The 72,089-nt window shown below is 41.6% G+C and overlaps 1 protein-coding gene across 1 annotated transcript; it reads right to left on the reverse strand.

Annotated features, from left to right (window-relative positions):
• Window positions 1-3,768: 3,768 nt before the first annotated feature.
• LOC126272721 (pyrimidodiazepine synthase-like) lies at window positions 3,769-47,649 on the reverse strand. Its single transcript, XM_049975769.1, has 5 exons — window positions 47,549-47,649; window positions 28,194-28,525; window positions 20,911-21,043; window positions 7,959-8,071; window positions 3,769-4,115 (listed from the first exon to the last, which is right to left on the reverse strand). The coding sequence occupies exons 1-5, from the start codon at window positions 47,571-47,573 to the stop codon at window positions 3,993-3,995; spliced, it is 726 nt and encodes a 241-aa protein (XP_049831726.1). The 5' UTR covers window positions 47,574-47,649; the 3' UTR covers window positions 3,769-3,992.
• Between the last annotated feature and the right edge of the window lie 24,440 nt (window positions 47,650-72,089).

Here is a 72,089-nt window from a genome sequence, read left to right on the forward strand (position 1 = left end):
GCAAGGAAGGATAAATATTTATCTAGATACCCTCCTAATGCGTCACTAACGTAGGCTGAAGCCATACTGAGGTGCGTCGATGGCCGTTCAATAGAAATAACTGTGCTACAGACAGTGCGAATCTACAGTTTACGGTCACAAAATCGCAAGATTATACCTTTTAAATAAAAAAAAAACACGCAAGGAATTTTTGAATTAAACAACGGAAAAGCACAGAAACACTTGATATGTAATTTGCTGGTTTACTGGTGTGTCGCAAGTGGCAGTTGTTAGCCTCTCCCGTTTTTCATCATCATGTAAAATGATACTACAGCATACACACAGTCCTTACAGTCATCTACACTCATTATATACACTTAAAACATAACCCCGTTTACGTCATGGAAAGAGTCATAGTGTGCGGAGGAGGAATATCCTTTCTGATTAGGTGATTGAATAACACCTCAGAAATTCTTCCCGTAACAGGTGCTCCATATCTGTAAGTAGGCTGATTAGGTTTTTTTATTGGTAACGCCACGTTGCGCTTTGTATGAAAATCACTTGCTGTGCTGTTTGCAGTCTGTGGCTAGTTTGCATTGTTGTCTGCCATTGTAGTGTTGGGCAGTTGGCTGTTAACAGCGCGTAGCGTTGCGCAGTTGGAGGTGAGCCGCCAGCAGCGGTGGATGTGGAGAGAGAAATGGTGGAGTTTTGAAATTTGTAAGACTGGATGTCATGAACTGCTATATATATATATATATTAATGACTTTTGATAATATTAAGGTAAATACATTGTTTGTTCTCCATTAAAATCTTTCATTTGCTAACTATCCCTATCAGTAGTTAGTGCCTTCCGTAGTTTGAATCTTTTATTTAGCTGGCAGTAGCGCTCGCTGTATTGCAGTAGTTCGAGTAACGAAGATTTTTGCGAGGTAAGCGATTTGTGAAACGTATAGGTTAATGTTAGTCAGGGCCATTCGTTTGTAGGGATTTTTGAAAGTCAGATTGCGTTGCGCTAAAAATATTGTATGTCAGTTTAAGCACAGTCTTGTATAATTTTTCTAAGGGGACGTTTCATATCTTCCTTAAGCATCAGATTCGCCTTTCCTACTAGAGATTTTATGTGTTCCTACCATTTTGCATCACACCTGTACTGTCTAAATAATATAGGAGGCTCTAGAAGTTTAACAACAATTTTGTAGTTGAATACTATTGAACCCTCTTTCGTTCTGGTATTAGTTGGCATTTACCTGTATTTAAAGACATCTGTCACTTAGTACACCAACTGCATCATTACGTTCAACCATCAACGATACTTCTGCGTAATATACAGAATTATCAGCGAACAGTCTCCACTTATTACTGAATTTACCTGTACTTATGCAGTCTGATGACCTTAACGGTCGTATTAAGTTTTCTAAGGACACACCTCAAAGATTATTGTTTTGCTTTTCGAAGGTTATGTCATTCAAGCTTAAAATATTAATCAGGATTCCTTATCAGAGGAAGGTTAGGGACGTTGTGTTCATTAGGCTGTGCTCCACAACTTCAATAAAATAAACTTCATGATAAAAGAAAGGCGCACCATGAAGGAATTATCCGAACAGGACAGAAGTCGCTGGATGTGATATATATACACAGAGAAAAAAATTATTACAGTTGCAGAAAAACTGGATGATTTATCCAACAGTAGGAGCTTCACAAAGTGAGTATGTCAATAACGCGTTGGTCCACATCTGACCCTTATAGCACTGACCGATAGAGTTGTTGGATGTTCTCCTGAGGATATCGCGTCAAATTATGTCCAACTGGCGCGTGAAATCGTCAAAATCCGAGCTCGTAGGAAGACCCTCCCTATATTGCTCTTATCGTTCTCAGTTGGGGCATATACGAAGACCCTGCTAGCCTATGTACGGTTTGACAAGCTCGAAGATAAGCAGCAGAAGCTCTTGTCGTGTGCGGGCGCAGTGTGAGCGCAAGATGCCTTGCTATGAAAGGCAACAAAACCGGAGGTAGAATATCTTCGACGTCCTCTATGCTGTAGGGGTGTCGTGGATGACAACCGAAGGGATCCTACTATGATAAGAAATAGCACCCCAGACTATCATTCCGGGATATCGGTCCATATGGCGGGCGACAGTCAGGATGGTATTCAATTGCTTACCAGGGCGTCTCAAGACACATCTTCGGCCTGGGATCTCGTTGAATGCAGTAGAATTGTCTTCAGTGATTAGTCCCGCTTAGAATTGAGTCGTATGACCAACGAAGACGTTTCTTGAGATGCAATGGACAAAGGTTTCTCCCAAACGTGACTGTCACCCGCTACATGCCCGAAAACAAGGAGTGATGCTCTGGGGTGTCACTTCTTTTCATAGCAGGTCTCCTTTGGTTGTTATCCACGACACCCTTACATCGCAGCGGTAAGTCAACAATATAACACGCCCCGGTTTGTTGGCTTTCGGAGTTAGCCATCCCACACTTACTTTTCAGCAAGATAACGTCAACGAGCAGCTGGAAAGAGTTTTTACTGCTTTTCGCGCTTGCCAAAAATTACATTGGTGACCAAGGTATTCTGATCTATCCCCGAATCACAACGTTTGTAACATTGTTGGTATGGCCCTCGGATTTCAACGATCTGATTCGTCAGTTGGACAGAATTTGGCAGAATATTCTTCAGGAGGACATTCAGCAACTCTGTCAATCAGTTCCAAGTTGCTTGCATAATGGTCGGAGGTGGACCAACGCGTTACTGACTTGCTCAGTTTGTGAAGCTCTTTCTCTTGAATAAACCATCCAGCCATTCTGACAATGTATTCATTTGTTTTCTGTACGTGCACATCACATCCACCGATTTCCGTCCCATTCGGATAATTTCTTCGTGGTATGCCGTTTTTATTTTGTCCTAGAGTGGACATTTTCATGTGTACCACCAAAAGCTGCCGAAGTTTTATAATTTTGTAACTAGTTTCAACCATTTACGCCATTATCTCACATACTATACAGCCGAAAATGGTATATACCACGTGTCTCAAATCTGCTGTGTTTTTGCTATACTCTTCTTGGTCCGATAAAATACTTCACATTCTACTCATTGACGCCAGATGGTGCAGCCAAGTGTAGGAACTAGTCAGAACTGAGACATAATACGAGACATCACTGTGCAACCTGTCCTAGCATTTTCGGACGAATGATGCACAGGGGGAGATTATTCAGCATCAGAATGGGTTGGTCAACAATCCACTCACTAAATAACAACTCTGTAACATTCTTCTGCCGCAAAACATTTTGTTGAGTGGTAAGAGCTTCTCAGATTTAGTGAAACACTTACTTGCACTCGTCGTTTCTTTTCTTACATTAGTGTAGGAAGAAGAAAGTAAGGAAGTTCAAAACTTCAACTGTGTCATTGTAAAATACTTCGCAAATGTATTGCGTAGTTTTCGGTGTTGGTCTGCAATAGCTAACTGGGTCTGTTCATAAGTAGCAGCAGTACGAATAATATAGGTGCTGTTTTCACGATAGATCGTAAATTTATCCTGCATGTGACGTTTACCAACGGTACATTAAATATACCTCCTGCTTTTTGCTAGAAATATTTGGTAGAACTGCCACTGCTTTTACACTTACATATTTTCTCGACGTTTGTCCTGAATTAATCATAGCAACAGCTCCTTAATACGCTACAGTAAAACATAATTGAGCTTCAGGACGTAGTAACAAAGATGTGTCCTCGGTCTCCTTAAACACACTCAAGAGATAAGGAACGACGAAACAAAAGAAAAGATAAAGACCCATTAAAACAATGAAACATCATGTGAGTTTATTTCAATTTCATGTGTATGTTCTGATATTTTGAGCAAGGAAACTATATTTAACAGCTTTTACGTTTATGTCTCTCAGTGAAATTACTCAAATTACGTCAACGTCAAATGTCGAAAAGCTGCAAACCATCTGTCAAGATGATATAGTTGCGATGCTGTAAAAAAGTGATGTGGTAGCAAACGGGACGCTGTGCCTGCTATAGCTTATCGTAGTCAAGGCTGCCGTCCATGATCTTCTTGATGAAACTGGCGTGTGCTTCTCCACTCATGAGTGAAGCTTTCACTGCGGGATCCTGCTTCATGGCTGCTCCCCACGCCAACTGGAAGGGAAACTTAATTAGAAATTTGTCGTGGCACAGCGGTAACATCAAAGTAAACAGAAGTTAGTGATACGACAGTAGTTTCTTTAATTCGTGTCGCGATGAGAATTTTGTCTATGAAATAGCAAATTTCTCTAAATGTTTTACGTTGAGTGCATTAAATCGTACCAAATCATCGCTTAATTAAACGAAGCTTTATCTTCATTAATTTTAATTAAACAATAGTTATTAACTAATATATGCGAGGACATGTGGGAAAGAAAATGTCTTATACCGTTTTGAAAACTCTTAAAGTATTTTAAATAAATCAAACTTTATTAAAAGTCTGTATCTATATTCTTCATGTCCACATATTTATTTCTCAACAGTTATCCTGGGTACGAGCACATTTCTCCCAACGAGAGACCAGTTTGTTAATACCATTCCTCTAGAATATTTAACTTTCTTGACGAAGAAACAATCTCACCTCTGCTTGCACTGCTTCATCACTATTATTACAGTGGCCCTCTAATGTGTTCTTCAAGTTCTTCTGATAGAAGAGCTAGAGATCCAGCGAAGAGCGGTTCTAGGCGCTTCAGTCCGGAACCGCGTGACTGCTACGGTCGCAGGTTCGAATCCTGCCTCGGGCATGGATGTGTGTGATGTGCTTAGGTTATTTAGTTTAAGTAGTTCTAAGTTCTAGGGGACTGATGACCTCAGATGTTAAGTCCCATAGTGCTCAGAGCCATTTGAACCAATCTACCCACCCTCCGTTCGCGAGGGGTACAGAGAAGAGGAAATCACTTAGTGGTACCAGAGTACCCTTCGCCACAAACCATCAGGTGGATTTCAGGGTACTGATACAGATGTGGATCTCTGAGCTCTTTCATGCGATCCTACACGATATGACTTTGACTGACAATCTGGGAAGAGTAACAAGGCTGCCCTAATCAGAGGAGCAGCTCAGGTATTGGTAGGAGCATTAAACCGAAAGTCACCTCATGTGATTAGAGGAGACCTGAGTACTTCGGGCGGTGTTCCTAGTCGTTTCCTGAGCGTTTGACAGTGTGGCCTGACGACCTATTGTTGATTTTACTTGAACAAGGATCGCTTGTCTAGCTTACCAGCTCCAATCACGACGACAGGATCTTCCGTGAGGGAGCCGAGGCCGGACTGTCCACAGTACGTTTTTTCTAAGCTGGCGTGCTACAATGCTCGGTCCTTGGAGGCGTCCTGTACAGGTTTCACACTGCTATGACACACCTGATACGGACAAGAGGCCTCTCTTCCCGGGATCTTCAGTAGTTTGCTGCTTTATTTCCTAACATATTAATAACTGAGGTGGATACATGTCAGATTTAATAGTATGAGGAAATAATTTCATATTATCAACTTCAGTAATGTGTCTGTTCCATAACGATTTTGAAAATACAGAAGTAACTTCTTTGGCGATAATTAAGAAATCATGATTTCGTCTTAAGTATGAAATTAATCTACTCATATCAAATACTGAGAGAGTAATCGTCAGTTCTCTGGGATATAACAAGTTTTTTGTATCGTCTATGAAGTTTAGTTCTTATGACATGTCCAAATCGACCAAATCATTCATATCAAATATATAAATGTTAGAGCATTGCCACGCAGTGGATAAATTTTTGCAGACTCTCATGGCAGTTGTAGTGATAGATTTTGGGACACTTGCACGAACTAAAATTTTTCACTTCTGAGAATCTAGGAAGCAGTGAACTTGTTTTGCTGCAATTTGTGACGGGCATTGCTTGCGACAGAGCTGAAAAATATTTCCAATCTTTTCCTGAAGCAACACTCCTGCTGGACTGAGAAAGTTTGCTAGTGGGTTTTATAGTTATTGCTTTGAGAAATGAACTCTTGAATAATAGGTTTTCGCGTTTGCATTGTACTGTTGAACTGTATTATCGATTATTTTTATTAACAAGAATTGAATCCACAGTAATGTGTGACCACCGTTTATTGATATTTGAGTAATGTCACTAAACATTTATTCGATTTGAGTTATATTTCTTTTGTGTTACTCAACAATATTAACCTTACATAATATATTCATTCACTACTTCATCGATATTAATAATTGGCTAAACTGCCTATAAATTATTAGAATTACGTATCGCGTAGCTAAAATGTGACACAAGCGGTCGTAGCTATCTCAGATAGTGGAGCAAAGACCACGAAGAGAAGTGGACGTTAGTGGATTGGAGAAGTAAAACTAACAACTGCATCACAAAATACAACTCATATTGTATGTCTATACCAGAAAATAAGCCATGAGCATGATTTCACGAACACACAAAGCATTCTTTAGTGCTTTCCCATTCTGTATAGAAGATGATTCAGCTTCCCCTACTGATGCCGTTTAATGCAACTCGCAATGTTAGGCCTGGTCTTCAAAAACCGTGTGCAAGATTTTCATATTGTCTCGCTCGCTACGCGGAAACTATAAGTCCCACAGAAAAAAAGGAAACAGGATCCTTTTGCAGGAAATTTAATGTAGTTAAATTTTGTACTGGCTTGCGTTTCTCTGGAGTGCACGGTTTTCGAACTGTTCAGGAAAAGCGTACAAACGTGAACTTCAAAGGCACCTCCACACCCACACTCATCGTTGACTAATCAGGTTTTCTAACAGTATTGTTATGCAAAACCTACACAAACGTCAATTTTGCGATTTGTAAATGCTCGACTAAGTGTCGTTACGAATACCAAAAAAGGACGAATTTGGGAAATAATACGTACAGTCGCAAATTTTTGTGCAGTGGTAGAAGTGAGTGCCACGAACAACATACTAAATATGTAGACCAGTGGGGGCTGAATTGGGAGGGGGTGGGGGGTGTTTGTTCATCTCTGTACGTTTTCCTAGAATAATACGAAAACTATGGCCACTAACAAAAATATATTTCAGTACAAAATTAAGCTACATCAAATTTCCTACAAAAGTGGTCTGATTATTTTTCTGTAGGACTAATAATTTGCATATAGCAGAAGAAAAAGTATGGAATTCTCGCACTTGGTTTTGAAGGCCAGATACAAAATTATGCTTTGTATAAAACGATATTGGTAAGAACATCTGTATGTCAACTAACGAGTTGTATCTTATTCGTTAACGATACATGTAATGAAGGAATTGAAATGATTTTAGCAGCTAGGAGTGCTGAAGCAATTTGCATTCATATCAGCGACGCCTAGAGTGATTTGATCTGGCTCTCTTGTATCGGGTTTTCGATGACAGATTGGATGCACTTGGTGAAACAGTGTCAAGACTAGCAGATAATGTAAGCAGTGTCGAAAGATTTCGAAAATATAGCAGTATTTATTTGAAAGGGAAACTTAACGTATGGTTTGGTTTGACTTACAAAACATTAGAAACAGAATATAGCATGCACCGCCATCAGTTCAGATTCATTAACAGCAGAAAGACCATTTACCATGTTGGAGGGCATTGAAAAATCGAAAATTATTTATCTCAACTCTCTACCGAAATTATGGGTCGCACATATCTCTGTCTCAGGTTTTTTTTACGGAGATTATGCAAGGCATAGTAATAGGAATAGTCCTCCCATCTGGGCCCGCATCTCGTGGTCGTGCGGTAGCGTTCTCGCTTCCCACGCCCGGGTTCCCGGGTTCGATTCCCGGCGGGGTCAGGGATTTTCTCTGCCTCGTGATGGCTGGGTGTTGTGTGATGTCCTTAGGTTAGTTAGGTTTAAGTAGTTCTAAGCTCTAGGGGACTGATGACCTAAGATGTTAAGTCCCATAGTGCTCAGAGCCATTGTGAACCAGTCCTCCCATTGTCTTTACGGCAATGAGTGATGAACGAGACGATCAGAGTAGACTCACGAGTCTGGGGAAGTCCTGCAGCGGCAGCTTGACGTCTGGGTGCATCGTACGCAGCCCCTCCATGCGCTCCGCCCACGGCCAGATCATGTAGTCCAGCATGCCGGGCCTCGCACCTGCAACACACACATCCAGCAGCGTGAGGACACGCCACGTCTCAGGCAAAGGGTACGTACGTCACCGTGACCAGGACCATTTTATTTCTCAGTGATATCTCAGACGAATAAAGTGAGCGTAAATTAAACATAATTTGTGAAATGCTCAATCTAAATTAAACTCCAGAATAAACTGGTTTACCTCTTATAACCTGAAACAATGTCCATTCATTAGGTACGCCTCAGTTTCCTGTGAGCAGTGAGTCAAGAGGTGATTTATCTTCGACCAAGGCGATGTGCACCATCAAGATGACATTTCCCGATCAAATAGGCTAGTTGTTTTTAGACTGTCAGTATAGCATATGCGAAGTTCCCTACTTCATACACATGATGTAGGGCACTGTCTAGTTATCCATTTGATAAGTGAGACTGAATATTTCGAGAGAATGTTACGTGATCGGTATCGAACATGTTTCTGGTGTCTTCGTCTCGACCTTTTCTTATTTCTGTAATTTATGCGACTTGTAAGTGATGATAGACAAAAACCGGAAGCAAATCCATCAGACAAGAAATCATAAATGTGAATTATGAGAATTTATTCCATTAAAGGTACAAGTTTAATATCTTACAGCATTTAGATTATACAGACATAGACGAAAGGGACGATTACATATTTTTTTAAAAAATGAAGTGATCGTATGACGTTATTGACGAAGGCGTTATTTTGTCGTCCAGTGTCCTATATTTGAGGCCATTTTGGCGACTATGCATCTTTCTGATGAAGATAAGGTGAAATGGTTACAACAGAAACACCCAGACTCCGATTGAACACAACCTGTGACGCGGCCAGGAATCAACCCCGGGACCCAAAATCCATAGACGGCTTAACCACTAGACCACCGACATGCCGACCACAATTATGCAACGCATTATGCAATACATGGTATTAAATGAATGCAGGTTAATGTTACCTCGTGTTGATTTCTTTTCCGTCTGAAATGATTTAGTCTTGGAGACATTCCATGATTCACACATTTTAACCACTTTGCGGTCAGTCTTCCATTGAAATACAAAGGCATGCTAAAAAGCAATGGCTCTCAACTTTTTGTGTGAAAGATCTTAAAGCTTTGTAAATATAGCAATCTTTATCAATATTCTACATCTTTATTCTTGATGTCTGGTTATTTATTTCTCAACATAGTCACCCGGTGACGAACACATTTCTCCCAGCGAGAGATCACTTTGTTGATTCCGACACTGTAGATAGTTTTACTTTTCTGACGGAGCCACAACCTCCCTCTGATTGATCGCTTTCAAGACGAGGTACTCGAAAGTGTTTTTTGTGTTTTGGAAACAGATGAAAATCGAATGGGACCAAGTCGCGACTGTATGAGGGGTGATCGATGATAGAGAAGCCAAAGTGTCAGATTGTTGAAGATGTCACAGCACTTGGGTGTCGTCTGGCATTGCCATGCTGAAGGAGAGGCTGCCCCATGTGTGGACGATCTCTTTGAATTCCTGAAACTCAATTACAGCACGTTGTTTCTCACACACCGACATACACTACTGGCCATTAAAATTGCTACAGCAAGAAGAAATGAAGATGATAAACGGGTATTCATTGGAAAAATATATTATACTAGAACTGACATGTGATTACATTTTAACGCAATTTGGGTAGATAGAACCTGAGAAATCAGTACTCCGAACATCTACATCTGGCAATAATAACGACCTTGATAAGCCCGGACATTGAGTCAAACAGAGCTTGGATGGCGTGTACAACTTCAACACGATACCACTGGTGTATTGTGACGAGCCAGTTGCTCGGCCACCATTGACCAGACGTTTTCAGTTGGTGAGATATCTGGAGAATGTGCTGGCCAGGGCAGCAGTAGAACATTTTCTGTATCCAGAAAGACCCGTACAGGGCCTGCAACATGCGATCGTGCATTATTCTGCTGAAATGTAGGGTTTCGCAGGGATCGAATGAAGGGTAGATCCAGGGGTCGTAACACATCTGAAAGGTAACGTCCACTGTTCAAAGTGCCGTCAATGGGAACAAGAGGGGACCGAGACATGTAACCAATGGCACCCCATACCATCACGCCGGGTGATATGCCGTTATGGCAATGACGAATACACGCCTCCAATGTGCGTTCACCGCGATGTCGCCGAACACAGATGCGACCATCATGATGCTGTAAACAAAACCTGGATTCATCCGAAAAAATGACGTTTTACCATTCGTGTACCCAGGTTCGTCGTTGAGTACACCATCGCAGGCGCTCCTGTCTGTGAAGCAGCGTCAAGTGTAACCGCAGCCATGGTCTCCGATCTGACAGTCCATGGTGCTGCAAACTTTGTCGAACTGTTCGTGCAGATGGTTGTTGTTTTGCAAACATCCCCATCTGTTGACTCAGGGATCTAGACGTGGCTGCACGATCTGTTACAGCCATGCGGATAAGATGCCTGAACTCACCGGTTCCATATTCTGCTAACAGTCATTGGATCTCGACCAACGCGAGCAGCAAATGTCGCGATACGATAAACCGCAATCGCGATAGGCTACAATCCGACCTTTATCAAAGTTGGAAACGTGATGGTACGGATTTCTCCTCCTTACACGAGGCATCACAACAACGTTTCACCAGGCAATGCCGGTCAACTGCTATTTGTGTATGAGAAATCGGTTGGAAACTTTCCTCATGTCAGTACGTTGTAGGTGTCGCCACCGGCGCCAACCTTGTGTGAATGCTCTGAAAAGCTAATCATTTGCATATCATAGCATCTTCTTCCTGTTGGTTAAATTTCGCATCTGTAGCACGCCATCTTCGTGGTGTAGCAGTAGTGAATGTATTTACGTTACACACCACCACGTTACACGCAACAATTTGGCGCCCTGCAGCGGCAAAGGATTGCAGCTTGCGTCAGCGAAGCGGGAAAATCGAATGAGTAATATGCATGACCTGTAATACCTCAATCTATATTGATAACAGAGTAAAAGATTCAGAGGGATTACTTTTTAGCACTGCTTCGTAATTACACATGCGTGAGACTATATATTTCTTCCGTAGCAATGAACATCACCAAACGCATGTTTTCACCCATGATAACTTCCTAATACTGGAACACGAGGAAAAACTGAACATGTGTTGTGCCAACAACTGAGGCGAATGGACAAGTGATAGTCACGGATGACGTCGCGGTGATTATCTGACGCTGGGTATTATGTTAGGTCTTGCATAACCAATCCATATCAGTGTCCGACAGGTGTATAGTAATCTCAAAGCGTTGCATAGCGCTACAAGGCCATCAGGAATTCACCAGCAGCTAGTGAACGCCCATGTTTGGATGGGAAGCAAGGTAGCCGATGAATACGAAAGCAACAGCAGGCCAGCAAAACATTTGCCATTATGAGTTACTGGAACCTAGCGACAGTTAGAGGTCTAGTAAGTGTAAACACACTGATCGATAAAATGGGGAAAGTTTAGAGTGAATGTTTTACTTACTGTATGCACAGTTTGATATTGGCAGGCCATAATCATACCATTGATTGAAAGTGTGTATTTGATTAAACACGAACATCATAATACATACTGTCAGTCGGGTATCCTGCTGACTTAACAGGAACAACAATTGTTTCCATTGAACATGACAAGCAGTTAGGAATACTCAGATCAACCCTTCTAAACTGTTAGTGACTTCAATGCTGTTGTTCAAATATCCTTTCAAAAAGTAAATTTTTTTATTCCTGTAGGGTGGTAGACATGAAATTTCTTGGTCATTTACAGATTTTGCATCAATAACAAAACAGTCAATATCATTTTTGTTCACTTTCAGGTTCTTGTTAACCGTCGACTATGCCTCCTCGCCGAGGTCACTAATGCAAGCTTGTGCGGTGGTGCTCGACTGGGGTAAATCGATTCGAGTCCCGATGTTTGAAAAAACTTTCACTAGCGGTATAATATCGCTAGGGGAGGAGAGGAGGGGAGGAGAAGTTACAGCGTAATGCTCCTGACCGGTAGCCTTTGAGCCAGATTCCTGGTTTAAATACGAAATCTCTCTGCAGAGTCTCATGAAGTGAGGGCATGTGATACTGTTGATGGTGATCTGTCCTTCGGATGGGGATGTTAAGCACGCCTATTTACGAGCTCGCTATTTGCAAGGAGCAGGCTATGTATCGGCACAAAGATTCGCCCTCTTCCTACTATCATCACCACCATCACCACACAACACAAACATTACACTCCACACACACCCAACGGATACATGTAAAAATTACAAGTATTGTAATTGAGCATGTTGTAAATAAACAGTCTTTTTTCTTTGACCTTGTATCGTTAGATTCCACAGCAATGCGATCATACAGTAGACAGAATAATTCATTATATTGTCTGATCTTTCCCACTAATTTCCTTATTCCAATGCTTCTTGCCGTGATCAGTGTGAAAAAAACACCTATTTCCTGAAGAATGTGTAAAGATGTTATCTAATCATGAAACTGTTTTTCATCTCTATGTGCCTTGCTAGTTGAATGATTGGAAATCAGAGGCTGCCAATGTATTGAAGTCTCCTTCTCTCCGTCCATGTAGAAGATGAGGTGTTTCACAGTAATGATATTATGAAGTACGAAATTCTGTGTAAAAGAGGAAAACCGCTGGCTCAAGTGACACCTCACACATTGATCATAAGGCTTAATCTTCCTGTCTCTGAAACGAAAGACATTTCCAACTTGGGAATAGCTTCAGTCATTGCAGTTTTATAAAACAATAGTACTTTTAGCTAGTGAAACAGCTTGCACTGGTAATGAGAGTTCCAACACAGTCCTCAAAGTATGCATCAAGTTCTCATAGAATGCCTGCTATTGTAATCTAAATGAGAGCAAATTGAAGCTCTAAAACAACGATATTATTTAGTATGTGTGAACAGTGTCCATAGTCATAAAGATATTATTGACGTACTTCATTGTCTGCAGATCATATTATTTTTACTGTCTTCAGGATCTAAGTGAAATACAAGCTTTTAGTGAGAGAAATCCTGTTTTGTATTCGCTTCAGTTTTCTAATGTTTTTTGTGATATGTTATTATCCAGCTATGTTGACACGCTTTTGTTATTGCTTTAAGGAAAGGTAATTACAATGTCGCTTTATTTTTTATTTAATTACCTTTTTCTCAAGATTTGGAATTTAGAAAGGGTACAGTTTTACAAAAAAATATAAAAATTGTATAAAATTGCAACAAAAATCGCCAAAGAGCTCCCTTCTGCCTGTACACCAGTAAAGGCATATGATGACCTGTACTGCTGGGAGTTTGTTGGATTATAAATCACTCAGATGCACTGAAGATGTACATTTATAGCTGCAGTCTGATACACGAGGGAAGAAACAATTGTATTACGACTGATCGCTGTGTTCTATCGTTCCTTATAAATCAAATGAAGTCACACAATGAACTTGATCTAGTTCGTCTGTTTCAAGATAGAGTGCACAGAGATTTTCACGTATGTAGGCGAAAAGCAAGACATCGGTCACCAAATGTAAGTTGGAGTAATCTCCTGATGGCTTGCATTAAAACTAACTTCAAACTTTGCACTCTCTTCGATATCTCATCTCTTTGAATGTTGTTTCACCGCTCAGCTAGCTTTTGGAAACTTCAATTGGTGCCAACTGTTCTTCCAACAAGACGGATTCATCAGTTACACACTTAAAAGGAAAATATCTTTTTCATTAATTACATTAAAATGCTCGCTGTCATTTTGCACATCACCAGGTTTTAAATAGCCTGAAGCACAAAAATCGCAACACCAAGAAGGAGTGGTGCGACATAAACGATAGTTGGATGTCGTGTTTCTAATCATAAAGATAATATCTACTTCAGTTTCTTGCCAGGCTCATGAGAGTCACACTAGTAGCGCCATTATGAGAGTGCCAATCAGTTTTGCTTCAAATACACGCCGCAACAGTTGAGAACGTTACTTACCTTTGAGGCTGGACATAGTGAGTTGATGTTACTCAAGGGGAAAAGTCGCCATTATCAACACCTCACTGAATTTAAACGAGATCGTATAACAGGGATACAAGAAGCTGGATGTTTCTTCCGCAATACTGCAGAAAGACTTGGCAGGAATGTAGCTACTGTATAAGATTGCAGGCAGCGGCAGTCGCGAGAATTTGCTGTTTCAAGAAGACAGTACTCCGGACGCTCACGTTGCTCTGCCAAGAGCGGAGACCATCGATATGGCTCTGGCTCATTGTACTGTATCTGCAGCAGCAATATGAGCGGCATTTGGTACCACAGTCACACAACGAACCGTTACAAATCGGTTACTTCAGGAACAGCTCCGAGCCAGACGCCCTGTAGTATTCATTCCACTGACACCAACTTACCGCCATTTGCGACTTCAGTGGAGTCAGCAAGAGGTCGCTGGAGAGCTGGGTGGAGGTCTGTTGTGTCTCCTGATGAAAGCTCGTTCTGCCAGTGATGGCACTGTGTTGGTTACAGGGAGGCCAGCTGATGATGCAGTGCAACCAACCTAACTGTTGGGCACAAAGGACCTATACCTTGCATTATGGTCTATTCTGCAATTTCGTGTGACAGCAGCAGCACTCTTGTCGTTATCCCACGCACCCTGACCGCAAGCCTGTACGTCAGTCAGGTGATTTGACCTGTTGTGCTGCCATTCATTAACAGCATTCAAGGGGATGTTTTCCTGCACACTGAAGTTGTAACCGAACATGCTCTGCAGAGAGTCGACATGTTTCCTTGGCCTGCTCGATCACCATATCTGTCTCCCGTCGAGCACGTATGGGATATCATGGAATGACAACTCCAGCGTCAACCACGAACAGCATTAACCGTCCCTATATTCACCGATCAAATACAACAGGCATGGATTCCGTCCCACGAACTGACATCCCGCACCTCTAAATCACAACGCATGCACGTTTGAATGCTTCCATTCAATATTATGGCTGTTACACCAATTATTAATGTACCAGCATTTCACATTTGCAATGGATTATCTCGCGCTTACATTTACCTGTGATCCTGCAATGTTAATGACTTAAATATGTTACCTAGACAAATCTTTCATTATGCTGAATGAATATTTTTTGGTGTGGCGATTTTTTTCCGTCAGTGTATGCGAGACATTTTTCTGGAGAGCACGCCAGAATGTTGCATGAAACTACAAACCAAAATTATATGTCGCAACGATACCCTACTGCAACAGATTTTTGAATGTTTTATACTATTCCATGTTTGTGGAACTGATAGAAACGAGATCTGGATCTATAAGGGGCAATCAAAGTGTTTGAGGGCATTGCTGCTCGGTATGTGCAACGTAGCGCGACTCTGACGCGAGTAGATAAGCACGGACATAGTAAGGGATTAGTGTGGTACTCGTGTCTTCCTGGATTGGGTGCGGTAAATGTGGAAATATGAACTATGGCGACTTTATTACCAAACGTGTCCGAACAGCACCAACGTGCTGTTGTTCCTTTCTTGGACGTTGAAGAACAAACACTGGCAGACGTCAGCTGCAGAATGAAGAATGTGTATGGGCCGGCACATCTGTCGAAAACCATAGTTGTGGAATGGTGCACCAATTTCCGTGGTTGCCACGATTCGACACAAGACGCCGGTCGATCTCGGAGGCCAGCCTCATCCATTAAGGACAACAACCAGTGGGAGACTCTGGAGCACCCACCCTGTAATCCTGATCTTTCCCCATCCCACTAACATGCCTTCGGTCACTCAAAAAAGGCCTTGAGCAATCGACGTTTCCTGTCGAAAGAGAACGTACAGCAGACAGTTACGGGCTTCTTCACGCAGGAGAATACCAACCAGTGCGACTGAGGGATGATCTCAGTGCTCAAGGCGATTATGCCTGATTGGCACACCGATTCTAGACTATATGGCCTTGGAAATGGATAGTTCTTGAAAGGCGCTTATACACTCCTGGAAATTGAAATAAGAACACCGTGAATTCATTGTCCCAGGAAGGGGAAACTTTATTGACACATTCCTGGGGTCAGATACATCATATGATCACACTGACAGAACCACAGGCACATAGACACAGGCAACAGAGCATGCACAATGTCGGCACTAGTATAGTGTATATCCACCTTTCGCAGCAATGCAGGCTGCTATTCTCCCATGGAGACGATCGTAGAGATGCTGGATGTAGTCCTGTGGAACGGCTTGCCATGCCATTTCCACCTGGCGCCTCAGTTGGACCATCGTTCGTGCTGGACGTGCAGACCGCGTGAGACGAGGCTTCATCCAGTCCCAAACATGCTCAATGGGGGATAGATCCGGAGCTCTTGCTGGCTAGGGTAGTTGACTTACACCTTCTAGAGCACGTTGGGTGGCACGGGATACATGCGGACGTGCATTGTCCTGTTGGAACAGCAAGTTCCCTTGCCGGTCTAGGAATGGTAGAACGATGGGTTCGATGACGGTTTGGATGTACCGTGCACTATTCAGTGTCCCCTCGACGATCACCAGAGGTGTACGGCCAGTGTAGGAGATCGCTCCCCACACCATGATGCCGGGTGTTGGCCCTGTGTGCCTAGGTCGTATGCAGTCCCGATTGTGGCGCTCACCTGCACGGCGCCAAACACACATACGACCATCATTGGCACCAAGGCAGAAGCGACTCTCATCGCTGAAGACGACACGTCTCCATTCGTCCCTTCATTCACGCCTGTCGCGACACCACTGGAGGCGGGCTGCACGATGTTGGCGCGTGAGCGGAAGACGGCCTAACGGTGTGCGGGACCGTAGCCCAGCTTCATGGAGACGGTTGCGAATGGTCCTCGCCGATACCCCAGGAGCAACAGTGTCCCTAATTTGCTGGGAAGTGGCGGTGCGGTCCCCTACGGCACTGCGTAGGATCCTACGGTCTTGGCGTGCATCCGTGCGTCGTTGCGGTCCGGTCCCAGGTCGACGGGCACGTGCACCTTCCGCCGACCACTGGCGACAACATCGATGTACTGTGGAGACCTCACGCCCCACGTGTTGAGCAATTCGGCGGTACGTCCACCCGGCCTCCCGCATGCCCACTATACGCCCTCGCTCAAAGTCCCTCAACTGCACATACGGTTCACGTCCACACTGTCGCGGCATGCTACCAGTGTTAAAGACTGCGATGGAGCTCCGTATGCCACGGCAAACTGGCTGACACTGACGGCGGCGGTGCACAAATGCTGCGCAGCTAGCGCCATTCGACGGCCAACACCGCGGTTCCTGGTGTGTCCGCTGTGCCGTGCGTGTGATCATTGCTTGTACAGCCCTCTCGCAGTGTCCGGAGCAAGTATGGTGGGTCTGACACACCGGTGTCAATGTGTTTTTTCCATTTCCAGGAGTGTATGTATCAGGTGTCCCTTCTAAGAGTCATCAGTGGCATTTTCGGTGAAGTTTCTGCTGGTATTTGCAGTTTCGTTCATGCAGTGCATAACTGCGGTCAGCCAAAACAAACACTGCTTATAACATCGTTCATGTGACGCCCATTGTTGGTGGAAAGTATCGCTTTGTTTTCCATTACAAACAAACTGATTTTTAAAGCCGAATTGTACATACCGGTGCTATATGGCTGTCATAGATACGTCTAATGCGACATTCGCTTTATCGAAATCCATTAATAAGGACGGTACAACAATAAGAACATCCAGTACTCCAGCAGCTATTGAACAGTAATGGTGCGTGGCAGTAACAGTCAGTATGGACCTAGGCAGTGCTGTCGCTGTTGCAGTACTGGTTGTTCTTCATGTTTTACCATCCCTGTTTATGCATATCGCTAAAACAGACATCGAAATAGACTAATTCGGGTCCGGTCTGTCGAATCGGCATATGAAATTCAGGTTCAGTAATCGTTTTATTTGCAATGGGAAAGAAACCGGCGCTTTGCGTCGAAACTGGTCGCCACATGAAGGATGTGATGCGCAGTACTTGTTTTGGGCTGCCTCCTGTTGCATATTTCAAAAAGTAAATTGCAAATATCTGCCGAAACACCAGAGAAAATGCACCTAACTATTCTTAGGAAGTACTCCTGTGTTCGAGAACTTCACAGACGCTCTGACATTAGAGATGGTTAGTCCAGTCTCTTACACCTCACAGCTGCACTCAAGTCTGAAATACTGGAGACAAGTGCAGAATACTTTTGTGTGTGTGTGTGTGTGTGTGTGTGTGTGTGTGTGTGTGCTTGTGGTTTCCTGACGAATTTCGCGTATTTTTACAGACATTTTAGATGTGTAATTACACCAGACAGCCTACAAGCATTTTGTGCTGTTGACGATACTTCCGTATTTTTGATAAATAATACAGACATCTGAAAGTGGAAATACTATATGTTACATTCCTGTATTTTTGATAAGTAATTCATATCTTTCGGATTCTTTTGAAACTCGCGGCAACGTATACAAAATTTATATCGGTCAGATGCTTTTTAACATAGCCAAGATAGCAGCTCCGGGGATACGTTCTGAGTGGCTGGCTCGCTGTGGCTTGCTGTTCTGTTTTAATGGCCAGTAAACTAATGGGATATGATTGGAAGAGAGGGGAGCGGAAGGGAAGGGAGGCGTAGGATGGTGGGTGTGGCTTAGGAAGTGTAGTGCGGCCTAGATACGAGAGCATGGCTTACAACGAACTCCTTGAATGTGAAGTCGTAACTTTAATCTTTAGTAAGTCTCACGTCAAAGTGTTAACAGTCACGGTAGGAAAAATATTATCTGCTACTGACTGACCATGGGTATGAGAAGAGCGACAGAAAGTGAGTGTCCGAGAGGTGCAGAGATCAAACTTTTATGGGATGTACGTATTATCAAAACAAACCATTAACGTGCAACATAACACCGGACGAAAGATCGGGCATCACAATAATCAGAAAGGTTCACACCATCAAAATCGAAGGCGAACTCCTTGGGGGTTACAATCCGTGCAGGAAATTCAGCTAGGTATCCATCTTAAAGAAAACACGAAGAATCATATTGGTGTAATGGGATGAGGAGAACCGATGGGATGTGATGGCACGCAACAGAATGTGGAACAGTCTGTAATGGAGCTTATCGTGAAACTGGCTATCCTTTAAGACGTAGCTGGAGATAGTGCGATAATATGTTTTATAGCCATGGAAATGACCAACATCCAGAGCCTGAATTTGTCCAGTGGTTCCAGATTTTTGAGGAGGGATATTTTGCTCTAAAGGAGTATGATTTTTATACGCATACCAGGAATGAAGCAAAATCGAGGTATTTTGTCCAGCCATTGGCCAAAATCAGTTCTCATACGATAGTTATGCGCCCATTTTCCCATTCTTGCTTGCTGACGTAAATATTCCCTGACATTCTTACACAAACACGCACACGAGAAGAATTATAGGGGGTAGAGCACTTAACTTCTCGCAGAACGGTTAATAATTTTCTAGCCAAATTACCATCCAGATTAACTTTCGGCATAATTATATAGGAATGCGTTATGGCACTGATGTTAATTGATCTTGATCCAACTCCTTTGGCACCTCTAATTTGCAGGGTTCCTTTTATTTCCTTGCTCTTCCTCTTCAAATCCCGACTGGTCGGAGACGAAAACAAATTCCATACTCAATAATGGGATACATTTCTTTATCTCATCTACAAATTTTCCGGTGGATTCCGTTGTTTGTTGTGCATCGTGAAGTTGATGCTTTGTTTGAAATTCCGTTATCTTACGTCTTCCAGTTCTGCAGTACTGATGTAAGTTATGCAACCATCCACGACTCCCCTTCAAATCACTGTAATCTATGTTTCGCGCACTTTGATGTGCATAACGCAGTAGGTCATTATCATGGATAGCCTGTAAACTGTATCGAGCGTCCTTGAAGCGAGCAAACACCAATTTTTATAACAAGTACGCCTTCTCCTCCGTTGAATATCCGTATTTTTTCTTTTGCACTACATGGCCAATATGTTTGATATCTGTTCATAAATTGTTTTTCGACTGCGATTAGGGTGATCATACATACACGTTATTATGTTTAGTACCTGATCTTTGGACAACGATGTCCTTTACTATGTTTCACTGGAGACGGGATTTGCAGCTCCCTGTCCGAACAGGATGATTAACTACATGGACTACATGGCTCGACACCGTTTCAGTATTTCTCTCACTTGTTAAGAAGTTCCCGTTGTCACTGTACTCATGTACATTGGCTGCACAGTCGAACGTATACGATACCACACATTTCACTGACTCATCTTGCGGATACGCTAATATTTCATCTGCCTCCCCTTTCTCACTCTGCGAAATTCTTGGTTTCCTTCCTGACAAGATCTTAACTTCGGTAGCTGTTGTTGGAGATATAATGCAATGTTTTCTTTTTTTTATCGTTGCCATTACTCTGCTTTATTTCAGTGCCACTATCACTGTATCACTGTTGTGAATTACTGTTTGACTAAGCTGTTCGTCTACGCTCCGTAGCCTCATGCTGTGTTCACCATTGGATACCTCCAGTTCCATCCCTTGTTGTCATTAGCCATTAGCAGCTAATATTGCGGATGGATGGTAGACAATATTGGGGGGAGGGGGGGGGGCGTCGAAGGCTGTAAACCGTAAAAATCATTGGCCTTTTGCGACCACGCACTCAAAATGATCATTTTAGGCATGGGTGCGTGGCCTCCACTGGTTACATTCTGAGTAACGGCCGGTACGCATATTTATCTCCAACGGTCACTGCATTCCTGCTGCTCTATTGCACCTTAGTTTTTGAGCGGTTTTTGCGTATGATATCACGTATTATCGTCACAGTCACTGTGAGGAACAACTACTCTACCAACATACTAACTACTTAGACTCGAATGAGAGCCGATATGCCTTACCTCCGAAGAATTTGGATCCTGTCTTTGAGAGCTCATTCTCCAAGGGCTGTATGGCAGCCGCCATAAAGGACACTGTCTCATCCAGCTCCTGTGAAGTGATGGCACTGAAGAACTTCTTGTACAATGGGGACGCCTGCAATATGAAGCATACGTCAGAGCACAACGTGTTGGTGTTTACAATAACAGATGACATCAGACAAGACTGCTGTTACAACAAATAATAAACAATTGAAACGATCACAATGCTGCATCAAAATGTAACCACTCTGTTGGTCGGCTTTGACGGTATACGTTTACTCTGAAGATAATATATAAGTAAATATATACGGATATAAAAGTTCAGGCTGTCACAATTTCTTCCACACTAAATTGTTGACAAATAGCATAAGAAAATACATTAGGCATTTTTGTGTTATCAGTTCACTCTATTTTCCAAATTTAATCATTTGATACATAAAAATGAAAATATGAATACTATTACAGCTTACAGGCTTTCTCTACACTCTCAAGAAAGTTAGCAGCCACTTTATGAAGGCAAATATCTTTACTAAACAAAGACTCTGATTGTAGGAGTTTTTATCTCATAATTATCAATGTCTTCAAAAATTCGCATCTTTCACAGTCGAATTTGGGACACGAAAACAATAAGTTTACATCGGCTTCCAACTGAGAATCACACTCACATGCAAGAGGACCCTAAGTGTTGATTATGGAGAAAAGACGTGGTTGATGTGTTGTCGAGTGATTGTGGAAATCGTTGATCAGTCTAAACGTGTCGTTGTGAACCATGGCCTTGTAAGACTTTGAGGTTGTAACGCTTCATACCAACCACCGTTCTTTTGTTAGGGCATATGCCACATCTCTTGCCACTGATATTTTCCGTTGGTATGGAGATCACTTAAGTAGTCCGTATACGTAATTTCAAATCAAGGACAGTGCCGGCAGATCCAACTACCTTCACTAATATGTCAACTTCCTCATTGCAGAGGATGCCTGAGTGCGAATTTATCCACGGCAGATGAAGTGTCTACTCCCTACGTTCATTGTGAACGTATTCCATTATTCAACAAGTAGACAAAGTTAGCTGTTTTATTAAATGTCCGGTGTTGAATTTTATACGGCCAGTCTGAAGGGCACAATTAATCTCTTAAAGAAGGGGGTTGCTGACAGAAATCTGAGTGCTTCCAAAATTACCATTCTCCACCATAAAAGCCAAAGCACAGTTAGTTTGAATACTTCACTGACGTGGATCTGAGGGCAAAAAGAAACACTTCCACGATACTTCTCTCGGGGAATTATGGATCCATATGTATAACTTAGCCATCGAGCTTCAACGAGACAATGAATGCTTTATATGTATGCATTCCGTGCTTGTCGTATTAAGAGAACAGACTGGAATCTCAGCAGAGTGTGATAAATAAAAGCAAATACGAAGAACGAATTGTCGAATGTTAGACAGGTTGCGGTGGGAGCATCTGTTTGTCTTCAGCTGTACTATCAGAAGATGCGTCTCTGACAGAGAGAGCTTGCAGTGGCAATGCACGGCTTAATGTTTCACTTTTGGCTTCTTGAAATTATATGACCTTTTAACAGCAGCAGTTGTGAACACAGAAGAGTCTCTTGGAACGACACTTAGTAAATCCTGTACAAGTGGTAAATTATCTAGAATTAATTTATGTTGAACTAAAAGATAACAAATTTCCGACTGAACTCACCGAGGACCAAAGTTTATTGTTACGGATAAAAGATTTAAATGTGTTGCCAGCTGGCAGTACTTTAAGTTATGTGTTAAATGTACCTCTAGTTGATAGTAATGACTTCAAATTGTACAAGATGTGGCCACTCTCAGAGTTTGATAATACTAAGAGACGGTTTACGTATATGGCTTCAGGAAAAGATTTCTCAGTGATTCATGAAGCAAAACAGCAGTACACGCACTGTCCGGGATAATTTACCCTGTAAGTCTGTAACTACGAAGCACCAAATATGTATTAATATCTACTTATGATCATAAGAGGTTCGAAGCCCGCATGCTGCAACTTTGCAACTTGTCCGAGAGATACCGAAAGATAGCTATCTGAAGTATATAATAGTGAACAAAAGTATCTGGACTCAGATATGGAACGACGAATGGTTGTTTGTCATTCTGAAAGACGAAGGCTTAACAGTAATGATCTACCAACCGCAGACCTCATTGTGCGAATGACCGGGAAACTGAAGTTTTTGAGTAAGTGCAAGGCGTATGGAGCGCAAATCATGTTACAGTCGGAATAGTAGTAAAAAGGATATAGCACCCACCTTAAACATAAATATTGACTGTTGTAAAATGGAAAATGAAAAACAAAAGGCGCTGAAGGATATAGTGAGACATTTAGATGATACGAATGTAGCTGGACACAAAATCGAAAATCTTCAAAATGAGACTGAATGTCAGCAACCAACCACCTTCCGAGTATGGTCGATGTGTACCCATTCCCTGTGGGGTTACTCAGGATGCGTAACTTTAGTAATAATTTGCTGTTTATGTGCATATTACAATGCTGCAAAAACATCTTCATCTACATGATTACTGTGCAATTCACATTTAAGTGCTTGGCAGAGGGTTCATCGAACCACAATCATACTATCTCTCTACCATTCCACTCCCGAACAGCGCGCGGGGAAAACGAACACCTAAACCTTTCTGTTCGAGCTCTGATTTCTCTTACAGTATTTTATTTTGATGATCATTCCTACCTATGTAGATTGGGCTCAACAAAATATTTTCGCATTCGGAAGAGAAAGTTGGTGACTGAAATTTCGTAAATAGATCTCGCCAGGACGAAAAACGTCTTTGCTTTAATGACTTCCATCCCAACTCGCGTATCATATCTGCCACACTCTCTCCCCTATTACGTGATAATACAAAACAAGCTGCCCTTTTTTGCGCCCTTTCGATGTCCTCCGTCAATCCCACAATATTATCTATGTGGTCTTTCCAACTGAAGTTGTTCATAATTTTAACACCCAGGTACGTAGTTGAATTGACAGCCTTAAGAATTGTACTATTTATCGAGTAATCGAATTCCAACGGATTTCTTTTGGAACTCATGTGGATCACCTCACACTTTTCGTTATTTAGCGTCAAGTGCACCTGCCACACAATACAGCAATCTTTTCTAAATAGCTTTGCCACTGATACTGGTCTTCGGATGACCTTAAACCTAAGAGAACTGCTCAGATTGTCACCCAGGTCATTTATATAGACCAGGAACAGCAGAGTCGATGATTTGCCGTCTATTACTACAAACTGCGACCTTCCTGACAGGAAATCACGAATCCAGTCGCACAACTGAGGCGATACCCCATAGGCTCGCAACTTGATTAGAAGTCACTTGTGAGGAACGGTGTCAAAGGCTCTCCGGAAAACTAGAAATACGGAATCAACTTGAGATCCCTTGTCGATAGCGGCCATTACTTCGTGCGAATAAAGAGCTAGCTGCGTTGCACAAGAACGATGTTTTCTGAAGCCATGCTGATTACGTATCAATAGATCGTTCCCTTCGAGGTGATTCATAATGTTTGAATACAGTATATGCTCCAAAACCCTATTGCAAACCGACGTCAGTGATACAGGTCTGTAGTTCGATGGATTACTCCTACCCTTCTTAAACACTGGTGCGACCTGCGCAATTTTCCAATCTGTGTGGTAAAAAGGTTGTATGAGATGAGTAGACAGTGCTGTGCTCGAATTTGTGTAACAAACAATGTTGTGAACAGTAGCCCACCTAGTGAAATAGTTAGATACGCCCACACGCATACCTCTGACTCATATGACGACGAAGACGAATTAAAGTCGATCCTACTCTCGCCTTTTCCAAAACTAGCACGTTGGAGAGAGCGGAGTCAAACGCCACAAACAGAAGGGAGAGCTGCGACTCCAGTAGTGGAATTACCAAAATTACGTATCTAGCAAAGATAGCAATGTAAAGGTTTATAAGCCCACTAAGATTAGTAAAGATTATAATAACGGCAGAAGCAAATTTTTCTGAAATATGGTAAAAGATATGTAATTTGAAACTGTACATCCAGTAAGGTAAACCGTTGTTTTACGACCAATGGACAATGAATGGAAAGGATATTTCATGTAAAAAGAATATGTATCCTTGTAAATATTATCCATGTACAATGACCTGTATGTAAATTGTGATGGAATGAAACAAATGGAGGACTATGTATATGGCACTGGGGATAGTAACAGAAAGCTTATAACCTCTGAGGACAGAGCTTATGAAATTTCCCCGGTGATGGGAGATGCTGAAAATCTCCATTTCATCGAATATCTCAAATACAGCTGTTAAGAACAATTTTTGCTATAGCCGAGCTAGGAGTCGGCCACTTGCCAGGATGCGCGTTGAAAGCGATTACAGCTTCCGCCGACCTCACGGCGCCGGCTAGACAAATAGCTTCAGGGACGGGCTGCACAAGCGGCAGGAAGAACTGATGTGGCCGTAGCAGGGGAAGTACTGAGTACGTGTGTGACCCGCCTCGTGTGTCACAGGTTAGAGGAACCACCTCGTGACGAGCTTTTGGTCATATAAATAGGGGTCCAGCAATACTCAGGTCAGGTTGGGACTCAGCAGTGTACAGTCGATACCGCGTCTTTGTCGCTCGTCACTGACATCTGAATTAGGTCTATACGTAAACCTCGGCACCGCCGTCGCTACGGAGATAGAGCCAGATCAAGTAGATGGGCAACTGATGGGAAGTGGCAGTGCCAGAGAAACCTTCAATGTTCAATAGTCAAGGGACTTCCCGCTTCCTTAAGACGTTCTCACCGAGTTCCATACTATGCACCAACGTTTTAGCTTGTCTCCTACAGCTGGTGGAGACTGCAAGCAGCCCATGCATACTTCCACTCATCGAGAAGATCGACAGAGGTGAGCTCACTGCGTTGTAGCAACGTGCTCATGTCTGTCCCTCTTGGGACACGACATTTTTACAGAACCTCGAAATATAGTGCGGTCTTCGATGCGAGGTGCTTGTAATAGTTTCCCCAAGAAAATTTGTCTCGAAACCCGGCAGAAAATCCAAAGAGATTCTGGTCGTATGTGATGTATGCTAGCGGCAAGACACAACCAATGCCTTCTCTGCTCGGTCGAAATGGAAATACTATCGATGACAGTGCTGCTAAAGCGGAGTTACTAAACACAGGCTTTTGAAATTCCTTCACCAAAGAAGACGAAGTAAATATTCCTGAATTCGAATCAAGAACAGCTACCAACACAAAAAATTTGAAAATAGGTAACCTCGGAGTACTGAAGTGACTTAAATCACTTAATGAAAGCAAATCTTTCGGTCCATACTTTATACCAGCTCGGTTCCTTTCAGAATATGCTGATGCAATAGCTTCACATTTAACAATCATATACAACGGCTCGATCGACGAAAGATCGGTACCTAAAGTCTGGAAAGTTGCGCAGGTCATACTAATATTCAAGAAATGGGATAGAACAATCCACTAAGTTACAGGTCCGTATCATTAATGTCGATGTGCAGCGGTATTTTGTAACGTGAATTATTTTCGAACGTTATGAATTACCTCTAAGACAACGGTCTACTGACACACAGTCAACACGAATTTAGAAAACATCGTTCTTATGAAAAACAAGTATCTTTTCGCTCACACGAAGTGTTAAGTGCTATGGACAATGGATGTGAAATTGATTCTGTATTTCCAGACTCCTAGAAGGCTTTAAATACTGTACCTCACAAGCGGCTTGTATTCAAATTGCGTCGTTATCGTCTCGGCTATGCGACTGGATTCGTGATTTCCTATCAGAGGGGCCACAGTCCGTAGTAACTGACTGAAAGTCGTCGAACAAAACGGAAGTGATTTCTGGCGTTCCCCAAGGTAGTATTGTTGACCCTCTGCTGTTCGGTATCCGCATAACCGATTAAGGAGACAATATGGGCAGCCGTCTTAGGTTGTTTACAGATGATGCTATCGTTTATCGTCTAGTAGAGTCACCAGAAGATCAAAACAAATTGCAAAACGATTTAGAACAGATATCTGTTTGGTTCGAAAATTGGCAATTGAGACCAAGTAATGTAAAGTGTGAGGTCATGCACTTTACTGCTAAAAGGAAGCCGTTAAACTTCGGTTAGACGATAAATCAGTTATATCTAAAGACCCTAAATTCAACTAAATACCTAGGAATTAAATTTACGAACAACTTAAATTGTAAAGAGCACACAGAATATGATGTGGGGAAGGCGAACCAAAGACTGCGATTTATTGATAAGACACTTAGAAGATGCAACAGATCTACTAAAGAGACTGCCCACGCTACGCTCTTCCGTCCTCTTTTCGAGTGCTGCTGCGCGGTCTTGGGTATTTACCGAATAGGATTAACAGAGTACACCGAGAAAGTTCGAAGAAGAGCAGCACGTTTTATATTATCGAGAAATAGGGAAGTCAGTGTCACCGACATGATACAGGATTTGGGGTGGACATCATTTAAAAAAATGGGTTTCTGCTTAAGGCGGGATCTTCTCATAAAATTTGAATCGCCAACTTTCTTCTCCGAAAGCGAAAATATTTTTTTGACTTAAATAAGAAGAAATGATCTTCATAATAATATATAAGGAAAATCAGAGCATGCAGGAAAAGACAAAGATGTTCGTTTTTTCCACTTCATTTTCGATAGTGGAATAATAGATAATTATTTTGAACGTAGTTCGCTGAACCCTCTGCCAAGCATTTGCGTGTGATTTTCAGAGTATTCATGGAGATGTAGATACAGAAAACACACTAAAGCAGGTTATACGATTTGTAATTTTTATTTATTGTACAATTAACATTGAGCCATAAGATTTAATAACTCGTTTGTACCGCAGAAGAATCTGCATTGTACATTTAGCGTTATTAAGTACCTGGTGAGTAATAGATATGGGAAATTACATATGTCGCATCGTTATATTAATTTTACAGATTTCCAAAATTAAACGCAGAACATGCACGAAACTACAGCGATGAAAGCATAGCGAAATTTCTAACACATTAAAATAGTGTATGAGACTGATGCTTTGTCTTACTTGGCCACCAAAAAGTGAACGGTCAGGTGGAGCTCAAATTACGAATCGACTCAGGCTTCGTTGGGGATGCTCTTTTTTTTTTTTTCATCTGGCGCGTGCTCCGGTAAGTCATCAGCGTTGCCCGGGAAAGGTTAAAGTTCAATGTAAGATGGGAAAATCGCACATTATGTTTTACTAGGCTGCTCCCTTCAGTAAATGTGACTAACCTTCCCGACCACCTCCAGTAGCTGCTTGTGGTGTAGATTCTTATCCTGATCGGCAGACCACAGTGGTGGTTCTGGAAACTTTCGGTCCAAATAGTCTGAAATGTCGAGCGACTCGACGACCACCTCGCCGCCACCCATCTCTAGAGCGGGCACTTTTGTCTCCGGATGCACTTTGCTGTACCACTCTGGCTTGTTCTTCAGGTTGATTTCAACCGTCTCGAAGGGGACGCCCTTGGCAGCCAGGACGAGGCGCGCCCGCTGTGCGTACGGGCAGTACAGCATGGAGTAGAGTCGCAGCTTGCCCGCCTCCACTGGCGGCGGCTGCGGGTCACCTGCCGACACACAAATCAAATCAGCTGCAGTTCCTAAGATACAGGGTGTTTCAAAAATGACCGGTATATTTGAAACGGCAATAAAAACTAAACGAGCAGCGATAGAAACACACCGTTTGTTGCAATATGCTTGGGACAACAGTACATTTTTAGGCGGACAAACTTTCTAAATTACAGTAGTTACAATTTTCAACAACAGATGGCGCTGCAAGTGATGTGAAAGATATAGAAGACAACGCAGTCTGTGTGTGCGCCATTCTGTACGTCGTCTTTCTGCTGTAAGCGTGTGCTGTTCACAACGTGCAAGTGTGCTGTGGACAACATGGTTTATTCCTTAGAACAGAGGATTTTTCTGGTGTTGGAATTCCACTGCCTAGAACACAGTGTTGTTGCAACAAGACGAAGTTTTCAACGGAGGTTTAATGTAACCAAAGGACCGAAAAGCGATACAATAAAGGATCTGTTTGAAAAATTTCAACGGACTGGGAACGTGACGGCTGAACGTGCTGGAAAGGTAGGGCGACCGCGTACGGCAACCACAGAGGGCACCGCGCAGCTAGTGCAGCAGGTGATCCAACAGCGGTACATCGCACGGCCGACGTCTTTAACTTCCTGAATGAATATTACGATGATCGTGTGATTGCTTTGAGCTATCCGAAACATACAGGAGGCGGCGTGGATTGGCCTCCCTATTCGCCAGACATGAACCCCTGTGACTTCTTTCTGTGGGGACACTTGAAAGACCAGGTGTACCGCTAGAAACCAGAAACAATTGAACAGCTGAAGCAGTACATCTCATCTGCATGTGAAGCCATTCCGCCAGACACGTTGTGAAAGGTTTCGGTCAATTTAATTCAGAGACTACGCCATATTATTGCTACGCATGGTGGATATGTGGAAAATATCATACTATAGAGTTTCCCCAGACCGCAGCGCCATCTGTTGTTGAAAATTGTAACTACTGTAATTCCGAAAGTTTATCCGCCTGAAAATGTACTGTTGTCCCAAGCATATTGCAACAAACGGTGTATTTCTATCGCTGCTCGTTTAGTTTTTATTGCCGTTTCAAATATACCGGTCATTTTTTAAACACCCTGTATGTGTTTCACATTATGGGCCGCAGTGGGTTTTCCTGAACATGTCGCTAACTGCTGTTTATTTTAACCTTCTGCTGGTGGTGCTGAGTCAAGTACAGCCCGTGCAAACTCCGACTGCCATCCCGCTGTAGACAGGCACAGAGATGCATCGGATATAGTAAATTTCTGTATGGAGGAGAGGTTCAAGCCATTGTAGTTCTGACCTCTTGTGAGTTAAGGCAAAAATTTAAGTCCACGCTCTTAACTTTGTCCCTCTTCGGGGCTAACCTGACGGTGAGTTAACAGACGCAGTATCATTCGGCAGAACTTGTAGGGCTAAAGTGCAGGGGTATCAGCCTGGCGAGACTCCTCGCACTTCATTGAAACGTTCGACAAATTGCACCTACATCAGGGTGTCGAAGCTGTATAAGAATGAGTAAATACTATACCTGAAGTACGTGTCAGCTATTTACTATTGCTACTTAACAACTGGGTCTCTTTTTTTTTTAATAAATTTGCTGTATATTGTGGCCAATAGCTGTTGAGTTGCGTATGAAAGACACGATTTTACTGTCACAGCTGATGCTGTTTCTTTACAGTTACGATGATCTTCAGGCATTATTTTCTTCAAATCGCGTCATGACGTCTTAACCACTGAGATGCATTAAAAAAATGCCCCATCATGCGTGAAGTTTTAATACATTTATTCTTTACTACTAAGACACTCATACTGTCAGCCAGCTTAAGACAATCCCTGACACGTGGCAGTGCTTTTGACAGTTTTGGACTGCGAAGAGCAAATGGTAGTAGGCGAAAACAATAGCCATCTATAAATCTATGAAGAGGTACTGCCATAGAGACGTTTACAAAATCGGGTTGTAGGCAAGCGAAGTAGCTGTATTTATACATTTGTACATTAAGCATTATTTTTTATGACTATTTCCCTACCCATGAACCATGGACCTTGCCATCGGTGGTGTGGTGGGGGAGGGGGGTGGGAGGTAGGGCTTGCGTACTTCAGCCTTACCGTAGGTGCAACCACAACGGAGGCCAGACAAACGTGTGGTTCCTGAAGAGGGGCAGCAGCCTTTCCAGTAGTTCCAGGGGCAACAGTCTGGGTGATCGACTGACCTGGCCTTGTAACATTAATGAAAACGGCCTTGCTGAACTACGTGTTGGGTAACAATGTATATGTGTGTGTACATTCAGCGACATTTGTGGGTATTATCTGCGAAATATGTTTCGAATAGAGTGAGTAGCAAAGAAGTAATAATTTAAACGTTATGCATAATGCGACAGTTTCTTCCGCATCTCAGTGTTTATGACGTCACATCTCCTGAATTATATGTGTTACCAAGATATAACTTTGTAGGTGCATTTAGCGGCGTATGTGGATACTATCGCCGGCCGCGGTGGCTGAGCGGTTCTAAGCGCTTCAGTCCAGAATCGCGCGACTGCTACGGTCGCACATTCGAATCCTGCCTCGGGCATGGATGTTGTGATGTCCTTAGGTTAGTTAGGTTTAAGTAGATCTAAGTTCTAGGGGACTGATGACCTCAGATGTTAAGTTCCATAGTGCTCAGAGCCATTTGAACCATTTTTTGGATACTATCTGTGCAATTTATTGTGAACAGAATTAGTGGCACGGAAGTAATAAATTTAAACTTCATAAATGATGATGCAGTTTTTCATCTGTCTCATTGTTTATAACGTCTCATCTCCTGAACTATAATAAGGAGATGTTATTTCCCGCCACAGAACTGCACAGAACTGTTGCTTGACAGTCATGGATACACCTACCAAATTTGGTGAAATGCCGTCCAGTGGCGTAGGAGGAGAACACACACACACACAAAATATATAAACTCCTGGAAATGGAAAAAAGAACACATTGACACCGGTGTGTCAGACCCACCATACTTGCTCCGGACACTGCGAGAGGGCTGTACAAGCAATGATCACATGCACGGCACAGCGGACACACCAGGAACCGCGGTGTTGGCCGTAGAATGGCGCTAGCTGCCCAGCATTTGTGCACCGCCGCCGTCAGTGTCAGCCAGTTTGCCGTGGCATACGGAGCTCCATCGCAGTCTTTAACACTGGTAGCATGCCGCGACAGCGTGGACGTGAACCGTATGTGCAGTTGACGGACTTTGAGCTAGGGCGTATAGTGGGCATGCGGGAGGCCGGGTGGACGTACCGCCGAATTGCTCAACACGTGGGGCGTGAGGTCTCCACAGTACATCGATGTTGTCGCCAATGGTCGGCAGAAGGTGCACGTGCCCGTCGACCTGGGACCGGACCGCAGCGACGCACGGATGCACGCCAAGACCGTAGGATCCTACGCAGTGCCGTAGGGGACCGCACCGCCACTTCCCAGCAAATTAGGGACACTGTTGCTCCTGGGGTATCGGCGAGGACCATTCGCAACCGTCTCCATGGAGCTGGGCTACGGTCCCGCACACCGTTAGGCCGTCTTCCGCTCACACCCCAACATCGTGCAGCCCGCCTCCAGTGGTGTCGCGACAGGCGTGAATGGAGGGACGAATGGAGACGTGTCGTCTTCAGCGATGAGAGTCGCTTCTGCCTTGGTGCCAATGATGGTCGTATGCGTGTTTGGCGCCGTGCAGGTGAGCGCCACAATCAGGGCTGCATACGACCAAGGCACACAGGGCCAACACCCGGCATCATGGTGTGGGGAGCGATCTCCTACACTGGCCGTACACCTCTGGTGATAGTCGAGGGGACACTGATTAGTGCACGATACATCCAAACCGTCATCGAACCCATCGTTCTGCCATTCCTAGACCGGCAAGGGAAATTGCTGTTCCAACAGGACAATGCACGTCCGCATGTATCCCGTGCCACCCAACGTGCTCTAGAAGGTGTAAGTCAACTACCCTGGCCAGCAAGATCTCCGGATCTGTCCCCAATTGAGCATGTTTGGGACTGGATGAAGCGTCGTCTCACGCGGTCTGTACGTCCAGCACGAACGCTGGTCCAACTGAGGCGCCAGGTGGAAATGGCATGGCAAGCCATTCCACAGGACTACATCCAGCATCTCTACGATCGTCTCCATGGGAGAATAGCAGCCTGCATTGCTGCGATAGGTGGATATACACTGTACTAGTGCCGACATTGTGCATGCTCTGTTGCCTGTGTCTATGTGCCTGTGGTTCTGTCAGTGTGATCATGTGATGTATCTGACCCCAGGAATGTGTCAATAAAGTTTCGCCTTCCTGGGACAATGAATTCACGGTGTTCTTATTTCAATTTCCAGGAGTGTATATATCTGCAACATCATGATAAAGTTACTGGTACAAGGCAATCTGCGTCGGGCTGGATCTTGTAACGAATTTATTGGACAGTACTAATGATACCATACCAATTGTAGTGAGAGTGAATACATAATTCGTATAACTTACCAAGAACACATAATATTGTCAGATAAACAATATATAATGTGCACATGATATATTTGCTCTTAGTGTTAACTGATATTGTCGATGCAATGTCTTCTAGCATTGAAAACAGTCGAAGTGTCATCATACATAGAAACGACAGAGGTGTTACCGTACAGGTCAGATGCGTTTAACGTTAGTGGTCTATTGATTAATTTGATTTTCAGTTTTTAAGTTTATCTATCCATCTTTTAGCGGCGTAGATGCTGTAGATCTCATCATAGTTTGTATAAAGTAACTAACGCACAGTACTACGTAAAATAATGTAATCTTCATAACAATAAATAATATATTGAGAACTAAGCTCAGTGTAAGTTACATAACTACAAATCATAGTAATATTGATAACCATAATAACATATCAGTTGACACATAAATTTACATACAGTAAAAGTCGAAGTGTTAGGCTTTCTTTTGTACACTCTATGAAATACTTCATTGTATAAAATGCCTTTTTTCTCCCAACTTTGTAAGACGTTCATGAAAATATTTATTGCGATGATATGTGTTTGACGCCGTAGTGCATTAAAAAAATTAATGCCGCGGTATACTTAACTTCTGTGAATTTCACCAAGCATAGTAGCGGTATGGTCAATAACTGATTTTATGGTGATGAGCCGACCATCTTCATTTTTAGTCCCGTTGACCATAAAAAATGAAAGAATTGTCATAATACCTATTCTTTTTAAAGTAGCGTATAGGGTACGTTGCTTTTAAGATACTTTCAATACATTGACAGTCTTCTTCTACCATATGATGGTTTTTTGCCCCAACTATACGAAAACGCGTGGTGTAAGTTAAGGTACATGTTTTCACTAATACATACAAATACTCAAAGTCTTCTTACTATGTGTTCGACTCTTAATTGCTTCATAAACAAAAACTCTGTGAGGTAGTTCAATGTTAATTTACAGTCCAAGTTTACACCTACAATTTAAAGGCCATTCAGTCAGCATGAGAATTACTTAAGCTAAAAGTAATGTTCGTAAGTTTACCACTAATGACTACGAAACTGGATGGAGTGAGCAATTCTATATCGCAAACAATAAATGGCGGTAAGATCAAAACAATTCGCGTAAGAAGCAGAAACGTATCTACTCAAATTAATCTGTAACCGACGGTACAATAAGATGTAGACCAGTTTCCACATCTTGGAAGTTTTATCTCTAATAAAGGGCATGGAGGATGCAGACATCAGCAGTAGCAGTGGGAAAGTCTTTGTTGTCTTCCAACAAGTGCAGTCCGTACGGAAATTAGACTCTATATTTATTTCGACAAAGCTTTGGCTTACGCCTCTAAAATCCTACCAATGACCAATGTGCATAAGAGACCTGGAAAATGTCACAAAAGTCAGCACACAAGCTCAATGATTTTCACCAACGATGCTTCAGGTGAAATTTGCAACTCACAAGGAATCCCCTGAGTGCAAGGTCGCAAGTTGAATCTTTTATAAGGCTCATCTGAAAGTACTGTGTTAACAATTGTTGTTGTTGTTGTGTTCAGTCCTGAGACTGGTTTGGTGCAGCTCTCCGTGCTACTCTATCCTGTGCAAGCTTCTTCATCTCCCTGTACCTACTGCAACCTACATCCTTCTGAATCTGCTACTCATCTCTCGGTCTCCCTCTACGATTTTTACCCTCCACGCTGCCCTCCAATGCTAAATTTGTGATCCCTTGATGCCTCAAAACATGTCCTACCAACCGATACCTTCTTCTAGTCAAGTTGTACCACAAACTTCTCTTCTCCGCAATCCTATTCAATACCTCCTCATTAGTAACGTAATCTATCCACCTTATCTTCAGTATTCTTCTGTAGCAGCACATTTCGAAAGCTTCTATTCTCTTCTTGTCCAAACTAGTTATCGTCCATGTTTCACTTCCATACATGGCTACACTATAAACATATACTTTCAGAAACGACTTCCTGATACATAAATCTATATTCGATGTTAACAAATTTCTCTTCTTCAGAAACGCTTTCCTTGCCATTGCCAGTCTACATTTTATATCCTCTCTACTTCGAACATTATCAGTTATTTTACTTCCTAAATAGCAAAACTCCTTTACTACTTTAAGTGTCTGATTTCCTAATCTAATTCCCTCAGCATCACCCGATTTAATTTGACTACATTCCATTATCCTCGTTTTGCTTTTGTTGATGTTCATCTTATATCCTCCTTGCAAGACACTGTCCATTCCGTTCAACTGCTCTTCCAAGTCCTTTGCCGTCTCTGACAGAATTACAATGTCATCGGCGAACCTCAAAGTTTTTACTTTTTCTCCATGAATTTTAATACCTACTCCAAAATTTTCTTTTGTTTCCTTTACTACTTGCTCAATATACAGATTGAATAACATCGGGGAGAGGCTACAACCCTGTCTCACTCCTTTCCCAACCACTGCTTCCTTTTCATGTCACTCGACTCTTGTAACTGCCATCTGGTTTCTGTACAAATTGTAAATAGCCTTTCGCTCCCTGTATTTTACCCCTGCCACCTTTAGAATTTGAAAGAGAGTTTTCCAGTCAACATTGTCAAAAGTTTTCTCTAAGTCTACAAATGCTAGAAACGTAGGTTTGCCTTTTCTTAATCTTTCTTCTAAGATCAGTCGTAAGGTCAGTATTGCCTCACGTGTTCCAACATTTCTACGGAATCCAAACTGATCCTCCCCGAGGTCCGCATCTACCAGTTTTTCCATTCGTCTGTAAAGAATTCGCGTTAGTATTTTGCAGCTGTGACTGATTAAACATATAGTTCGGTAATTTTCACATCTGTCAGCACCTGCTTTCTTTGGGATTGGAATTATTATATTCTTCTTGAGTTCTGAGGGTATTTCGCCTGTCTCATACATCTTGCTCACCAGCTGGTAGAGTTTTGTCATGACTGGCTCTCCCAAGGCCGTCAGTAGTTCTAATGGAATGTTGTCTACTCCGGGGGCCTTGTTTCGACTTAGGTCTTTCAGTGCTCTGTCAAACACTTCACGCAGTATCGTAACTCCCATTTCGTCTTCATCTACATCCTCTTCCATTTCCATATTATTGTCCTCAAGTACATCGCCCATGTATAAACCTTATATATACTCCTTCTACCTTTCTGCCTTCCCTTCTTTGCTTAGAACTGGGTTGCCATCTGAGCTCTTGATATTCATACACGTGGTTCTCTTCTCTCCAAAGGTCTCCTTAATTTTCCTGTAGGCAGTATCTATCTTACCCCTAGTGAGATAAGCTTCTACATCCTTACATTTGTCCTCTAGCCATCCCTGCTTAGCCATTTTGCACTTCCTGTCGATCTCATTTTTGAGACGTTTGTATTCTTTTTTGCCTGCTTCATTTACTGCATGTTTATATTTTCTCCTTTCATCAATTAAATTCAATATTTCTTCTGTTACCCAAGGATTTCTAGCAGCCCTCGTCTTTTTACCTGCTTGATCCTTTGCTGCCTTCACTACTTCATCCCTCAAAGCTACCCATTCTTCCTCTACTGTATTTCTTTCCCCCATGCCTGTCAATTGTTCCCTTATGCTCTCCTTGAATCTCTGTACAACCTCTGGTTCTTTCAGTTTATCCAGGACCCATCTCCTTAATTTCCCACCTTTTTGCAGTTTCTTCGGTTTTAATCTACAGGTCATAAGCAATAGATTGTGGTCAGAGTCCACATCTGCCCCTGGAAATGTCTTACAACTTAAAACCTGGTTCCTAAATCTCTGTCTTACCATTATACAATCTATCTGATACCTTTTAGTACCTCCAGGGGTCCTCCATGTATACAACCTTCTTTCATGATTCTTATACCAAGTGTCAGCTATGATTAATTTGTGCTCTGTGCAAAATTCTACTAGGCGGCTTCCTCTTTCATTTCTTAGCCCCAATCCATATTCACCTACTACGTTTCCTTCTCTCCCTTTTCCTACACTCGAATTTCAGTCACCCATTACTGTTAAATTTTCGTCACCCTTCACTATCTGAATAATTTCTTTTATTTCATCGTACATTTCTTCAATTTCTTCGTCATCTGCAGAGCTAGTTGGCATATAAACTTGTACTACTGTAGTAGGTGTGGGCTTCGTATCTATCTTGGCCACAATAATGCGTTCACTATGCTGTTTGTAGTAGCTTACCCGCCTTCCTATTTTCCTATTCATTATTAAACCTACTCCTGCATTACCCCTATTTGATTTTGTATTTATAACCCTGTACTCACCTGACTAGAAGTCTTGTTCCTCCTGCCACCGAACTTCACTAATTCACACTATATCTAAATTTAACCTATCGATTTCCCTTTTTAAATTTTCTAACCTACCTGCCCAATTAAGGGATCTGACATTCCACGCTCCGATCCGTAGAACGCCAGTTTTCTTTCTCCTGATAACGACATCCTCTTGAGTAGTCCCCGCCCGGAGATCCGAAAGGGGGACTATTTTACCTCCGGAATATTTTACCCAAGAGGTCGCCATCATCATTTAATCATACAGTAAAGCTGCATGTCCTCGGGAAAAATTACGGCTGTAGTTTCCCCTTGCTTTCAGCCGTTCGCAGTACCAGCACAGCAAGGCCGTTTTGGTTAATGTTAAAAGACCAGATCCGTCAATCATCCAGACTGTTGACCCTGCAACTACTGAAAAGGCTGCTGCCCCTCTTCAGGAACCACACGTTTGTCTGGCCTCTCAACAGATACCCCTCCGTTGTGGTTGCACCTACGATACGGCCATCTGTATCGCTGAGACACGCAAGCCTCCCCACCAACGGCAAGGTCCATGGTTCATGGGGGGTGTTAACTATTATGACAGAAAAAATATTAGCTGCTTATGATCCACCTTGTGCATCAGGAGGACGACAGAAAATGAGTGTCCGGGAGGTGCGGAGATTAATTTCTAAGGGATGAATGTATTAAATTTCACAAAATAGACATTGACAACATTCAAGAATTGCTCAAAACAAGAAATTAACTTGCACCATGAAGACCGAATGAAAAATGGCGCGTTACGGTGATCACAAAGGTTCGCACCATCAGGATCGACGGCGAACTTCTTGGGAGTTACAATCCGTGCAGGACGTTCCGAAAGGCATCCACTCCTAAGAAATGCATGTGGAAGAATATTGAAGCAACGGGGTGATGAGAATTGATGAAATGTGATGACATGCAACCGAACGCGGAACAGTCGGGCGTGGATATCATCGTGAAACTAGCTATTTTTTAAGGCTAAATTTGTCCAGGAGTTCCTGGTGATACAAACTGCAATGTCACACATTTTTCCGGAGGAATAGTTTGCTCCAAAGGAGTATGACTTCTGTACACAGACCAGCAATCAAGGAGATGTACGTCATTTTGATTAGCTATTGGCCAAAAGTAGTACTCATTCAATATTTGTAGAGTACGCCCTGATAGCTGAGTGGTCAGCGTGACGGATTACCGTCCGACGGGTCCGGGTTCGATTCCCGGCTGGATCGGAGATTTTCTCCCCTCAAGGATTGGGTGTTGTGCTGTCTTCATTATCATTTCATCCCCATACGGCGCGCAGGTCGCCCAATGTGGCGTCGAATGTATACAACTGCCCATTAAAATTGCTACACCAAGAAGAAATGCAGATGATAAATGAGTATTCATTGGACAAATATATTATACTAGAACTGACATGTGATTACATTTTCACGCAATTTGGGTGCATAGATCCTGACAAATCAGTACCCAGAACAACCACCTCTGGCCTTAATAAAGGCCTTGATGGGTATTGGGTCAAACAGAGCTTGGATGGCGTGTACAGGTACAGCTGCCCCTGCGGCATCAACACGATACCACAGTTCACCAAGAGTAGTGACTGACGTATTGTGACGAGCCAGCTGCTCGGCCAACGTTGACCCGACGTTTTCAGTTGGTGAGAGATCTGGAGAATGTGCTGGCCAGGGCAGCAGTAGAACATTTTCTGTATCCAGAAAGGTCCGTACAGGACCTGCAACATGCGGTCGTGCATTATGCTGCTGAAATGTAGGGTTTCGCAGGGATCGAATGAAGGGTAGATCCAGGGGTCGTAACACATCTGAAATGTAACGTCCACTGTTCAAGGTGCCGTCAATTCGAACAAGAGGTGACCGAGACGTGTAACCAATGGAACCCCATACTATCACTCGGGTGATACGCCAGTATGGTGAAGACGAATACACGCCTCCAATGTGCGTTCACCGCGATGTCGCCAAACACAGATGCGACCATCATGATGCTGTAAACAGAACCTGGATTCATCCGAGAAAAATGACGTTTTGCCATTCGTGCACCCAGGTTCGTCATTGAACACATATTGCAGACGCTCCTGTCTGTGATGCAGCGTCAAGTGTAACGGGATCCATGGTCTCGGGGCAGATAGTCCATGCTACTGCAAACGTTGTCGAACTGTTCGTGCAGATGGTTGTTCTCTGGCAAACATCCCCGTCTGTCGACTCAGGGATCGAGACGTGGCTGCACGATCCGTTACATCCATGCGGATAAGATGCCTGTCATCTCGACTGCTAGTGATAAGAGGCCGTTGGGAACCAGCACAGCGTTCCATATTACCCTCCTGCACCCACCGTTTCCATATTCTGCTAACAGCCATTGGATCTCGACCAATGCGAGGAGCAAAGTCGCGATACGATAAACCGCGATCGCGATAGGCTACAATCCGACCTTTATCAAAGTGGGAAACGTGATGGTACGCATTTCTCCTCCTTACACGAGGCATCACAACAACGTTTCACCAGGCAACGCCGGTCAACTGTTGTTTGTGTATGGGAAATGAGTTGGAAACTTTCCTCTTGTCACCACCGGCGCCAACCGTGTGTGAATGCTCTGAAAAGCTAATCATTTGCGTATCACAGCATCTTCTACCTCTGGGTTAAATTTCGCGTCTGTAGCATGTCATCTTCGTGGTGTAGCAATTTTAATGGCCAGTAGTGTTATAAGACCTGCATCACGGCGGCCGGACCTGCCCCGTAAGTGTCCTCCGAGGCAATGGCACCACACGCTCATTTCATTTATATTTTTAGTTGTCTTACGCCCATTTTCCCACTCTTGCTTGCTGCGACGTAAATATTTCTTACTGACCTTGCAAGATCACGCACTCGAGAAGAGTGGTAGGTCTTGACAGATGAGCCAAGGAACGAACTTGGTGGCAACACGATGCATTTCAAGATGCTGTGCAGGGATTTCATGACAGGATCCAATTGCAATGTTACATTCTTCTGCAGTCTCTCGGATAGTTGGTCTTCGATTGGCACGCACCATTTCGTTGACGTTCCTGCATGAGTGCCACCTGTAGACGTCGAAGGGCGTCCTACATGAGGGTCATCTTTAACTTCCGCCCGGCTATTTTTAAACCGTGTGAACCATTCGTAACACCGAATACGGCTTAAGCACTCATCACTGTAGGCGTCCTGCATAATTTGGTGTGTCTGTGTAAAGATTTTCTTGAGCTTCAGGCAAAATTTAATTCAGACGCGTTGCCCCTGTAACACAACGTTCTACTCAATACAGCAATGAACAGTAACTAACAGACATACAACAATGAAACTTCCGGCGGTTACACATTAAACAAAGGCGTGCGCAGGGATGCTAACCGCGTGTCGCTCAAAATTAGGAATTTTCCGGATTTTTTTAAAATTTATTTACTTATTTATGTATTTATTTTTGAACTGCCCTCGTATATGAACCTTGTAGACGAATTGTTCTTCTAAAAACTGGTTTTATTTTAGTTCTTTTATTTTGAGGCCACAATTCGCAAGTGAATGCAATTTTATTACATAAAATAAACTTTGTTCAGTTTCAGTTATAAATACTGGTCGTCTTCAGTTACTCAACTATCCTACTTTATTAATTTTATTTGGAAATATTGCCGCATTTTGCAGTTCTCGTCAGTTGCTAGGCGTTTGCTGTTTCGAACGCAACTTTTAACATATTCTTTTTTGAGTCAAAGGAAGAGAGGAGCTAACGAGTACAATATACTGATGACACGGGGTTTTTCGCATGTAGTGCCCCAAGAAATATCAACACCATCCGCCTCCAGGAAATGCAGACAGCGCGCTTTGTGCAACGACAAGGGAGGTCGGTAGGGGGGGGGGGGGGGGCGGAGGGTAGTTAAGGTCATATTGCAGCCTCATCCTCAATGCTTGAAAACGCGTATCCTGTGTGCAAACCTGTCGCAAAATCTGTCCTTCAGGGTGTACAAACCGTATACATCGAGCTCTAACAAGAACTCTCTATGTTCCACGCAGCTTTCCAACTGCAGATGTAAGCCATACTCTGAAGCGGAATCAGAACAATTTAAGGACATGTGTATGAAACTGGCGAAAAGATTCTACGCAAATGTACGCTACTTAAACGACGAACTACTAAATAGACTAAGCTAATATTGCAATACAGATCTACGCTCACGAATTGTAAATCAACAACGTTGACAAATAATGTAATGCATAAACAGTCATGACGAACTAAAAGCTACGAACCAGTAAGAAAACTAACTACTAATTTTCAACAAAGCGTCTAAAAGACAAAAAACTTTCGCCGAGATATATCCTTCCACGATAGAGAGTGAATTATGTCGCAGTAGTACCTGAAGATGAAAATTTTTTGCTGTTGTCGAAATACTATAATAACTGACACGGCGATTCTCCCATTCGCGTGATAACGTTTCCTCCAGTCCTCGAGCGATAGACGACAACAGTCTCTCGAACACGCTGGTCTATTGCGATCGTAAACCATAAGTAAGTTCCAGGAATACAAGTCGCCAACGAATTTGTCAGTGGCTGAAAACAGAAAAACCATCGACTATTAAATAGCGACTGCTTGCCTTATTTCTGTGAATTAGAGCTATAAACGAATACGACCTAGAACACCTAGAGCTTCGGCGAAGGCCAATCCTGGTGACAGCTGAATACCGCAATTTCACCAGCGTAGGCGCTGCTCGCTAAGTAGTGTGGTCAATGTGTCACCACGACCTTTACGCATGCGCACAATACACTCATCCCACTAATAAATTGCAGAATGATCAGCCTTCTTCACTCTTAGATGGCTCACGCAAGAAGTAGTCCGATAAATTGTAGAGCCATATCGCTGACGCCCATTGCAGTCGGATTTTGGTACGTATAACGTTTACAAACATTGCGAATTACCTCTGGGAAAACGAGCTTTTGACGCACTTTATTCTGACGAAGTAATGAGTCCATATGAGTACTGAAGCGAATCCGTTAAATTTCGGTTACACGAATCTAAAGGGCTGTTACTTCAACTAATTACCTAGAAATTGTAATTACAAACAACATAAATTGCAACGAACACAAAGATAATGTTGTGGGGAAAACAAACCAAAGACTGCGTTTTATTAGCAAAATACTTAAAGGCTGCAGCGGGTGTGCTAAAGAGATTGGCTACAGTTCGCTTGTCCGTCCTCTGCTAAGGAGTATCGCTGTGCGGTATAGAATGCTTATTAGAGCATTGACGGAGTACACCAAAAAAGTCCAAAGACCGGCAGCAGCTCATTTCGTATTGTCGCGAAATGTGGGAGAGAGTGTACGGATGTGATAAGCAGGTTGGGGTGGCAATCATTAATATAAAGGCGTCTTTCGTTGTGGAGAGATCTTTCCACGAAATTTCACCCCCAACCTTTTCCTCTGATTACGAAAATATTTTTTGACACCATCCCACATAGCAACAAAATATCATCATAATAAAATTAGAAATCATAACTCGAATGGAAAGATTTAACTGTTCAGTTTTCCCACGCGCTGTTCTAGAGTGAAACGATAGAGGAACAGTGTAAATTATGGAGTAGTCATGTAGATGTAGATTTAGAGAGACGCAGCTCAAACAACATGGATCTGCTATCACTATCGGTAGGCAGCGCCGCCACGGATAAACTCAAACTACTGTATATCGGTATCTTGGACTTACCTATCGTATATAGCATTGCGTGGAACTAATCTGTGTCATCTGATGTGAAGCCGTTTAAGGTCTTAACCAGAGGGTTTGTCTGTTCTCTGATCACTATTCCACGAACTGTACTAAAGGGTGAAGATTTGTAGAACTGTCCTGGATAAAGCAGGCTCACACCGTGCATCAGAAGCGTCCGCTCCGGTGGCAGCGAAGTTGTGGGTCGCACTTGAGAAATACTGCATTTCGTAGGGTTAGCCGAAAAATCGAGATCCACTGACGAAAACTCAATATCTTGAAATGCAATTACTGATATCGAACGCATATAAAATCTGGGAAGTGAAAATACTGAAATACTCGCCTGTAACTGCTACAGAAAATAGTTCTTTTTTTTTTTCAATAAAGCAGTCATCCTCACATTGTTCTAGCGATTGTAAGTTGTCTGAAACACGAACTAAAAATTAGGTTATATTCAACACCTGTGTGCAGAAACATAGCGAGTCCTGAGAAAACACATGGACACAAACAACCAGATGTAAGAGTCTAAAGATAACAGTTGGTTGCCTCCGCAGGCTGTCATATTCATATTCAGGCATATTATTCGCTGAGACACTAGAAAACAGCCTGAATTAAATAGCATGAAAATATCACAACCATCCGATGGTAGTAGTGATTGACTGTCTACTGTTGACTGGAAATCTATGCTTACACTACTTTGGTGGGAACAGTCAAAGACTTCCTTCTTAAGAAACGAAGTCATAGTATTTAGACCAAATACAATAATCTTAGAAGAACTATGTAAAAAGCTTAAAAACACCAAAAAATCTGTCTAGATAAAAACGATGGACCAAAATAAGGACTCACTGCAAAGGAAAATAATACAAAATACACGATATTGTCCAATTCTAACGCTAGAGGAACACTACATGATCTGAAAGCATCTAAATATGTTTTAAATGTATCAGCAGCTTCTATTATCAGTGTATATTTCAACCAATGAAAATGTTATGAGGCAATATATCAGAAAGGGAATACAAGCAGGAAACACAGCTTCTTATGCCACCTTACTGGTATTTAACAATTCTCTGATAATACGACTAACAAAATTAAGAGTATATTATTACTCTGTATGTTCACTTATTAGATATGATTCAGGCTCGTGGACTAGGCCTACAGCAGAGGCGGATATAAGCAATCTAAGGCCATTTTAAAGAAAAATGCTGTGCAAAATCAATGGGCGTGTGAGATACGCAGAGGGATGGACCATCAGGTAGCATCATGAATTACAACAGCTTACACAAGAGAAAAAATTGGTAAAATTGTTAAATATTAGAGAGTACCCCGCGTAGGACGTATGAAGAGGATGATAGATGACTGGATTTCGAAAGAAGTAGTGAAAGGTATACTGTATTTAACCAGAAGGGAAGGAGCTACCAAGAGAAAAGGTACGGAGACATATTCTTGAGGAGGCCAAGGCTTCTCAAGTCCCAAAGCGATAAGAGGAAAACGTACCAAAAGATAACAAGAGACGCAAGAAAGCGTCTTCGTTTAATTCTACCATACGTAGAATGTTACGGAAACAGAAACAAACGAGATCAGTATGAAACCGACAGAAGAAATTTCAGTTCTTACGGCTGGAAGAGTCCTATAGCCATTTCCAATTAGATTCTGGGGATGAAACTAACGTCTTGTCATATGAGCTACTGGACTTACAGGTAGGAATTTAACTCATGCATACCCATTGTTCAGTCTCATGTGGATCTGTCTGATGCTGAAGCTAAAGGTACCAGGAAGCCGAGGATTAAATTCCGCATAAGCTTATCTCACTAGGGGTAAGATAGATACTGCCTACAGGAAAATTAAAGAGACCTTTGGAGAGAAGAGAACCACGTGTATGAATATCAAGAGCTCAGATGGCAACCCAGTTCTAAGCAAAGAAGGGAAAGAAGAAAGGTGGAAGGAGTATATAGAAGGTTTATACAAGGGTGATGTACTTGAGGACAATATTATGGAAATGGAAGAGGATGTAGATGAAGACGAAATGGGAGATACTATACTGCGTGAAGAGTTTGACAGAGCACTGAAAGACCTGAGTCGAAACAAGGCCCCCGGAGTAGACAACATTCCATTAGAACTACTGACGGCCTTGGGAGAGCCAGTCATGACAAAACTCTTCCAGCTAGTGAGCAAGATGTATGAGACAGGCGAAATACCCTCAGACTTCAAGAAGAATATAATAATTCCAATCCCAAAGAAAGCAGGTGCTGACAGATGTGAAAATTACCGAACTATCAGTTTAATAAGTCACAGCTGCAAAATACTAACGCGAATTCTTTACAGACGAATGGAAAAACTGGTAGATGCGGACCTCGGGGAGGATCAGTTTGGATTCCGTCGAAATGTTGGAACACGTGAGGCAATACTGACCTTACGACTTATCTTAGAAGAAAGATTAAGAAAAGGCAAACCTACGTTTCTAGCATTTGTAGACTTAGAGAAAGCTTTTGACAAAGTTGACTGGAATACTCTTTTTCAAATTCTAAAGGTGGCAGGGGTAAAATACAGGGAGCGAAAGGCTATTTACAATTTGTACAGAAACCAGATGGCAGTCATAAAAGTCGAGGGGCATGAAAGGGAAGCAGTGGTTGGGAAAGGAGTGAGACAGGGTTGTAGCCTCTCCCCGATGTTATTCAATCTGTATATTGAGCAAGTAGTAAAGGAAACAAAAGAAAATTTTGGAGTAGGTATTAAAATTCATGGAGAAAAAGTAAAAACTTTGAGGTTCGCCGATGACATTGTAATTCTGTCAGAGACGGCAAAGGACTTGGAAGAGCAGTTGAACGGAATGGACAGTGTCTTGCAAGGAGGATATAAGATGAACATCAACAAAAGCAAAACGAGGATAATGGAATGTAGTCGAATTAAATCGGGTGATGCTGAGGGAATTAGATTAGGAAATCAGACACTTAAAGTAGTAAAGGAGTTTTGCTATTTAGGAAGTAAAATAACTGATGACGGTCGAAGTAGAGAGGATATAAAATGTAGACTGGCAATGGCAAGGAAAGCGTTTCTGAAGAAGAGAAATTTGTTAACATCGAATATAGATTTATGTATCAGGAAGTCGTTTCTGAAAGTATATGTTTATAGTGTAGCCATGTATGGAAGTGAAACATGGACGATTACTAGTTTGGACAAGAAGAGAACAGAAGCTTTCGAAATGTGGTGCTACAGAAGAATACTGAAGATAAGGTGGATAGATCACGTAACTAATGAGGAGGTAATGAATAGGATTGGGGAGAAGAGAAGTTTGTGGCACAACTTGACTAGAAGAAGGGATCGGTTGGTAGGACATGTTTTGAGGCATCAAGGGATCACAAATTTAGCGTTGGAGGGCAGCGTGGAGGGTAAAAATCGTAGAGGGAGACCGAGAGATGAGTACACTAAGCAGATTCAAAAGGATGTAGGTTGCAGTAGGTACTGGGAGATGAAGCAGCTTGCACAGGATAGAGTAGCATGGAGAGCTGCATCAAACCAGTCCCAGGACTGAAGACAACAACAACAACAACATCAAAATACAATTTAGAATATTCAAAGCGACTAAGGCGCCATGCCTTAAATGAATTGCTCTTAAACTTGACAATCAGTAAGCTGCGGATTTAGCCCCCTTCTTAGTCAGTTTTTATTGATTTAGAAGTCACTGCAATTGAGAACGTAACTTGCGTTGTAGAAAACTATAAACGAAACGGATAAACATAATTACAGGTCAAATTCTTAGTTTCTGTCTTTTACCAGATCCTACTGAATACGGTACTTCGAACATTCTGATATTCCTGAAGGAAGATAATTTTCTGACAAGGAATCAGCACTTCAAGAATAGAACTGGTATAAAACACTTATTGCTCTTTTTATACTCCATATCTTGCAAACAGTAATTGCAAGACCACAGCTTAATTTCGAGTGGCATCTGTCGTACATTTTCGACTGATAACCAGGCTGCTATGAAAGGGAATATTTTTACAAATATGTGACTGACTCGTAGAACTTTTCACATTGGTCAGTGAATGTTCAACATCATCAATGTTAACCGTATATGTGTTAACAAAGGAAGGTAAGCATCACTCTCAGACTGCAGACGCTACGTATAGAAAAACGGAGACGTGCAAGATTATTTTGACAATATTTCCGACTCGTGTACTGAATAAAAACTGTCTTTAAAATGAAACAGTGAAAGAAAATAGTCACAATAGAGAAAAATGACGCGGAAGTACAGAATGAAAAGATTATCATTAAGCTTCTGCTGTCCGTCATATCATTTCGAAAACCAAGTTATACTACTAGTAAGTGATGTAACAAAGATGTGTCATTACTAGCAGGAATGCAAAATTAGCATCAAGCTAGTATTTTTCATCTTAATTGTAGTACTGAGAATAAAAAAGTAAAAATTGGCAGATTACGCATTCTCGGTATTCGTTCCTGTCACCGAAACTTTAGGCTCATGCTTACAAACATTACTTCCAATAATACTTCAGTGCAGTGGAACTGCATTGGGGCCTTGATCGAAAGGTTTTAAAATCCCGTGTTATACTCCACTTACCCTTCTTCAGGAACTTCACACCCATAACTGACTCTCGTGAAAACTACGTGTCCAACAAAGTGTGCGAGACTCTGTGCAACTCGTTGTCGACTGCGCTTATAAGGAAACCGTGCGTATCTAATCTTGACGACTTCGCTCAGTCATGCACAAAGCAAACATACGTGTTCAGCCTGACACTGCTAAAATGCTGAGTGACGTAGAGGGGCGCACACAGAAGCGACGGATCGCAGCAGGTTCCGCGATCTGTCCACATATCGCACGTGAGTAGGGAAATCTCCGATCGCAGCGATCGGTCGCTGTTCGCTCGTTATTGCCAAGCAATCTGACTTATGGCTTGCAACGAATCGGCTATGTATAACAATATGGCTGCCTAACTGCGGCTGATTTTTGGCTAGGTATTGAGTGTGTCTGTATATGTCTGTTTCGTTTCCCTGCGGCCACTTGAAGTAAGAATTTATAAGAAAGAAGAAGTGAGAATTCATAGTTATTCAGGAAGAACAAACGAGTCCGAAAGTGAAGTTGAAGAAGAAGTTGCCACTAAGGAGGTGTATAAATCTATAAATACTGGTACTGTTCAGTTTTGCAGCAAGCAATCTTTTGAATCATATACTGTAGAAATTCATGGAAAATCGAACGTACTATCCTACAAATGATGGACTTAAATCGTGTACGAAATGGCTACTCGCATTAGTAAAGTTTTTTTTCTAAATGAAATGAGGTTTTATTAAGAGGGCATTTTTATTCAAATGTTTAGATGTGTTACAGTCGGGTGTCAGTTCCCTGTCCCCTTGTCGTTTCATATGGTCTTTTCCATACAGTATTCAACAAAACTTATGGAGACCATCAGAGCTACTATCAAAAACATTTCTAGGCTACAAAACTATTGTGCAGATACAGGGTGTTTCAAAAATGACCGGTATATTTGAAACGGCAATAAAAACTAAACGAGCAGCGATAGAAATACACTGTTTGTTGCAATATGCTTAGGACAACAGTACATTTCCATGCGGACAAACTTTCGAAATTACAGTAGTTACAGTTTTCAACAACAGATTGCGCTGCAAGTGATGTAGAAGATATAGAAGACAACGCAGTCTGTGGGTGCGCCATTCTGTACGTCGTCTTTCTGCTGTAAGCGTGTGCTGTTCACAACGTGCAAGTGTGCTGTGTACAATATGGTTTATTCCTTAGAACAGAGGATTTTTCTGGTATTGGAATTCCACCGCCTAGAACTCAGTGTTGTTGCAACAAGACGAAGTTTTCAACGGAGGTTTAATGTAACCAAAGGACCGAAAAGCGATACAATAAACGATCTGTTTGAAAAATTTCAACGCACTGGGAACGTGACGGATGAACGTGCTAGAAAGGTAAGGCGACCGCGTACGACAACCACAGAGGGCAACGCGCAGCTAGTGCAGCAGGTGTTCCAACAGCGGCCTCGGGTTTCCGTTCGCCGTGTTACAGCTGCGGTCCAAATGACGCCAACGTCCACGTATCGTCTCATGCGCCAGAGTTTACACCTCTATTCATACAAAATTCAAATGCGGCAACCCCTCAGCGCCGCTACCATTGCTGCACGAGAGACACTCGCCAACGATATAGTGCACAGGATTGATTATTTTTACCTGGACGGCTTCGTCAATAAACAGAACTGGCGCATATGGGGAACCGAAAAGCCTCATGTTGCAGTCCCATCGTCCCTGCATCCTCAAAAAGTACTGGTCTGGGCCGCCATTTCTTCCAAAGGAATCATTGGCCCATTTTTCAGATCCGAAACGATTACTGCATCACGCTATCTGGACATTCTTCGTGAATTTTTGGCGGTACAAACTGCCTTAGACGACACTGCGAACACCTCGTGGTTTATGCAAGATGGTGCCCGGCCACATCGCACGGCCGACGTCTTTAATTTCCTGAATGAATATTTCGATGATCGTATGATTGCTTTGGGCTATCTGAAACATACAGGAGGCGGCGTGGATTGGCCTCCCTATTCGCCAGACATGAACCCCTGTGACTTCTTTCTGTGGGGACACTTGAAAGACCAGGTGTACCGCCAGAAACCAGAAACAATTGAACAGCTGAAGCAGTACATCTCATCTGCATGTGAAGCCATTCCGCCAGACACGTTGTCAAAGGTTTCGGGTAATTTCATTCAGAGACTACGCCATATTATTGCTACGCATGGTGGATATGTGGAAAATATCGTACTATAGAGTTTCCCAGACCGCAACGCCATCTGTTGTTGACAATTGTAACTATTGTAATTTCGAAAGTTTGTCTGCCTGAAAATGTACTGTTGTCCCAAGCATATTGCAACAAACGGTGTATTTCTATCGCTGCTCGTTTAGTTTGTATTGCCGATTCAAATGTACCGGTCACTTATGAAACACCCTATATGTGACTTAGTTGTGTAAATACTTTGTAGTTAAATTACAAAAAATGGTTCAAATGGGTCTGAGCACTATGGGTCTTCTGAGGTCATAAGTCCCCTAGAACGTAGAACTACTTAAACCTAACTAACCTAATAACAGCACATACATCCATGTCCGAGGCAGAATTCGAGCCTGCGATCGTACCGGTCGCGCGGTTCCAGAGTGTAGTGCCTAGAACCGCTCTGCCAACCCGGCCGGCAGTTAAATTACAAGACTAATAACTGAAGAAAGAACAATGGACTTCAAAATGTATTTATGAAATAAGAGTGAAAAATGTACGCAACACACTTTGTATCAGTGAAATATGTAATATATTCTGTGGCCTGGCTTACAGCTCTCAAGAAAGATGTTTCAAAACAACTCTCATCACTGTCAATTACATATTTTTGTCTTCTGCAATTGTTAGTCAAGAGTACTACCCTTGCTGCCCAAGTACGTAATTCATTTTCCATTGCAGAACTTCACGACAAACTGACATTCGAAACACTGGTTGAATCTGCTTGGTAAATCTCTAGTGTGTGGCGGAGTCGAAATGAGCGACCGATTGGAATCTTTGGCGCTCCGAAGTGCACGTGTTGATAGATGGTTTATTCCCCACAGTCACTCAAAACATTCTGAATAACACACATTTCTTGCCAGCTCTCCTACTCCATACCTACTGAAAGAATGTGATTTGAAGGTCAAAAATTTCATGCATGAGTGTTAAGCTACCTCCTAACCACGTTTTTCATTCAGAAATCAACGTTAGCGGTATTGATTCAAATGGTTCAAATGGCTCTGAGCACTATGGGACTCAACTGCTGTGGTCATTGGTCCCCTAGAACTTAGAACTACTTAAACCTAACTAACCTAAGGACATCACACACATCCATGCCCGAGGCAGGATTCGAACCTGCGACCGTAGCAGTCGCACGGTTCCGGACTGCGCGCCTAGAACCGCGAGACTACCGCGGCCGGCAGCGGTATTGAGAATCTGAAGAACAACACTCAGTTGAGTGAGCTCTTTTCAGGAGTTCCATTATTCTTGACAACAAAAGATTCCTACTAAGCTGCATCCTGTGGCTGTTTTTGTAGATAACAGGTGAAATATGTTCATATATATGAACAGTGTCATTGGAAAAATAATGAAACAAGCCTCACTTTCTGCACAGTTATCAAAATTATACTTCTCGAAAGCTTTGCTGCAAGCTTCTGGACATAATGGACACAGACGAGAACCTTTATGGACTACCAACCAAATACCAGAATTATACATAGTTTAATGGTATGCACTAATGTTTGTAAAAATTACAGCACTCGAAAGAATGATCATTAGACACAGAAATAATATCTTTATTTCGTTTACTTGCACATTACGTGCGCTAAATAACTGGGATAAAACTTTGTTCTGCGAAAGAAACGTTAATGGTTGTCTTTTATGACTTGCGGGAGCGCAAATTAACTACACATGGATATGTCACTACAGTTTTGTACCACTGCAAATACACAATCAATGTACGTAACGTACAACGTACTTGAGTGCAGCGGAGCTGCCATTACGTTCAGATGTCGTAGTTTTGAAGAAAGTCGGAGAAACAATCTCGTACTTCAACAAAGTGGGTGGAAAGCCATAAGCGTCGTGATCCAGCGAGGACAATCTATACACAATGGAGGCGAGATTCAAATTATCATCTGGGTCGCACATAGCAAACAATATTCGGAGCTAAATAATAGTAACATACAGGGCAGAAAACTGACTTGGAGATGATTAGCACCGCGCTGCAGTAGCCAGTGGCTCCGACCATTCAGCAGCATCCGCCGCGGCCCGGGCGTGACTCACGATCGGTGCAAGTCGAGGTCGCTACACAATGTCTGGTGGCCAGCAAATTCATTTCCTGGTCACTGCTGCTCGACAGTGGGGATAAAACCAGCGGTGCAGGAAATGAAGGTTTGTTGGTAAAAAGGACGGATTCCAACAAAGAAGCTGAGTAACTGGATAGCAAAATTAGCTTTCTTTCGACAGTGGAGGCAACAAAACATTTAGAATTAACTGCAGTCTTTCTCGGCGGTGCATTATATTTTAGACTAATTTCCCGTGCTGCAAAGGTTATTCAGCATGTAAGGTGGATGGCGAAGTGTAAAACGGTTGCGTTCCGTGATGAATTAGGATTTTCACCACAAGAATATAATGTTATCTGTAATATATCAATTTTCTTACAACGTACTGTAGCTGAATTTCATCATTATCTCTAAATTTCATATACTCATCAGGGTACTCGTATTGATATTTGTTTACTTTTCTGTTTTGGTGAATGTGTGGACCATTAGCCCTCTGGTTCGATGCAACCTGCCACGTATTCCTTTTCTCTGCCAACCTCTTCATCTCTGGGTGTCATTTGCATCCAAAGCTGTTTGTGCGATACGTTCTCTTTAAATACAGTATGATCGAACTTATTCCTAGACATCTTATAGTACGTCTTATCATACTGTCCTTCTTAACAATGTTTCTACATGTTCCTTCATTCCATTATTTACTTCTGCGCAATGCTGACATCCAAATATACATTTGCAAGCTGACCCGGAGTTAAATGAATTGCAAGCCTGGGAGACGTCACAAAAATTATGGTGCCTTCCAAAACAATGAATGAGGAAACTTATGACTACTAAATGAGACACGAATCACAATTACTTTGAATTATTCCAGTAAAATTATTCACAAAACAACTGGTAAACAGAGGCAACTTTAATATAAGATCTTGGCATTTCTGACTTGGGGTCGTGGAGGAGAGCGAGGGGGGGAAGATAATAATAATCATACAAAGTAAATTAATTTCAATTGTGAAGAGCCCAGTGATTGTCATGATAATACTTGCAAACAGGTTAGTTCTACAGAAAGAAATACGTCACTCTTGTGTTGGGAGTTGAAAACAGGTTTCCCTACACATCGTGTTGTGGTTTTTGCTCCATCTCACCACAGTATTGTAGATGGCGGCAGAAGTGGTTGCAAAATCAGTCATTAGTGGTACCAATGACCATCGCAAGTGCAAGACAGCCCGAAATTTCTCTGGCAGTGCAGTCCAGTGATTCTCAGCGGTCCAGTGATGGAGCTGAAGACGAGTTTTGTGATGAAATTTTTGGATGAAGAAGGAGATTGAGTTCTAGATGAAGTGTTTTTGCTAGAATATTTGTTACAAGGAAACCTCGAATGGCCGAGTTTTGTGCCTCTTACTGAATTTAGACTGGCTGGGCTCCTGATTTTCCAAGCACCGACCGACCGATAAAAACCGATAAAAATGCTCCTTACATTATTCCCCCCCCCCCCCCCCCCGGGCTCTTCTATGTGTGGTTGACAAAACATTATACCTACCATTTTACACAAGAAAGTCACTTAACTCTCTCCCTCTCAAGCAAGATAACACCGTTCGGAAACAGTGAGGATTTCTGTACTGACATAAACTTCTTCCTGAGCTTCTTTTCTTTTACTTATGTATTATTTACACGTCAGGTTCCGTAGGACCAAATTGAGGAGCAGGTCTCTAAGGTCATGGAACTTGTTAGTACATGAAATTACAATATAAAAATAATAGCAGATAAAAATAATTTTTTTTTTGAACCCGAAAAAAGTCAAGTCGTAAGGTTAAGTAAACGTAATCAACAATACAGCAAGAATCAGTTTAATTTTCAAGGAACTCCTCGACCGAATAGAAGATGTGACCCATGAGGAAACTCTTCAGCATGTGGATTACTGCTAAGATTTTTGACTTCTTGGGGTAGTTCATTGAAAATGATTGCAACAGTATACTGCACACCTACCTGTACAAAAGCAAGTCCAATTAAACGCAGGATTGATTTCTGCCGAGTTTTAACTGAGTGAAAGTTGCTTATTTTTGGGTTCAAATGGTTCAAAAGGCTCTACGCACTATGGGACTAAACATCTGAGGTCATCGGTCCCCTAGAACTTAGAACTACTTAAACCTAACTAACCTAAGGACATCACACACATCCATGCCCGAGCCAGGATTCGAACCTGCGACCGTTTCAGTCGCGCTGTTCCATATTGAAGCGCCTAGTAACAGTCGACCACCGCTCATTTTTGGGAACAACCTAATATTGTTAACAAGAAATGACAGTAAAGAATGTATATATTGAGAGGCCAATGTCAAAATACCCAGACTCGTGAACAGGGGTAGACAAGAGGTTCGTGAACTTACCATTGATTGCCCGAACCGCCCTTTTCTGAGCCAAAAATATCCTTTTAGAATGGGAGAGTTACCCCAAAATACATCATACGACTTAAGCGAACAAAAATAAGCAAAGTAAACCAGTTTTCGTATCAACCGATCACTCACTTCCGATAACATTCGAATAGTTGTGGAAATGGCAGCATTAAGTCTTTGAACAAAATCCTGACACTGTACAGCACAAGCAGCTCGTAGTCTAATTGCGTGCTTATGGAACATCGTCTGAGTTATATGACTGGATTTGTGATTTCCTGTCAGAGAGGTCACAGTTCGTAGTAATTGATGGAAAGTCTTCGAGTAAAACAGAAGTGATTTCTGGTATTCTCCAAGGTAGTGTTATAGGCCCTATGCTGTTCCTTATCGATGTAAACGATTTGGGAGACAATCTGAGCAGCCGTCTTCGGTTGTGTGCAGATGACGCTGTCGTTTCTCGACTAATAAAGCCATCAGAAGATCAAAACAAACTGCCAGACGATTTAGAAAAGATATCTGAATGGGGCGAAAATTGGCAGTTGACCCTAAATAACGAAAAGTGTTAGGTCATCCACATGAGTGCTAAGAGTAATTCGTTTAACTTCGGTTACACGATAAATCAGTCTAATCTAAAAGCCGTAAATTAAACTAAATACATAGGTATTACAATTACGAACAACTTAAATACGAAGGAAGACATAGAAAATGTTGTGGGGAAGGCTAATCAAAGACTGCGTTTTGTTAGTAGGACACTTAGAAAGTGTAACAGGTCTACTAAGGACACTGCCTACACTACGCTTATCCGTCCTCTTTTAGAATACTGCTGCGCGGTGTGGGATCCTTACCAGATAGGACTGACGGAGTACATCGAAAAAGTTCAAACAAGGGCAGCACGTTTTGTATTATCGCGAAACATGGGAGTGTCACAGAAATGATACAGGATTTGGGCTGGACATCATTAAAAGAAAGGCGTTTTTCGTTGCGACGGAATCTTCTCGCGAATTTCCAGTCACCAACTTTCTTCTCCGAATGCGAAAATATTTTGTTGACACCCGCCTACATAGGGAGAAACGATCGCCACGATAAAATAAGGGAAATCAGAGCTCGTGCGAAAAGATACAGGTGTTCGTTCTTACCGCGCGCTATACGAGATTGGAATAATAGAGAATTGTGAAGCTGGTTCGATGAACCCTCTGTCAGGCACTTAAATGTGATTTGCAGAGTATCCATGTAGATGTAGATGTAGTGAAGTACAGCAAAAGCAAAAAATCCGAGAACTGTAAATTCTAATTATATAATACGAAGAAAGAATTATTTTTGTCATTTCTCATCTGACTCTCTGTCTCTTCGTCCCCTTTTTCATAGGAACGGGTAGACATATCAGGTTGAAATTTATATCATATAGTAAGGTCTAGCGTCCCTCGGTGGTACACTAAAGATTGGTTTCCAAGTCAATGTAATCGAAAGTAACAGCCATTTATATATCATATTTTGAACCTTCCAGACTCATTCATCAAAACTTATAGGGTACTCCCGTTCATGTGTTATGACGACTTTTGGCAAAACTTATGGTTTCACAGTACAAGTAAAGGGACAAATCTGAAAACTGCTAATTTGTGATTATATCACACCAAAAATAGTTCCTTTTGTCATTTGTATCCGGCGTCAAATTTGAAATTACAAAAATGAGTAGTTTTCTGCATTCAGACTGACTTGGTCGCAATGTTAAAAGTTAAACATCGTACAAGGAATGAATCTTACTGCTTGTATGATGCGTTTCGGAATCCGTCCATCAGATATCCATGAGCGATCTTGCATGTAGATATGGCGCTTCGACTTATATATGGAACGAGCATTTGCAGACTAGTCATTCCGTTCCTGACGTTTGACTTTTACGATTCCGACCCAGTCAGCCCGAATGGAGAATAATGATTATTATAACAATGATCGCCTGTCTCCTGCATGACTATCTGTCACGTTTATATTACTTATAGAAATTAAAATATTCTCGAAAATCTTGGAGTCCTTGGGACCGATATCTTGCCAGTGCCAGTGTCGATAACAGGTAAAAATGGTCGCGATTCTCGATTTCTGGAATGGAAGAACTGTTCATATACATAATTCATTTTATACGGAACCCTCAGTGGACGAGTCCCACTCGCACCTGACCAATATTTATTTATATACATAATTGTTTACCTTTGTTACGAAAAATCTCTGCAAGTTCTTGAACGATTTACTTCAGATTTTTTCATGACGCTCTGATGAACATTCGGATTTACACGTAAAATTCTGAAGTAATTCATCGAGAACTTCTGAGGATTTTGTTAACAATAAATCTTCTTTATATACATTTATATAGTATATATATTAAAAATCTCTAACCTATGTCCATCTGCGTATTTTTTGGAGCATCATTTAACTTCTTGAGGTTTTCTGTAATAATGTTGAACCAACAGTTTTGTATATAGTAGCGTAGAATAGATGTATATATTTATATATGAAACACGTTTTACGAAACTTGTAGCCTAAGCCAATCAGAACGTTTATTAGGGTACTGTGTAAAAACCTGAAGTAAATTACTCAAGAAGTTTCAGAGATTTTTGCTAACAACATTTTCCATTTATGTATTATGTATATTTATATACTATATATAACAAAAATGTATAGCCTATGTGCATTCGAACGTTTAATATAGCTTTTCACATGAAAAGGAAAAACTGATGAACTTTCGCCTAATTACAGAAACGTACTGCTTTTATAAAGTGCCAGAAAAAATAACAATAAATTTGAATGGAATATCTGTAAGTCCCAACATTATTTCTGAAGCCAGTAATCAACTGATATAGCTATCTATGGACGCGTAGCAATTGTTTTGAAAGCAGCTGATGAAACACTGTTAACATCAGGTAGGTTTTTGGATTTAACAAAAGCACTCGACGTGGTACACCATAGAGCTCTCCCAAACAAGCCAGTATGCTGGAACATTAGGAGGCAACCAAATGAATGAATTCAGTCATATGCCACCAGTCACAAACAAGAACTAAACCTCAGGCAGGTAGAAGTATTATCACTAATGGCTTCTGAATGTTTGTCACTACAGTGCTGAACCATCTATGAGCTACCTCAAGGGTCAGTGATAGGAACAGTTTTTTCCTAATTTTATATCAGTTATCTTGGCATGTATGTAGGTTCTTATAACACTTCTGCTTGTTGTAGCCACAAAATTATTATTAAAAGTAGCGTAAAAGAAGATATCCAGCATGTACTAACCTCTCATGCAAGCATGCATAGTAAAAGATCAACTACAAAACACCTCATAACAAACAACAGGAAAATAGTACAACAAATCTCCACATCTGTGAAAATAACATCTCGCAATATCCTGATGTCATCTTTAATATCCATCCCCTCGTAAATAAACAGACAATGAAGTTTCTTGATATTTGAATAAAAAAATTGAATGCAATAAAGAATCGATTATTTCCAATTTTAAGGGCCCTAAAAGAATGCATAAATAAACATTCATTAACAAGTGCTTACTGAGCATATTTTAATGACACTTGAAATATGGCCTCAAATTATGGGGCACTCTCCCAGCAGTTAAGGACCCTCAGAATCCCAAAGTGCTATTTAGGTTATTACAGGGAGCAGAGCTATACAGTCATTAAACCATTGTTTAAAACACTGCAAGTGCTGTCATTACCACACATTACATAGTGGCATTTCATACTCATTGGCTCGATTAATTACCTCACACAGTGTGTTTATATGGTCAATTGTACTGAAACCACTGCAGAATCCAGCTTGTTCTATGGGCTGTGCATTTTCCACTACCATTTTAAAGCGATTTATCAGGACTTTACTGAACACTTTATATATAACACAAAGTAAGCTAATGGGGCGGTAGTTCTTCAGATCGTGAATACTTCCCTTCTTATGTAGTAAGATTATGTTTGCTTTGTTCCAGCAGGTTGGGAAGCTCCCGTTCTCTATACACGAAGTAAAGATTTTAGCCAGATGTTTATCTGTTTCCTCCCCTGTAAGCTTCAGTATGTCAGTTGTCAGACCATCATTACCCCCTGCTTTGCCATTCAGCATCTCGTTCACAGCTTTACTTATTTCTTTGGGGAGGATTTTTGGGGCTTCATCATCATCTGTGTAAGGTTTTCCTAGTGGTTCGTGTGTTCTTTTATATAATTTACTACAGAAATTCTTCACATGCTTTAGAATTTCTTCCTTTTCCGTTATGCGCCCATTATCTCCGTCAATTGCTATGATTTCGTTTTTACCAATCATAAGCTTCTGTTTAGCTTTCTTGCAGCTCCTTTCATTCTCTAGTGCTGTTTAGCTTTCTTGCAGCTCCTTTCATTCTCTAATGCTAATTTGATGGTGTTTTCATTGTATTTTGTATGGCGGCTTTCATATTCTTCCTTATACACTTACACAGTTCTGAATATTCTATCTTGTCACAAGAAGTTTTGATTTTCATCTCTCGGATTTTTGTGAGTGAAGCTTTGGGTTTCGCCCTTAATTTTCCTGGTTGTTTAGCAATTGTTGTTATTCCACCTATTTGTTTTGCGGTTTCCATTACCGTTTCAGCTAGATTTTCTTCTGTTGACTCATCTAATCTCACTCGAAGGGCATACTGAAAATCCTTTTGCCTTTCGTTCAATTTATTCATACCTATAATTTCTTTCTTCTGTGATCAGGTCTATGGTCACTACCAGTATTAAATTTATTTAAAACCGATACATCATTGATTATTTTGGTGTGATTTGAGATGATAAAGTCTATTTCATTGTGGGTCTCATGATTTGGGCTTCTCCTTGTCCCTTTCCTATTACGGTGTTTCTTAAAAAAGGAGTTCATGATGAATAATTTATTTTCTTCCGCAAATTGGACTAGCCTTTCACCCCCTTCCGTTTCTGTCATCGATTCCATGGCAGCCTACTGAGACATCACCCTGGTTTTTTATACGAACCTTGGCGTTTAAGTCCCTAATTACTAATTTCAAGTGGCAGTCTCGTCCTTTGTTATGTGCATTTTTTACTTCTTCGTAAAATGCTTCTACTTCATCATCCGGATAGCTTGCTGTAGGAGTGTATACTTGGACTATTTGTAGTTCGTAACTTTTTGATATTTTAATAACAAGACTTGCTACTCTACCTGATGTTCCTTCTATTATTGATACTTTGTCTTCTACATCTTTATTTATTAGGTAACCACACCCTTTGTTCTACCATCTCCAAAGTGATACAGAAGTTTTCCTGACTTCAGAGTTACACACTGTTCTCCTTTACGACGTACTTCACTCAGACCAACTACAGTCCATTTTATTTTCTTCAATTCTTCTTCAATATCGCTTAGTCTGTATTCACCCACAAGTTACCTGCAGTTATATGTGCAAATGTACAGAGATCTGGCGTTTTCCTATTTAATGGTTTCCTGTATGTGTGATGCTAAAGCAATCCCCTCCCATAGATCCAATGTTGGGGGACTTATTCGGAACCTTTTGTATGAGCGGTACTCATCATAAAGGTTCGCTTCAGAACGGATTGGCAATATTATTTCGAGGCGGCCCCTAACCTGTGGTACAGACGCCCTTGGCTGGCCGCCCCTCTGGAGTACAGACCTTATCGGTAGTTTTGGTCCACCACGGGTATTTGATTTCCCTGGCACCACCCATATCTGGGAGGCTTCCCCCTATCCGCCACCTGGGGGGACTAGCAACCACGCAAAACAAGTGCAGGAAAATTCCAGGCTACACTATAGGTCTATCTACTAGCATAATCTTTATCTGGGATTCACTTTCGTTAGTTGCACCATTTCTGAACAGAGTGCAAATTTCTTCTCAGAGCAAATTAGGTTTTCGGTTCATTTCTTCGACCATAAGTATGTTACATATCAACGTCATGATATCCAAGGTACTTAGAACATAATACAAACTTTAGCCAACAGATCGCACACGGCGTTGGATGTTACATGCAACTTGTAGTTGCTGTTTGATGTTTCCAACTGTTAGTTACAGCTGACGTGGTGGTAATTAGCAAGAACGCCTGCAAGCGGTATACATCGAACGCGCGTCTGTTGCGGAACAGATGTCGATTCAGTTTGCAGCAGTCGGAACTACTACGACAAAAGTCGTTCGATGTGTATTTCGGACAGTCACTCTCTCGATGTATATCTTGGAAATTTACCGAAATGGTTAATGCTCATTTCATAACAATTCCCGCAAAGGAGACTTTATTTTGACGTCATACATACACTAATCTTTGTTCCATAGATCACGAATACGATACTTCGTAGTGACATGTAATGTGTAACTTTAAAATAAGTTTTCTTTACACCAAATAATATATATTTATTACAGTTACTACTTCATTTCTAAGAATTCATCTATTGAGTAGAAGGAGTTGCCGTTCAGAAATTCTTATAATTTGCTTTTAAATGTTGTTGGCTCTCTGTCAGACTTTTAATACTATTTAGCAAATGACCAAAGATTTTTGTGGCACCATAATTCACCTCTTTCTATGCCAAAGTGAGATTTAATCCAGAATAGTGAAGATCATCCTTTCTTCTAGTGTTGTAGCTATGCACTGCGCTGTTGTTTTTGAATTTGGATGGGTGATTAATGACAAATTTCATAAGTCAATATATGTATTGCGAAGGTACAATGAATATCCCCAGTTCCTTAAATAAATGTCTGCAAAGTGATCTTGGATGGGATCCAGCTATTATTCTGATTACAAGCGTTTGTGCAATGAATCCTTTCTCTCTCAATGACGAATTGCCCAAATATGATGCCATATTAAAGCAGTGAATGAACATGAGTATAGTAGACTAATTTACTGATAAGTTTATCACTAAAATTTACAACAATCCTAATCGCAAAAGTAGCTGAACCTAACCGTTTCAACAGATCATCGCGGTGATTCTTCCAATTCAATTTCTCATCAATTTTAAGTACTCTGCCTTAGGAACAGACTTCTGCTCATAGTCTATATTTATCAATGGTGTTATGCCATTTACTATGCAGAATTGTACAAACTGTGTTTTCTCAAAATTTAGTGGGAGTGCATTTGCAGAGAACCACTTAATAATTTAATGAAGGACATTATTTCCAATTTCCTTAGCTGATTCTTGGTTGTTGGTTGTCGTTACTATTACTATACTTGTATCATCACCAAAAAAACTAGCTTTGCATCTTCATGAATATAGAGAGGAAACTCGTTAATATATATTAATAACAATAAGGGACCCAAGACTGAACCCTTTGGGACACCGTTCTTGATACCTCCCCAGTTAGAGGACTCTGCTGGCAGCATCTATCTGTACTGTTAATTTCAGCCTTCTGCATTCTTCCAGTTAAGTATGAATTAAACCATTTGTGCACTGCCCCACACATACCACAATACTGAAGCTTATCTAGAAGATATCGATGACCGCATGATCTGCTATCGACTTTCGTTAGCATTCTATACGTGCCTCCCACAGGATTTTATGTGCGCTTATTGGGGACTTCCAAAACACATCATTCTTGGACTGAATTATTATAATTATTGCTGCAGTAAAATCTAACGTGGTGATGTGTAGACGGTGAATGCTCTATTAGGCGTCTGACGCGAACATCCGGCTGGATTCCCGAATATCCAAGATGTCAACAGATCGCCGGGAAAGCATGAAGAATTACACATCATTATTATCATTAAATGTCACTGAATAACGCATCAACGATACAAGCCTTCAATATAGAATATGATAACAAAGACAGGAGTTAAAACATCGCACATTTAAGTAGTAACGACAGTCCGCCACTTACCTTTACTGAAGGAATTTTGTTACTTTATGAAGACAGAAAACGACGAAATCCTATTCATGTCTTCACTTCCAAATTATTATTTTATTTTCAAGATATGCACGTACACAACCAAGGCACTGAAGCCTGGCCGATGAAGTCACTTTTGGTGTGAGAAAGGACCGGATGTAAGGGGATATAAAATAAATAAAGAAATGAAACTCTTTTCTTTCTGGAGTCGAAAGTTGTCAGTTCGCATCCTGTTTCATGCAGTTTTTTTAATGTTCCGTTGTTAACAGGTTCTGTTCTTTCTTATAAATGTAATACAAGTATATTCTGTAGTATTGGATTTTATTTACATTCAGTCTGATTTGAGAACGAAAGATGAAATAAATTCTTAATGATTTCAGAATATGTGATTAGGCATGAACCAAAGAGGACAGCTTCAATACCTGCGACTGAAACGAGCAACAATACAATTCATATTTTACATTCGCGCCAATATTTGGCTCTATATCCGAATACGTGCTGCCTTTCGAGTGTGTGGTTAGGCACGAACCTAAGAGGACAGGCTTAATTGCTGCAACTGAAACAAGCGGCAACAAAATTCATGTTTGCTTTTTCACAAAGATTCGGCTCTCCATTTACGAATATGTGGCGATTTCCAAGTAAGTTGAACCTAAGAGTACGGTCTTAAATGCTGTGACTCAAACGGGTTGCAATAAAATTTGTATTTTTCCTTCTCACAAATATTTGTCTCCTTTTTCAGAATATGCAGTGACTTCCATGTGTTGTTAGGCAGGAAACTAAGAGGACAACTGAAATTGCTGCGAGTGAATAGAGGAGCAATAATATTCATAATCTCCCTTGTCACAACCTCGATAGCCGATCATGTTCGGATATAAAGAGCCAAATATTTACGCAGAGGCAGATTATGAATTTTATTGCAGCTCCTTTTAGACGCAGCATTCAAAGCTGTAGGCTTACTCTTAGGTAACTGCCTAACCACAGACTTGGAAATTAAAATAGTCATTTCATCCTTCATTCTCATGTCAGGCGGAATGTAAATAACACCAAATTCAGCAGAACATAATTGTATCATATTCATAAGAAAATCCCAGAATATGTTAACAACGGTAACATTAAAAAAAGAAACGAATGTGGTGGGATGTGAACCTACTTTAGCACTTAATCAAGTGATGTTTGTCTCTTGTCTTGGTTACCACATTATTTCATGAAGCTTATATATTTGATAATTGATTAATGATAATGGTGACGTATTTGTGATAAATTTACATGCTCCGATACTTCGAAACGGCATGCTGCAAATTATGAAACAAGTGAGTTTCATGCTTTAGTTGTAAATTATTGCCGGCCGCGGTGGTCTCGCGGTTCTAGGCGCGCAGTCCGGGACCGTGCGACTGCTACGGTCGCAGGTTCGAATCCTGCCTCGGGCATGGGTGTGTGTGATGTCCTTAGGTTAGTTAGGTTTAAGTAGTTCTAAGTTCTAGGGGACTAATGACCACAGCAGTTGAGTCCCATAGTGCTCAGAGCCATTTGAACCATTTTTTTTTTTTGTAAATTATTGACGACTGTAACTCATTCCTGAGAGAATACTCTTATATGAAGGAATTGTTGTTGTTGTGGTTGTTATGGACTTCAGTCCAGAGACTGGTCTGATGCAGCTCTCCATGCAACTCTAACCTGTGCAAGCTTCGTCATCTCCAACCTAACCACTGCAACCTACATCTTTCTGATTTGATCTGCTTATTACATTCATCTCTTGGTCTTCCTCTACGATTTTTACCCTCCACGCTGCCCTCCAGTACTAAATTGGTGATCCCTTGATGCCTCAGAACATGTCCTACCAACCGATCCCTTCTTCTAGTCAAGTTGTGCCACAAACTCCTGTTCTCCCCTATTCTACTTAGTACCTCCTCATTAGTTACGTGTTCTGTAGCATCACATTTCGAAAGCTTCTATTCTCTATTTATCGTCTATGTGTCACTTCCATACATAAAACATTGCTCTAAGCACTATGGGACTTAACATCTGAGGTCAACAGCCCCCCTAGAACTTGATGATGATGAGTCCCATACTCGTAGGGGAGCGACGCGGGAGACCCACGCCGCCTTACTAGGCAGGTGTAGAGGTGGTTTGCCATTGCCTTTCCCCGACCGTGATGGGGATGAATGATGATGATAAAGACGACACAACACCACCCAGTCATTTCGAGGCAGGAAAAATCCCTGAGCCCACCAGGAATCGAACCCGGGACCCCATTCTCGGGAAGCGAGAACGCTACCGCGTGACCACGAGCTGCGGATCCCTCCCTAGAACTTAGAACTACTTAAACCTAACTAACCTAAGGACATCACACACATCCATGCCCGAGGCAGGATTCGAAACTGCGACCGTAGCGGTCGCGCGATTCTAGACTGTAGCGCCTAGAACCGCTCGGTCACTACGGCCGGCACTTCCATACATCGATACACTCCATACAAATACTTTCAGAAGAGAATTCCTGACACTTAAACCTATAATCGATGTTAACAAACATCTCTTCTTCGGAAACGCTTCCCTTGCCATTGCAGGTCTACATTTTATATCCTCTCTACTTCGACCATAATCGGTTATTTTGCTCCCAAATAGCAAAACTCATCTGCTACTTTAAATGTCTCATTTCCTAACCTTATTCTCTCAGCATCACCTTCTTTAATGTGACTACATTCCATTGTCCTCGTTTTGCTTTTCATGATGTTCATCTTATATCCTCCTTTCAATACACTGTCCTTTCCATTCAGCTGCTCTTCCAAGTCCTTTGCTGTCTCTGACATAATTACAATGTCATCGGCAAACCTAAAAGTTTTTATTGCTTCTCCATGTATTTTAATTCCTACTCCAAATTTTTCTTTTCTTCCCTTTACTGCTTGCTCAGTATATACATTGAATAACATTGGAGATGGGCAACAACCCTGTCTCACTCCCTTCCCAGCCACTGCTTCCCTTTCATTCCTGTCGGCTCTTATATCTGTACAAATTGTACATTTCCTTTCACTCCTTATATTTGACCCCTGTCACATTCAGAATTTGAAAGAAAGTATTCCAGCCAACACTGTCAGAAGCTTTCTCTAAGTCTACAAATGGTAGGAACGTAGATTTGCCTTTCCTTATCTGTTTTCTAAGAGAATTCGTAGGGTCAGTATTGCCTCGCACGTTACAACATTTCTATGGAATCAAAACTGATCTTCCCCAAGGTCGGCTTCTACCAGTTTTTCCATTCGTCTGTAAGGAATTCGTGTTAGTAATTCGCAGCTGTGGCTTATTAAACTGACAGTTCAAAATTTTCACATCTGCCATCACCTGATGTCTTTGGAATGGGAATTATTATATTCTTCTTGAAGTCTGGGGGTATTTCACATGTCTCATAGATATTACTCACCAGATGGTAGAGTTTTGTCATGGCTGGTTCTCCTAAAGCTACCAGTAATTCTAATGGGATGTTGTCTACTCCCGGAGCCTTGCTTCGACTTAGATCTTTCAGTGCTCTGTTAAACATTACACGCAATATCATATCTCGGATTTCATCTTCATCTACATCCTCTTCCGTTTCCATAATATTGCCCTCAAATACATAGCTTTTGTATAGACCCTCTTTATACTCCTTCCACCTTTCTGCTTTCTGTTCTTTGCTTAGAACTGGTTTTCTGTCTGCGCTCTTGATATTGGTACAGGTGGTTGTCTTCTTTCCAAAGGTCTCTTTAATTGTCCAGTAGGCAGTATCTGTCGTACTCATAGTGATGTGTGCCTCTACGTCCTTATATGTGTCCTCTAGCCATCCCTGCTTAGCCATTTTGCACTTCCTCTCGATCTCATTTTTGAGACGTTTGTATTCCTTTTTGCCTGCTTCATTTACTGCCTTTTTATATTTTCTCCGTTCATCAATTAAATTCAACATCTCTTTTGTTACCCAAGGATTTCTACTAGCCCTCGTCCTTTTACCTACTTAACCCCCTGCTGCCTTCACTATTTCATCTCTCAAAGTTACCCATTCTTTTCCTGTATTTCTTCCTCCCGTTTTTGTCAATCGTTCCCTAATGCTCCCCCTGAAACTCTGTACAACCCCTGGTTTTATCAGTTTATCCAGATCCCATCTCCTTAAGTTCCTACCTTTTTGCAGTTTCTTCACTTTTAATCTACAGTACATAACCAATAAACTGTGGCCAGAGTCCATACCTGCCCGTGGAAACGTCCTATAGTTTAAAACCTGGTTCCTAAATCCCATCTTACCATTAAGTAATCTACGTGAAACCTTCCAGTGTTTCCAGGTCTTTTCGACGTACACAGTCGTCTTTTATGATTCTTAAACCAAGTGTTAGATATGGTTAAGTTACACACTGTGCAAAATTCTACCAGGCTGCTTCCTCTTTCATTCCTTACTCCTAGTCCATATTCACCTACTACTTTTCCTTCTTTTCTTTTGCATACTACTGAATTCCAGTCCCCCATGACTATTAAATTTTCGTCTCCCTTCACCCCTATCTGAATAATTTTTTTTTATTTCATCATTCATTTTACCAGTCTCTTCATCATCTGCAGAACTTGTTGGCATATACCTACTTCTACTACTGTGGTAGGCGTGGGCTTCGTGTCTGTCTTGGCTACAACCGTTCACCATGCTGTTCTTTGTAGGTTACCCGCCTTCCCATTTTCTTATTCATGATTAAACCCACTCCCGCATTACCCCTATTTGATTTTGTATTTATAGCGCTGTATTCACCTGACCAAAAGTCTTGTTCCTCCTGCCACCGAACTTCACTAATTCCCACTATATAAAACTTTAATCTATCAATTTCCCTTTTCAAATTTTCTAACCTACCTTCCCGATTGAGAGATCTGACATTCAACGCTCAGATCCACAAAACGTCAGTTTTGTTTCTCCTGATAACGACGTCCTCTTGAGTAGTCCCCGCCCGGAGATGAAGGCATTAACCATCGATAAATCGTTGTGTAACATTGTATTACAGCAATAGTTATTGATGAATCGAATCATTCCAACACCAACTTTATAAGGAAAAAATCTTCGGAACGCTTGCATTAAGCCTTGTGAGAGGCCTGTATCGAACGCTAACAGAAGCCGACAGCTGATCATATCATGCGATCATCGGTGCTGCATGTGGTGTCATAAATGACGTCACGTTTGCTGGAACTTTTGTGAAACTAACAGTACCCGACCGAAATCGCAGCCAGATTCCGTAAAGTTTTTATTGTGATACTGTGTCTTCTCAATCGCTTTGATTGGTATCACATAAGCGATTTCTTGTCCTCCCCTATCGTCTTATGACTTGAGTACAGATGTTTGTGATGTGACGCTCCTTTCGTTAATGAAAGTATACTATATTGTATCAGTGTAGTGTGATTATTCATCGTCGTCATCGCTTGTACACTGTAACACCGACAATTATTATTTTTTCTATTCAAATTATCTATGGCTCTTATTACATTTGCTTTTCTGGATTTACTGTACGTCAAACTGTCTGTAATCAGTTTCATTCGACGACACGCACAATACTTGGGCAATATTGTTTTGTCTTTTACAGCGACGGCAATAGTCGACGCAAACTTCTCTGACTTATTCAGACATCGAACACTGTTTATTCCTTATTCCATGGTGCAGCGCTAGCGAGCATGGTATTGGCGTTTCCTTTACGAGTAGGCAGAAAGCCGTGGAATTACTGCCACTGGCGGAGTACCTTGTCTTCAGGGAGGAAGAAATATTTACAGCAGTTTAAGTAACTGAAATTGGCTGGAAGTGAACGCGGGAACTATAACCTTGACGTTAAATGGTTGCTTTGCATCTTGTTAAAATGCCTCCTAGCCCGGTGAGTTCACCTTCAGCAAGTTTTCTATATAAATTACAAAATGCACAGTTTGAAAACAAAACTTTTAATGTTCATTGTTACAATAAAATTCTTGCATTCGAGAAGCAAGACTTTGTAATTAGCGAGGAAATCAATACTACATCCCTAGAATTTACAATCTTTGATTCTTGAGTACGATTAATCGTGCAATATCCTTCACAGTGTGCTTAGTTTCATTACTTAATAGACAGAAGACATCAGCTCTTCCCTCAGTTCTAAGTACAGCGTTACACCGACATCTCAGTAGGATGAGCTGAGTAACTGTAGCCATTAACCTTCAAAACTAATGTTGTCTCCGAAATTCCATTCCGTTAGTATGTTTGTTCATTTGGGGCTTGTTTGAGTTGGCAAGTGCGTTTTTATGAGCGAGGTTTTATATGATTAATGGAAGAGGCATTTCGCTACTTACCAGTCAAAATTCGTAGAATTTTTAGATCTGACATACAGCACAAACCATCCGTAGTGGCAGCACGGAAATCGCTCTCTGAAAACATGTGAAACGAATACTGTTTAGCCCCAGAAGAAAGAGGACTGAGTGAATATTTGTCATGAATTTTGGTACCTGGTTGCTTAATAGACCATATAACTATTCCCTGGAACTGACATAGGGAAGGGAAGGGACAGCTCAGTAATTTCTCGGTGAATGGCGAAATAGTTTTGAGACTTCACGACAAATGGTTCTCAGTACACTTGCTACTAGTCAGTATTTATTCCATCAATTATGAAAACGACGCATCGAATTGCCGTTTTCGATATGTAGTATGTGATTCGGTGTGTTTGAAAACTTGCATCCCAGAACTAAATTCTGTAAGAAGTACACACAGTTTCTTGTAGCCCAAGCGACTGATAGTAATCCAGCTAATATTTTTCAGATTACTTTGATATCCAAACGGTAAGCATATTCAACTGCATATGTAAAGTACACATTACCTTGTTTTAATATGAATATTGATTCAGCGTCTAAAACTACATCTACACGTGATTAAATCCAAGGTACTCAACGAATTGTGAAGTAGAGCTACAGAATATTTGCAGCAAAATTTAGTTACAGTCCTATAATGCGGTACAGAAGGAAAATTAAAAATCTACAACAGAAATAAGAAAGATTGTGATAATACTGTTGGATAAAAACAAATATAATCAAATGCATACGCCCCGAAGTGAAGGGATAAGTTGCTGACTTTCAAAAAAACTTATTGCCTTCATAACGTTTTCTTAACTTACAGAGCACATCTGGCCACTTTAATTGAATTAGTTCATCACTTTCATACTTTCTATTTTTTAATGTTGATTGGAAAAACTAAAACAACAAAATGTATTTTAGAAACCCCATTTTTGGCTTAGTTACGTGGCCTAGGCCTGTAACCGATTTGATGCACTTGAGAAGTGTTCCAAAACCATCCTCAAAATGGCATGTGACCCTGTGTTATACCCACTAAAGTTAAAAAAAAACATTAAATTTTTGGAGAGAAACTCTTTTCGACCCTAAAATTTTTTCCCTCTCTTCCAGTGCATAAAATAGGATTTTCTTTTTGGACTTACATTTGGGCTAATAGATATCGTGCAGATAGCTGTGTTCTATAACTGCATTAGCTCCGCCGTGTAAATCTGAAGGTAGAATTCGAAAGCCATCACGGTTCTTCTTGAGATTCCGTTGTGCGGCAGTGGTTGGGGGTGTTCTTCAGGAACTTAATGACAAATGAGAGAAACGTATGCTGCTGCCATGCAATGACAAATGACAGGAACGTATGCTGCTGCCATGCATACTTTGTACTGGAATCCGTGCTTCAGGGTACTGGAGGGATCGCTTTTCGCAAATTCGAAAAAGGGCTATACGAGGAAATAAGAATGCCCATACCATTAGGGGGGGTGAGGCTACACCTATGGGTTTGGAATATTTTTAATATTTTAGAAGACGAATGGCGACTTACTAGTAGCCATAAAAGAGTTTCGGTTTCGACCTGTTAAAAATCTGCGTAATAATTGACTTTTAAATCTTTTCTTGAAAGAACAATACCTGACTACACTACATTGTTTCCTTTCCCTGAGAGCTGGGGGTGAGGGGCCGCCACCCGCGTTGCCCCAGCGTATGGGCGCCCTTGCGAGGAAAAGACAGGTAAGATACATGACATATTTCATCACTGTTCTGAAAAGTTTTGCTTATATCTTGTTTGCTGCATAGCACCGAAACAACCAACTCGTCAAAGAATTTACGTAGTTTTACATGATCGGCATGCAAATCTAAAACATCCCAAGACAATCTGTCATTGCTAAAGTCTCAGTATTGCATTTCGCACTCAGTGGTCTTATATCGGCAGCGTAGTAGAGTTGCCCGTAACCATTTCTAGAATTTCTTGAGAATTCTGTAATAAATAAAAAGTCCGCACCCAGGTTGCAGGAGGGGGCAAGTGCCCTGTCTTGCGCCCCCCCCCCCCCCCTCTCCACACCTGCTCTCGGACCCTAAGGACGCTTCCCACCTTATGTGCTGATCTGCATTAACAGTAAGAATTTTTTCTAATTGAATCGTTAGCCCAACGTTGTACTCAACATTTTCTTTCAAAATAAGTTGGAGCGGTACTAGTGTCATATCCGACGCCCTGCATCTGCTGGATTATGTTGCTTCCGCCTCACATTATATTTAGGACCATTGTCGAAACGCAAAAATTCCTTGTTGCGTCGAACTACGTTGTAAGTGAAGGCGTCATGGGAGACGGTTTAGACTGTTGTAACGAGCGGAGTGCAAAGGCGCTTGAATAACGGTCGAAGAACAACAATTGCAAGGCCCTGCGCTAGTGCATGCCCTTATGCATCGAGGAGAAATGACTCTGTTCATGGTAAATTAGAACTGACGGGGTGAGTGGAGCAGCGTTGTAATCGCTACATGTAATTGAAAAACGTTTCTCATACTTACTGTAGCCAAATAATTCTCTATCAATATTTGGATCCCGCTTCAGCTACTGCCGGGTCTGGGTGCTGACGGGTCCTCTCCATTTGGCTCGGTCCTCCCACCACTTTTCTTCCTCCACTTGCTGCCAGGTCACACCTCTCCTTTCCACAGATATTCTCTCTCCCGTTTTCCACCGTGTTCTAGGGCGCCCTCTAGGTCTTTTTCCGTCCAACTTTAGTTCTTCCACAATTTTGTGGAGTCTCTGCCCACATATCCTCTTAACATGCCCGTACGATCTTAATCTCTCTTTTTCAATTTCTTCTCTCATACTTTCTAGTTCAAGGTCCTTTCTGATATCTACGTTCCTTACTCTGTCCATTCTTTTTTTTTTTCCTTATCTACTCTGAGAAATTTCATTTCCCCAGCTTGCAGTCTGCTCCAGTCCCTTCCTGCCATTGTCCATGTTTATCCTCCATAGATGACAATAGGGGAGTAATAACTCTTATACACAAGGAGTTTTGCTTTTTCTGAAACTTCCTTATTCCAAACCAGGTGTTTTATTGTTTCGTAGAAATTACCTTCCTTCTGTAACCTCCTATTAATTTCGCCAAAATATGGTATAAGTTAAATATTACAACAGTTTTAATTTAATAGCGTAACACTTTGTCGGAACTGGACTGTTTTTAAATATAGTTCCCATATTTCATATGGTTTTCATTCCGATGTAAATCTGTGTATTGCAGGTTTTGTGAGACGTGTTCAGCATTAGGGACGGACTTAAGTTCATCTCCAGGAATGAATTTTCCACTGTCAGTTTTCATGCGAAAATTTTCCCGCTAATGATATATTGCAGCTCTTTTTGTGATTTTACACACTTGATTTGAACTACCAGACACAGTTTTTAACTTTACGGTGCTATGAGATGAGTAATTTGAAGAGACGGACACCAGAAGTGTGTCTCAGTGGAGTACTAACTACTCTTTTAATGGGTAGCTAGCAAAACCGTTCACTGACTTTTGGGAGGGGGAAGGGGGCAAGCAATAAATTACCAAAACAAAATTTTGTACATGGCTGCACGTTCAGAAACCGTGAATAGTTACCATTGAAAGAGAACAACCCTCGGTCACTATTTTTAACGAATTAACCGGGTTTCAACGCTGCTGGGAGTGTCTTCTACTGAATTTAAATCAAAGAATGGTATATAACATGGTTCCAGAATTATGACTTAAAACGTATGATACAGAGTCTAAGAACGGAATCATCGTGAAAGACTGACTACTTATATGTCATTATAAAATAATAAATAT

The sequence above is a fragment of the Schistocerca gregaria genome, chromosome 1, assembly GCF_023897955.1.
Source record: "Schistocerca gregaria isolate iqSchGreg1 chromosome 1, iqSchGreg1.2, whole genome shotgun sequence".
NCBI lineage: Eukaryota > Metazoa > Arthropoda > Insecta > Orthoptera > Acrididae > Schistocerca > Schistocerca gregaria.

Bases quoted from the DNA above. Each gene is read 5' to 3' on its own strand.
- LOC126272721 (XM_049975769.1), bottom strand. From the start codon at position 47,573: ATGGGTGTGAAGTTCCTGAAGAAGG. The intron at 28,526-47,548 runs GTAAGTGGAGTA...GTGTGTCGGCAG, and splicing joins TGTGAAGTTCCTGAAGAAGG to GTGACCCGCAGCCGCCGCCA. The intron at 4,116-7,958 runs GTGAGTCTACTC...TTTCCCTTCCAG, and splicing joins TGCAGGACTTCCCCAGACTC to TTGGCGTGGGGAGCAGCCAT.